Consider the following 50,904-nt stretch of genomic DNA (forward strand, 5'->3'; position numbering starts at 1 on the left):
AGGGGGTTGAACTTGACGCAGCAGACGTTCACCTTCGCCTCCAGCGAAGGATCGAGTGGTGGCGTTGGCCGCCACAGTTTGACGTGAAGTCGTCGCTTCCAGACGCGATGAGGTTGGTGTCTACAGGTTGAAGGTCGACGCTCCAGCAGCGCTTCTCGTGCTCCTGATAAAACGTGCCGCTTCTGACCGGTGGCCGTGTCCCAGATGGTGATGGCTCCCTCGTAGTCGGAGCTCGCCAGCACCGACTGTGGTAGCCGTTCCACGCGACGCAGCTGATCTTGGACGTGCAGGCCATCTCCAGCGTCGGTAATGGATGTCGATGGCGTTTCGCACCACGAACCCGTAGTCGTAGATCTTGATCTTTTGGTGACGCCGGCGATGGCGAACATCTCCTTGTCCTTGTCGAACTCGATGCTGGAGACGATGCTGGCACGGCCACCAGGTCAGAAGAGTAGTTGAGAGACGCCAGCGGCCGCATTCCGCTGTATCGTGTCAGCCGTGACAGGGCGTCACTGAATGAGTCCAGCGGGCAGGCGTCTCCCTCCTCCCCGCCCGCGCCGAGGTGCACCGCGCGCGGCCGCAGCGAGAAATAACACTTCACGAGGTCATCAAAGTGACTGTGTACCTGACGTCGCCGCCGCGCCAGCGCGTCCGAGTCGGGAGTCTGCGCCACCGCGCCGCGCACCACGTTGAAGCCCTCGGGCACCTCGCCATCGGAGACGGCCACCGGACCGGCCACGTCGGGTGAGACGGACTCGGTGGGCAGCGCGCCGCGCTCCGCCTCCATGCTGGGAACGCAGGGCACCCCGGCGGCGTCTCCGGCGGCCGCGCCGTCCCCGCCGCCGGCCGCGCCGCGCCGCTCGCCGTCCAGCGCCTGCTCGACGCGCTTCTGGTCGGTGTCGATCACCTGGAGCTCGCGCTGCAACTGCTGCAGCATCTCCTCCCGCTGGCGGCGCAGCGTGGTCAGGAACTCGCGCAGCAGCACGTTCTGCGTGCGCTGCGAGTCGGCCTCGAGCGCGCGCCGCCGCGTCTGCAGCAGCTCCAGCATCAGGTTGACGTTAGGTAGACCGAGTTCGGCCGTCTCGCTGACCAGGTACTCCTTCAACTCAGCCGGCTCCAGTCGACTCAGCTGGGCCGGCGTGCGCCGCGCGCGCCGGTGCTTGGTCACCAGCTCGTTGAGCAGGAAGTTGGGGTAGATGCTGTCCTCGTCCAGCGCGCGGCTGCACTTGGGACAGCGGCCGTTGAGCTGGATGCTCTGCACGATACAGCGGTTACAGAACGTGTGCCCGCAGCGTGTCATCATCGCCTCCTCGATGACGTCGAAGCAGATCGGGCAGAGGAAGTCTTCACTCTGTTTCTGGAAGGAGCTGGCCACGCCGGTCATTCCCCGGCTGCGCGTGCGCCGGCCTTTTGAGGGGCCGGGCCGGCCGGCGCCGGCCGCGCCCCCGGACATCGCGTCTGCCCGCCGACCGGCCGTCACGACACTGGAACAGGCGGGAAACAGCTGTCACGAGCCGCACTCAGTACTGTACTACCTGTAACTTTGGGTGCTTGAACAGGTTAAGTTAATACCTAAGCTATAAAGAAAGCACCATAGGTACTGCTCTAAAAAGCAGCATATATGATAAGCAGTGCACCAAAATAGATTGTAGTTCGATTTTAAGAGACACAACCAGCAGGGTTGTGCTCGACTCAAAAAAATTTGCTGACTCGACTCATCATTCAACTTCAGAATGCCCTGACTCAACTCTGACTCAAACAAGGAGCTGATTTTTTCCCTTGACTCGACTCATGACTCAAGCGGCTCAATGAAAATATGAGTTGACTCAAACTTGACTCAAATTTTTTGTTGAGTCAAGTGTCTTGACTCAAAACTGACTCAGATAAAAAAGTTGTTGAGCGGGGGGGGGGGTGAAAAAAAATCCGGCAGCAGGGCCAGGCCTAAGTTGTAAAGCGGGGGGGAGAATGAAAAACTTATACTATATATTGTTTCTAGAAAGTTGAGTCAGCTGACTCATGTTCCTACATGTTTTTGACTCAACTCAATGTCAAAAGTTATTTTACTGACTCAACTCTGACTCAACTCAACACCTTAATATTTTTGTCTGACTCAACTCTGACTCAACTCAACAGCTCAACATTGTATCCGACTCGACTCAAATCTGACTCATTTGAGTCAGAGTTGAGTCAAATTTCTGACTCGACTCATGAGTCAAGCACAACCCTGACAACCAGCACAATTACATTATACATATCACAAGATTTTGTAAAAGATACCTTAGGTAGTTAAACCCTAGTTAGAATAGATTCATAGATTCACACCTTCTTAGAGTATATAAAGTAGGTACCCATTCAAAACACACAACACTGTTGAACTTATCAGCTCCTCACAAATTTGTGAAGACCACATATAATATAGTATGCTTGCAAGCTGTGTTACCTATGGTAAAACACCCAACAAACTTTGGGTGTAAAAGTTTTCTTATTTGTCATTTCATTTAGTGCATCTCATTTCATGAGTTTAAGAGTCTGAGTAGGTAGCAGCCACACCCCATCATACCATACAGCATATTGTGCAATCACTACCAATTCATCTTGCTTGTTTGAGCTGTAGAAATCTGAAACAGATGAACTGCAGCAATATGGCTGACATTCATCACTTTCAGTTCAGCAATTAATTTTTTTTTTCAGAAAGTTGCCCACCTACTTTTCCTCAATCATTTAACATTTGGGTTTATGTTCAGGTCACAAGTTACAGCCAGAATCTTTTTCCATTTCATTTTTCATAATTCTGTGAATGTTGGGAGCCAAAGAATCTTTGTAGCTTGAAACTTTGCCCTTGTGTCACCTTGTCCTGAGGGCTGTTCACGGGCCCTGTGTGCGGTCGGACCGCACACAGCCTCGAAGCTCCGCCCACTGCGTCCCTACGTCACCCTTCCGTCACCGCACACAGCGATCGCTGTGGCCGGTCGGGACTGGCCACAGCGGACCGTCCACCGCACGCGCCGTGACGTCAGAACCGCCTACCCATCCCCTACCCCCACGCCTGCTGGACGCACCGCACACACCGCACGCAGCAGTGTGCGGTGCCCGTGAACACCCCTCTGTTTTGTAATCAAATTTGAGTCTTATCATCTCTATCAAAAAGGGCTACAAAGTGCAAGTTCAGCCTCACTGATTCCTGTACCTGCTGTGGACTCTTCCCACAAACGACCTCTACCATACCCACTACCCAGTGAGGTACTCTCTTAGCAGACGTCACCCGAGCTGCCATATCTACGTCTCACGTGCGCAACAATTGTCTTTTCACAGTTAAATATATAACAAAACATAATCTAACCTGACCTAACCTTACCTACAACCTACAACCTACAACCTAACCTACCAACCTACAACCTACAACCTAACCTACCAACCCACAACCTAACCTACCAACCTACCTAACTGGATATGACAGCTCGGGTGACGTCTGTTAAGAGAATACCCCCAGTGATTCACTGTCATGAATGTCAAAAGAAACATTCATTCAATAAAAAATCAGGAAAAAATCTACTTTTCATACATCTCACAATGCAGCTGCGCCTGTGTAGCAGACTCTCGGCCAATTTAACTTTTAACGTAAGAAATGTGAGGTCTGTTTGACCCTGACAGTTCATTCATGGTGAACGTATTTCAAACAAAAGTTAAAAAATATTGGTTAGGTTCCCGCCTCCTTGCCGATCGGTTGTCCTCCCACTGGTCCTCCAAACTTGGGTGATTTGTGCATAAATCTGCAAGATTTTTGTTGTTGTTGCTTTGGAAAGTAACAGAGCATTGGATATTCATGCCTGAAGCAAAAGCGGGAGATAAAGTGCCAGGTAAACTCAAACTGGCCTCTTCCAAGACTGCGCCAGGTTCGTCAAAGAAGGTAACCTTCATGTTGCGTGGAAGTAAACAAGGTGGAGATGGAGCCAGAAGTGATCAGGGAGGTAGAGATGGACAGATGGGGGAGGAGGAGGATGAACTTATTTGCCGTGGTAGTTCAGGGAAGGCTTGCAATAAGGAGATTAAGGAGGACACATGCATATGTTGTGATGTCTGCAACAGGTGGTACCACATGATGTGTCAGCTTCAGTCAGCCGAGGAGTTTGATGCTCTCAGCAGGTTCAAGATATTTTGGGTCTGTTCATTCTGCCAGGCGCTCATCCCATCCCTTGTTACACGGGCAGGACTGGACCTCTCAGAGCAGGTTGGGAGATCCCTGACCGAGTTCAAGGAGCTGCTGGTGGACCAGGCACGAGCAGTTGCGGGTGTAGCAAGTAGCAGCAGGGACCTATGTAGAGTGCAGGAAGAAGTGTATAATGATCTCAAGACGCAGTTGGAAGAACAGGCAAGCGTGATCAAAGCATGCCACCTGTCTTGTGAGGAGCAGACAAAGCAAGTATCAGACATTGTGCTGCGCATTGAGGAAAAGATCAAGTGCCAGGAAGATCAAGCTGAAGTAGTTGTTTCTACAGAACAAGAGCAGAGGAGAACCTATGCAGAGGCAATCAAGTCACTGGGAGCCAAGATAGAGGCCATATCGGCAAGAGAAGTGAGAACTACAGCAGAGTCTGGATCAGGCGAGACTTTGGTCAAATCTGTTGGTGACTTCTTTGAAAAGGAAAGGCGGAAGCAAAATATTGTGGTGCATAACCTTCCAGAGAGTGTGGACGAGGACCCAAAAAGAAGAACTGAGAAGGACATTGAGGCATTTAAGAATATGATCCGGGAAGAGCTGCACATCTCAACCAACATCAAGCAGGTCTTCAGGGCAGGGAAAAGGCAGCAGGATCGACCACGACCACTGATAGTTTCACTGGTCGAAGAAGGGACAAAGTGGGACATACTGAGGATGGCTCCACAGCTGCGAGACAGTGAGAGGTACCGAGGGGTGTTCCTCTCTCCGGACAGGACCCCTGAGGAGAGGGAGAAGGACCGCAAGCTGCGACTTGAGGCGAAGAGGCTCCGAGAGGAAGGAAAGACTGTCCGTATACAGAGAGGAAGGGTCGTTATTCTGCAGCCAAACCCTGAGGCAGGACAGAGTGATCGAGCTGATCACGGGAGTACAGTCTGACTAAATGAAAGAGTAAAAGACATATTGCTAGGATATCTTCGCATGGAAGGTGTGGATGGGGCCCAGCTTGCCCATGCTGCCTGCAAATCGCTTTTACAAACTGCATGCTGGAGTGATAATGTGAATGTGGCCTGTCCCATGTTGCATGACAACAATTTCACAGCACCTATGCAGAATGTGTGTGTAAATGGCACAAACCTGGGTGACGTGTTGCATGCTGAGGTACCTAAGGTTTTAAAAGTTATGTACACTAACATTGATGGGCTCCCAAACAAGATGGATGAACTGTTGGTGAGAATTGAAGATGATAAGCCGGATATAGTGGTCCTCACTGAGTGTGTACCTAAAGCGCAACGAAGACCACTGTCACTGTCATTCTTTTCAGTTGGAGAAGACTACACAACATATCTCAACTTTGATCCGGAACTAGAGAATTTGGGACTGCTAAGCATAAGAGGTGTCGGAATCATGGTACGGTGTGAGCTAAGGCCAGCAGAGGTCAAGTTTGGCAGTCTCTTTCAAGAAGCTGTGTTTGTTAAGCTTAAGTTGAGGAACAGCGACATGTTAGTGCTCGGTGCTGTGTACAGGAGCCCCAGCGGGGACGGCCATAGATCCACAGAGGCCCTGTGTACCCTGTTGGAGGAGGTGTGTGACAGCCAGCCAAGTCACCTTGTACTAGTTGGCGATTTCAACTACAGAGAAATTGACTGGAGTCTGGGAATGTCAACTGCAGGAGACCAGCACTACACGCACAAGTTCATCCAAACCATCCAGCACTGCTTCTTGAGTCAACATGTGTGTTCACCAACCCACTTCATGCCCAACCGAACACCAAGTCTCTTGGACCTGGTCTTGACGTCAGAAGAGAGCATGATACAGGACCTGAACCACCGGCCACCTATTGGAAACAGCCACCATGACTGCTTGATTTTCAAGATAAGATGTTATGCTGATGTATGTTCGAAGCGTGCTCTTGTGAAGGATATGAGAAATGCGGATTTTGAAAGCATGGCCCATGATATTGAAACATCAGATATAAGTCACAGGGTGCAGAACCTAGGAGTTGAAGAGGGTTGGAACTGTCTAAAGGAATTGATAAAGTGTCTCGAAGCAAGGTACATACCAATGAAGACTGTAAGGAACAAGCGACAACCATACAGTAACAACAAGCTGATACGAGCCAAGAGGAAGAAGGACCATCTGTATGGACTCTACCGCCGCTCTGGAGATGGAAGATCGTTGGCGGATTTCAAACGGGCAAAGAATGACTTAAGGAAGCTGTCAAGAAAACTTAGAAGACAACATGAGAACAACCTGGCGAAGAATGTCACAAGGAACCCTAAATGCTTTTGGAAGTATGTCAGGTCTAAACTCAAGACGAAGGCGAGAGTAGAAGAGTTGAAGAGAGAGGACAACTCAAGAGCCCACAGCGGTAGAGAGAAGGCAGAGACACTCAGTCACTTCTTCAGTGGTGTGTTTACTGTTGAAGATCAACATACTCCACAGGCTACTTCCAGGTTCAACGGTACCAGACTAACTGAGGTTGAGATATCTGCACGAGAAGTGAAGAAGAGACTAGAGGCACTGAACATAAACAAGTCCCCAGGACCAGACGAGCTCCACCCACGGATCTTGAAGGAACTGGCGAGCCCACTAAGCCACCTCCTGAAGACAATCTTCCAGAAATCGCTGGACTCCGCAGAGCTCCCGGCGGATTGGAGAGCTGCAAATATCGCGCCCATCTTTAAGGCTGGTGACCGGAGTCTGCCTGGAAACTACCGCCCAGTGAGCTTAACCTCCATCTGCTGCAAGGTGCTGGAGTCTTTTGTAAGGGACGCTCTGCTGGATCACCTGATAACGGAGAACGTACTGTCTGAGCACCAGTTTGGGTTTCTACCTGGACGATCCTGTGCACTGCAGCTGCTGGTGGTAATTGAAGACTGGCTGAGAACTGTTGACGAGCGCAGTGCTGTGGATGTCATTTATCTTGACTTTCGCAAAGCCTTCGACAGCGTGCCGCACAGGAGGCTCCTGCTGAAGCTGAAGGCTTGCGGAGTTGATGGGCCCTTGTTACACTGGTTTCAGGCCTTTCTCGGTAACAGGAGACAGCGTGTTGCTGTTGAGGGTCACTTCTCAGAGTGGACTGATGTCATCAGCGGGATCCCGCAGGGGTCTGTCCTGGGACCTGTCTTATTCCTGTTATTTATCAACGACCTACCGGACGCCATCAGCAGCACCGTCAAGCTGTTCGCAGATGACGCCAAGGTGTACAGGAGGGTGTCCAGTGACATTGACAGAGGTCTTCTCCAGGACGACATATCAGCACTGGAGGCTTGGTCAGCTGTGTGGCAGCTCCCCTTTAACAGGAGTAAGTGCAAAGTCATGCACTTGGGGAGCACAAACCCTGGTTTCGAGTACCGGATGGCCGAGACTGAGCTGACCGTTGTCAAGAAGGAGAAGGACCTCGGGGTGCTCGTTGATGATACCCTCAAGTTCCATGAGCAGACAGCAGCAGCAGTGGGACGCGCCAACAGGATTCTTGGACTCATCAAGCGCACATTCCTGTCACTGGACAAGACTACACTGCCCATCCTCTTCAAGACCATGGTGAGGCCCCATCTAGAATACGCCAACTCAGTCTGGGGACCGACGTCCAGAGGTGATCAAGACGCCGTGGAGAGGGTGCAGAGGAGAGCGACAAGGTTCGTCCACTCCGTGCGACATCTCGAGTACCAGGACAGGCTCAGGGAACTGAAGCTCCCCAGCATGTACTACAGGAGGCTGAGGGGTGATGTCATCACAGTGTATCTGATGTTGACGGGACGCCTGAAGGTGACAGCTGGTGACCTGCTGGAACGAGAACCGTCCCAGAGAACGAGGAACCACGGCCTGAAACTGAGACAGCCCAGAGTCAACACCCAGCTGCGTCAAGTCTCCTTCTGTTCGCGCGTCATCTCGGCCTGGAATGGACTCCCAGCGGACGTTGTATCTGCCCCAAGCGTCAACGCCTTCAAGAATCGACTTGACAAGTTCTGGGCGCACCGAGTCTACGAACTGAGACCAAGGCAGTGAAGAAGACGCTTGACGAGTAGGAAACGAAGTCACCGAGAACAAGACGGAACTAAGAAGACATTGAAATGCCACTGATCGGAAATCACCCAGGTCCCTCAGGACCTTTCTTTTCCGTATATACCTAACCTAACCTAACCTAATACAAAAATCAGGTGTTATGAAATATGATTTTTAATTTAAAAAACGAATCCAAACAACCCAACTAAAACATTGCTGAATCCACCATTGCCCAGTTATGTTCAAGGTTATGCTTACCTGAAAACTTTTGTAACTTTAGCATGGCTTTCGAAATCCGCAGTTTCACGTGCAACACTGACCAGTAATATTGGTTATGCGCACATATATTATTGAACGATTTTACCGAAAACCATACGAAATTCATAAGCCGAGAAAGGCAGAGAGCTCAATTTCGCAAGAATTGCCGGCCTCTGTTTCGGTCGAATATGGTTTTGTGACGTAATGTTTTTGACGAATCCGTGACGAATCGAAAGCGACTTCTTTCACGGTGATGACGTCATGTTGACTCAGCTCAAATCAAAAAGGTAGTTTTATGACGTAATCAAATTTCTACAATCAAAGCAAAAATCACTTATTGGGGCTCCTTGAGGGAAATTGCCTATTCGCATTTGTCTCTTTCTGTTTCGTATTGCGTCGGGTATTGGTCGGTTCGGGTTTCCTTTGGGAATTATTTCGGTGATATTTTATCAAAAGTTTGTTGTGCCATGTAATATGTATAATGTTCTTCGCAGCTTAACAGTCTCTAGCACCTCATATTTTGTAAGAAACGTCAAATATTCGCTTTGTTAGGCGGAGTTCCCCGTCCTTTTCTACAAGGTCAAAACGGTGCTAACAAGAACTGGAAGAATGATCTTTTCATAAGTATAATAAGTGGTTTCTGCAAGGTCATTACCTTTTTAATTCTTCAAGAAAAATTAGGCAGTGTTGAAAGTTAAAGGCCTGGCATTTCATGGCCTGCATGCTGGCCTATGCATTTCGTGTGTGCGTTTTTGCGTGTACGTGTTTTGTGTAATATCTTTCTAGAAAAAGTGATAATTAGTATAACGTTTATATTAGTTATATATAAATGTAAATAGTTTTTTTTCTGGAACGATATTACGCAAAAGATGCAAACTCACAACACTAAGATGCACGCAGAAACTGCATAGGTACCTAGTGTAGCCACTAGCCAGTAGCCAGGCCTAAGACTTTCATCAAAACAAATTTCTTAGGGCTGGAATCTACTTTTCCATGCTAAATAATATGGAAACCTATCTACAAATGCTTTAATGGTTGATATTTTTTCATATTAAATTAAACATAGATTCTCCTACTGTGTTTCCTTCTTACCTGCACTGCACCAACATAGGGATCCCATTTTGATATTTGTGCTGGTCGCTGCATGCTTATGTAGAGTGTTAAGCATGCAGATTCATATGAACCGTACTAAACTCATGCTGGCCTGATATACCTAAGGAAATAGCATACTGGCTGATGATTTTTTTATATTATTGGTTACTACCTATATGGCTGATGATTCTCCTAACACCAGCAGTTTTTTCCTGTGTGGTTCACATAAGTGCTGGGCTTTTCAAATTTCAAGACTACAAGATCTTATTCTTAAGTAGATCATTTTTTTTCTGTTTGTAGAACTGGCTTCATGCTCAATATTCTGAGAAGGGAACAAAGGGGGATAAGAGTCTAATCATAGGCTCAAATTGACTCCCTTGGTATGACAGGTAATATTGAATATCTTAAAAAATGCAAGTTATCAGAGTGGTCAACATATAGCAGAAAAATTAGACTATGACTTTGATAATAAGCTTGTGTTCTTTTCCTTGAAATTATTTCTTCAGATATTTTCTTTTACAATCTAGATAGTAGATTTATCTACAAACATATTTGCATTTTACCGCTGGTGAATTCCAATAAACTGGTAGGTACACTGAATGGATTGTCTTGTACCACTGATGAAAGTCTATGTCTGATTACATATTGGGCACTTTTTGAATTTTTAATATCTGTGAATAATAGATCATCACCATACATCACCTCTCTAATAAGTGGTAGAAACATCAAACATGAAAATATATGGATTAATGATCTGATGCATAAGAAGTGTAACATGAAGTGAAAGCCAAGAGAACTATATCTGGTTAGCAACTGGCATGTGTTCTATTTTTTTACTGAACAACAGATCATATCAAAATCATGTCACCTGTTCACAGCTGTTTAGTTACTTATTTTGACCTTCTGTTAACTATGACTTCTTATGTGCCTTTCAGGTAGAGCCATCACAAGTTATAGGTCCCACACCTAAACACTGACAATGGCCAAGAGAGGGGCCGACGAGGGGGTAGGCGGGGAACCGCCCCCCAAGAAGGTGCAGTTCGAGCAGATCAAGATCGGACCTGTCTCCACTCTCGAAGAAATCGACATGAAGACTCTGCACTTCCAAAACAAAAAGCTGGCCGAGGTAACTGATGAATCTGCTCTTACTTTTTTGTTATCAAGCAGAAAAAAGCACCTAAGCTCTTCTGTTCTGTTGTTTGGTAGAAATGTTTGCAACATTTTGTAATGTTTTTGCCAGAGGAGCTGAATTATGGATATGAATAAGAATGAAATGAACTGTGAGCTGTCTCAGACTATTTGCTACCATCATGTATTTTTCTTAAATGGCATGCTTAAAATGCCACCGAAGATTGTTTCTTCACTCAATCTTCAAAAAGTACAAACCTCCGTACTGGAAAAGTCACCATATGGCGCCTCAGTCCACTGACCCGTCCATGTTGCCGTCGTCCGCAGCGTCTGAAGCGGCACCACCGGGCCGACCAGGAGCTCCGGGGCAGGATCGACCAGCTGGAGAAGCGCCAGATCCAGGACGACGCCGTACTCAACATCATCAACCGCTACTGGAACCAGCTCAACGAGGACATGCGCGTGCTGCTGCAGCGCTTCGACGCCGAGACCAGTGACGAGTTCGAGAGCAAAAGTCAGTCGGTGGGGCGCGGCGGGGCAGTGTTGAAACTCAAAAGGAGCTAGCGTGTACGGCAGTGGGGCGCAAAATGACCTTTGTAGTCAAGATGTGCCCTAAAGCCCTAATAAACAAACGTATATAATAGTATTGCCGTCAGTGGCATTAGGTCTGATTGTTCACATTAAACCATCGATTGTATGTAATGTAAAAGAACCACATATTTCCACAGAACATGGCGTTGATATGTTGACATGTTGCTCTTTTCTTTCCTGTCTTGCCGCCCACTCACTGAATACTGATCGGTCTCTCTGTTTCGCCCTGCGCAGATGAGAGCGAGGCGACCACCTCGTTCCTGACGCAGCTGTCCACGTGGGACAAGCAGGAGCTGGACGAAAAGCTGGCCAGACGTGTTCAGGTCTCCAAGCGCGCCGTCGCCAAGATCCTGCAGGCGTTTGACCGCGTGGTGCAGCGCAATGAGAAAATTACACTGGCGCTGAAGGGCGAGGCGGCCGCCGAAAACGGTACGGGAGAGAGCGGTAAACAGAGACTGTGATAGTGGGGTGTTAGACAGCTACCTATCGCCCTGAGTGCATTTTTTTCAGTGTACGCTGCTATGAACTTCAAGGTAACACTGACTGACCACAAAAATAGATTCCCTTTGCTTCCACGGAATGCCTGCGATTTCTACGTACCTTTGCATACAAAATGCTCATCGTTTTCGTTTGAGCTCGTCCTTTTTCAGTGTTTCATCTTTACGAAACCGCTGCAATTGTGTTACAGAGGACCCGCCGAACCTGGACGAGGAGATTCGAGAGATGAACCTCACCCTGCAGAAGGAGAACGCCAGTTTGCACGCGCTCAACACGGCACTGCACGAGAAGCACCACACCATGTCACTAAAGGTGAGGCGCGACGCTCGTTCTCATGTGTGAGACCGATAGAGGGGAAGGGAACAGAAGATCCCTGACATCTGGAAAGTGAACACATCACAATTTTCTACACGATGACGATTCATAGTCGTGTATGGGGTGCTTTAAAATAACATACATGTCGTGGAAACGCTGGAATGCCACTGGCATTCTTTTTTCAGCCGTTTGTGATTGAATGTTTTAATCTCGCTGCTCCGCCTATATGTCCCGATTATGACTGGTTCCCTCGCCATCCATACAGTTCTTCAATTGTCCCGACTCCCTATCCGCCCGCCCCATGCTTCCTTTATTACTGTGACCGTTTTCCCGTTCCGTCTATCGTTCCCGTGGCTGTCCTTACTTGTCTTCCATCCATCTGCCGTTTACGACCGTTATCCGGCGTTGTCCGCCTGTCTTACATGTGTGTGACTGCCCATCCTTTCATCGTTCTGTCCCGAGTATGACCCTTTACCGTCCATCCTCTTCAGCTGTGACTGTCTGCCCGCTAATAATATCTTGTCTGTGGTTGTCCTTCCATTCTTCTTCAACTGTGACCGTCCACCCATGGCTTATCTCATCCCCTCTGTTGCTCTCCCTGCTGACACATATGTATACCCATGCCTTGATCGCTCTCAAAGATAACTCGTCCATGTCTTTTGTAACCATCCGCCCGCTCATCCTGTCCCCTCTGTGACTTATCCCTGTTCATCCGTCTCTCCCATCTTTAACCCCGGCCCTCTCCGTCCGTCCCCAGACCGCCGAGCTGCAGGAGCGGCTCACAGCCCTCCAGACGGAGAAGGACGAACTCGGCAATCGACACGACGACCTACTCTACGAGTGGGAGAAGACGCGCAACTATAACGAGAAGCTGGAGACCCACCTGGCTGAGGCGTCCGAAAAGGTACGGCGGGGGAGTGGCGTGCTCGGTGCCGTGGTGGGGTGGTGTTGGTGGGACGCGCTTTTTTAACTGTTTGGGTCGGGGAATACTCGATGGTCTGTCCTTTGCCACACTGTAAGGTGGCTAGAGGGATTGAGTATTTGATTGGCGATTACTGGCTTTGCGATGGTGGTTTTAGGTAGATGACTACCAGAAGGCCCTATATGATGATTATAGGTGGAAACGTTGGTCTACTTTCAGTCGCGCCACCTATGAAGTTAGTCGTGGAGCGCTCGGATAGGGTGGCGTTACCGTTGCTGTGGATCGTGGAATATCTCGCAATAGTACTATCACGTGTTGTGTGCGCTGGTTTGTCTCAACGTTTTCATTTTGTTTTCAGCTGAAGTACTTTGAGCAGCAGGTGGAGGATCTGCGGCCCGACGATGCCCAGAAGAGCTCCGGTCTGGGCAGCTCCCGGAAACCGGAAAAGTCCTACAAGGTGACCGGCTCCGTGCAGAAAATGGTACGTACTGGGAGCTGAGGTAAGATGACTGGATGTGACTGCCGACTGGTTGGTTATGCTTGACGCTAAAAACCTTTTGGGTTCATGTGATATAGTTTTGAATCAACGTGAATTGAAGAATTTGAGGTGCAGGATGTGGAAAACATTGTATACCTTTCTTTGCAGGGATATTGCTTTTCTGCTATGTTCACTGTTTAGAGGTAGCCCATTTCATTTTTTTTTATACATTTATTACATTATCACCTAGAACAGATACGAACATAACCATAGTATGTACATGGCACTTGCGGGTTACGATACGATCTGGGCGCGGCGGTCTCGTGTGGGACCGGCGTCTGGTCCCACGCGACCGGCGCCGCACGTCCCACACGCCTGTCCCTGTAACTAGCCTCGTTACCACGCAGAAACATTAAGCAGGGGAAACAAAACTCGACCATTTCACGTCCCCGACGCGATCGTTGCTCATGATTCCTGTGAGAGGATGTTAATCATTTTTGAGGTTGCCTCCCAAAGAGTATTAAATTCCTCAACTCTGCCGTTGATTTTATAAACACATTCTTGCACGTTTTGATATTGTCGTAAATGAGTCAGGTATGAACGCATCGTAAGCATGCTCTCGTTCCTACTTTGTTTCCAAATAAACCATTTGGCCAGGAGCAAGAACAGATTAAAGTCTTGGGCTTTATCTTTACATGAGCCAAATATTATTTTTCGAGGTAATAGTTCAACATTCCGATATGATATGTTACCGCGCTTGAAACCCATCCATATTTTGTTCCAGAAGACTTCAACTACTGGACACCGTACTAATAAATGTGTTGCCGTTTCCTGGGCTTGTTTGCAAAAAACGCACTGGTCGTTGTCCGTTAATTTGAACATCTTCAACATTTTACGTGTTGGGAGTATTTTATGCACAAGTCGAAACTGAAACCATCTCAAATCGATATTTTTAGTACTTTCCGTCAAGATTTTAAACCATTTCTTCCATTGAGGTGTAATGCCTAGTTCCACATTCCATTTATTTTCGCATTGACATGTCTCTAATAGTTTAGGCTTAACCAATTTTTTGTAAGCCCATTTTGTGACGCTTCCTACTGTCATCATTGTCTCCAGATGTTTATCTGAGCTTAATCTAGGTTCCGTGTTCATTTGAACTTGCCGCCATGATGACGGCACAACGCTCACAAGAGTGTTGCACGTCATGATATCTAAATTGTTCCATTTTCTTTTCAGTTCTAACGCAGTATGCCATCTTTTAGCAGAGAAGTTGTATAGATCCTTAACGCGAACAACGTTAAGTTCTTTCATATTCCGAATCTGCCTAGCCGATAGCGACTGTTCGATGTTTAAATTCTGGTTTAAATAAAGCACCTGCATCATTATAGCCCATTTCATTCCATGCCGAAAGTCTGCCAGCTAGGCTCTTACGTTTGGTTGTAACATTGCTGCCGGCGCCGACACTGTGCGCAGTCGGCATTCTGATTTCCCGACCGCGACTCTGTACTGACCGCGTCTGCATCCTGTGTCTCCCGGACAGATCGAGGAGATAAACCTGGACCTGGAGGAGCAGCGAGAGCTGGCCACCAAGCGGCTTCAGGAGCTCGAGGACCTCCACCGCAAACACAAGGACGTGCTCAAAGAGGCCGAAAAACTCAAAATGGACGTAAGTAGTGTGGGAGAGGAGCGACTGATGGTGGTTTATGTGGTTAAATGAAACATAAAGTGTGCAGCTTTCCGTTGAATAAGCGCTATTTGCGAGGGTCAGCCTGCACTGTGCATTGTGCAATTATGCCCTGGGATGGGTTCATAGGGCTGCCGCTGCCTCCCCTGTCCTACCCGATTATCGGTAATGCTCAGATAGCGAATAATTTCTGGAACAGGTCCGAAAGTGATTGGCATGCACCTGCACAAGTTGCTTTGCTGGAGATGATAGTCCGTGTTACCGACGCTACCTATAACATCCTCTATGGAGACCGCTGACCTCTCTCCTTTTTCCCGAGTGTGTGCCTATCAGCTGCAGCATTCCCCTGCCATCCAGTAGCTGGTGCCGCGTCGTCTGACCCCACCCCGCTCTCCGTCCATGTTTTTCAGCTGCGCCAGCTGCCCGAGTCAGTGATCGTGGAGACGCCCGAGTACAAGTGCCTGCAGTCGCAGTTCTCGGTGCTCTACAACGAGTGGCGTCAGCTGCGCACACAGCTGGAGGAGGCCAAGCAGCAGCAGCAGTCGTGCACCAGCGCCCACCTGCGACAGATCGAACAGATGGAGGTGAGCGAGACGGGGACGCTACCGGAAGTTAGATGTATGAGGGATGATGGGCCGGATTTACAGGCTCTCTGGGCTCGATTTCTTCTCATAGTCTGTGTGTGTTTACTGTTCAGTCAACTCATTCGACTTCTCGACTTCATCTCGAGTTCATCTTCTCGACCGGGCCTACTCTCTCATTCGACTTTTATCGCTGTTATTCTTTAATATCGAAAAGTGTTGGCTTATTTAGCGCGATCTTTCCCACTACTCCTACCCACAAGGCCATCTCTCCCTCCCCTCCCTCTGCCCACCTCCCTCCGCCGCTCTATCCTGTTATGGCCCGGACACCAGCTCACGTGTGCCGTCTCCAGAGACCGCGGCCGGGTGCCGGGTCCATCTGTGTCGGTGATGAGACGCCTCCCCGGGGTACGTGCGGGTCAGACGGCGGTATTATTGTGCCTGGGCTGGGCGGGGAACGGACGGGCCCGGCTGGGGCTGTCGTCACCTACTGAATGTGGTACTGAGATGTGGTGACACGGCCTGGATGGAACCGCGGATTTGCCGGTACTGAATACGTATGGATGACAGGTAGCCTGACTGTCGCCGGATGCTGCTACAGGATTCGGCTTGGTGTGAGCTATTTTAGTTTGACCCCGTGTTTAGGTTATTTTGAGCAGGTTTTCGTCACCTTCCACCTTGTCGAAATAGAATAGTGGCACTGACTTTCTGCCAACTTGTTCACATTCTTACGGATACCGGATTGAGGGCACTATTTATTTGCGTCGTACTCACATGTTTATAATGCTTACGCTTTTAAGGGACCATTCGTCCACTGAAAGTAACAGGTTCGTCCTGAGGACTACCTGCAGTGGCGTGTGTCGCGCTTGTTGTCAGTCCCCCATTTCTCTCTCTTCTCCCTGGCAGAGTGAGGGGCTGCTCCCGCAGAGGAAGCTCCACACCAAAAAGATCTATCACCCTTCTCTCCCCTCTTTCTTACAGAGTGAAGAGCTCCTCTCTCAGAGGAAGCTCCGCACCAAGGAAATCCAACAGGAGGACGAGCTGGCGCGAGTGAGGAAGGAGTACGAGATGCTGCGCATCGAGTTCGAACAGAACCTGGCCGCCAACGAGCAGACGGGCCCGATCAACCGTGAGATGAGACACCTCATCACCAGTCTGCAGAACCACAACCAGCAGCTCAAGGGCGAGGTGCAGCGCTACCGCAGAAAGTACAAGGAGACCAACATCGAACTCATCAAGGTGAGATAAATTTATATCATGGTGAGATTCTGTTTTGGCGAGTGTTTTCTGTAATTGCGTTGTCGTTATTTTTGACCTGAGTCCTGATTTTACTTGTCACGGTCCGAACTGTAAAATATGTTGCCTTACAATTCAGACCTTGCGCGACTGAATTTACTTGATCTGTGTCCAACAATAAATCGTTGCCCTACGTCAGCCCTATTCGACGTGGTCTGCCTTGATCTGACCTTACCTGACTTGGCTGACATCTGATTTTTTCGAGCCCGCACTATCTGACCTCTGACGTCCCCGTCCTCTATCAGGTTCGCCGTGAGGTGGAGGAGCTGAACCAGGAGAAGTACCGTCGCACCTCGGAGCGTCAGGACTCGACCTCGTCCGACCGAGATGTTAAGGAGGAGCACCCGCAGCAGGCGCACGACGCTGCCGTGAAGGAGGAGGCCGACGTCAAGAAAGAGGACGGAGACGGAGAACAGGTGGGAGAAAATAGAGAGGGAGGGGTGGGAGAGGTGATTGGAATGGCAGAGGGACGGTCACGAGAATATATGATGGAATGGGCACCAAAAGGAAGATACATAGAGTAGGATCAGTGACTGGGAAATGATGGGAGACGTTGGTGAGATGACCCAGTGGTGGACAGATGGCTGGGCGTGGCTGAAGGTTGGTTTTGTTAAACGTCTGCTTACCTACTAAGGATCCGGCCAGCTGCTTGCCCCTGGCGAATATTGTGCATGAAGTCTACTCGCGAGGTGATGCCAAATATGTTACTGAAATTTAGCTAGCTATATTCCGTGGTAGCTGTGTGTAACTGTGTAGTTATATTCCGGTAACCCCTCTTTGTGTGCCCTAGAACTGCAGCTTATCAATAGAAAAACACAATTTTAAGGAATAGTGGTTGTCAATTTTCAAACAACCTGCGGTTATCTCCTCACTGAATCCCTATAGTACACAAACAGCTGACCCCCTTGTTCTGCGCCAGGGCGGCTCTCAGTCGGCAGAGGCGTCCGGCTCCGGTGACACCGAGGACACCAAGAAGGACATCAAAAAGGAGACCTGTACACCCATCAAAAAGGAGCAGCACAAACACAGAGAGCTCTCCAAACAGGAGCAGGACATGATCCGCGACCTCAAGTCGCAGCTCAAGTGAGTTGATGAACGTTTGAGTGAGTTGAAGTGAACGGCAACGTGGATGACTATGCCGGGTAGCGGGTTAGATTCCATGTGGCCAATAAGTCAGGGTGGCAAGCAAGCTTGATCCGTGTCGCTACTATACTTGCATGTGATATTTGCAATCTACATATACAGGGTGTCTCAAAAGTTCGTTCACACATTTCTCATGCCAATAAAACATATAAGATCCGGCCAAAAATCTAAGGTTTTGGTGTCTGTGTGTACACTAGACAAATACCTATGCATGCATTGACAACTGATTCGGAAGGATGGAAACCAAACCCTTTGCTGCATCTCCAAAAATATTTGCCCATACCGATTTGCCCAGGAGAGGTTCTGCTTTGTAAACGGCCAAAACCTGTCCATCGTGCGGTTTTTGTTGGGATTTTATGTCTAAAAGAAAGCTATTTGCTCCAGATCTGCCTCTTGAAACTTCGTAAGATAAAACTTTACATTAAATGACACTTTTGGAGGGTCAGTTGCCTTGGCATTGACGATTTTCGTGTTATTTTCCCCAAAAATTTAGCGTTATAGATATTATAAACAATTTCAAAATGATTCTTTGTCTTTATCTTATGATGACCTGCAATTTTTGAAACTGGGTAACCTCTGTCTGTGAGCTTCTGGGCAGTTTTCAATAGTTATGACCGCATTTTTAGCTGCTTTCCGGAGCACGAGTCTGCTGCCGTACGAAGGTCGTTCAAAACGCTGTTAGTCTCGCATGGTTTCGTCCTTCACAATTTTTAGCCACCGTTTTTATCAGATGATCATCATGTTGTACTCATCCCCGCCGACACTGCCATGTGTCATTTCCGACTTAACCATTTCCATTACTCCTGAATCAGAGAGTTTCTCAGCCGACCCGATTTTGCGACCTCCATTTTCATGCCTGACCCATGGTCAGAGGTGAACCCTTTTTGTGAGCTCATGAAGGGTCGAATGCGCTTGAAAACAATGCGACTGCCGGGGGAAGGTTGTTACCAATGCCCATGCAAAATTTCGACTGTTAATTTCTAGTTGATTCAGAATTATTGACAAAAAAGCATAGCCGGTAGCTGTCAACGAACTTTTGAGACACCCTGTAGACTAGCTTTTCAACTAATATTTGTTACAAACTCATAATAACGGTCGTTCGTGAAACTCATCCAGGCCAGGTGATGCCCGCTGATATCTCGATTTTTCCTCGTTCCATTTGTCCATCCGGATGTGTGTCGCTCCCACATATACTTTGTCAATGAGATCAAAGAACCGGTGCCGGCGTCAGTTGACCTTTAGACATGAGGGCGGTGTGTGATTGGAATTTAGTGCGGATCTGTCCGGCGTCCGGCTAGATGCGGGCTGCTACAACTCGGATCGGCCAGACTTTTCCAAAGATAGACTGTAAAGAGGGATTGACCATATCCGTTAGCTGCTACAGCTTACAGGGATTGTGAACGTTGTGTGTTGTTTTCCTTTTATGGTTTACTAATTATTTTTATATTTGATGGTATACCTACTTATAAATACGTAAATAGCTTGAGGGTAGTGATATTGCACGCTTATATTGTACTATGGTACCCAACTCTTTATCCACATTGTTTCCGACCTTCCTCTCTTATATGCTTCAACTAATGTTCATATCTACCCATGCTTACATAGGTGTATCAAGTGTAGCTCTAACACCTGCCCGACCTCGCCCTATGTGCCTGCAGGAAGGCGCTGAACGACCAGAAGGAGATGAAGTTATTGCTGGACATGTACAAAGGCGTGGGGAAGGAGCAGCGGGACAAGGTGCAGCTGATGGCGGCCGACAAGAAGGCACGTCAGGAGTGTGACGACCTGCGGATGCAGCTCAAACGCTTCCAGGTGAGCGCCGAGGGGCAGAGGGGAGACACCGGCCGCAGGGGAGGACGAGCAGATGAGCGGCTGGGTCGTGTAAGAGCTCATGTGACTGACGGTTGGATGAAGGATGCTGCATACCTCTTGCCTAGGTGCCGGTCGGTTGGAGACTTTTTTGTGCAGTGGTGTGCCAGAAAGGTCGCGAGCTCCGATATTAAATGTTGGGACGCTTTAGCGTCGCGGATGCTTGTGGTTGTTAGTGGTGGAACCAGAGTATGTAGGAGGCTCACAGCATTGCTGAACAGTGTTTTTGCTGTGACAGCCGACTCGCCTGACTGTTAGAGTGAGGCGAGGCGGCCATATCTGCTTCATTCCTGTTGGCCTGGCGACAGGTCCGGCTCTATCGGGTCTCTGACATTATTCCGTGAAGCCCACCGTTCAATGTTCCTCCTACGCCTGACAACCTCATATTAGTTAGGTGTCCGTATCTCGTTAATAATGTGCTGGGGGTGGGCTTGGTACTCTTTATATAACGCTCCATTGATGTTAGTATATCACATCAAAGCCTGGACGAATCCTCTCGGACATTTGAGTTGTAATAGGCTTACTCACAGTGATTGGCCCATCTCTGCGTCAGGCGTTGTCCGTCTCCGACAGATTTTATCTTATTAGGGATAGTCAATATCGTAGGACAAATTGATTGGCCTCTCGACGTCTCATAAAGGCCACAAGCTAATGTAATCAATGAATTAATGTTCGAAATATTCAGGGACGTCGCTGTCTTTTCACCACGTTCTCTTATCCCACTCGGTGTGAATACTATGACTGGACCTGCCTGACCCACGCTTCAATCAACGTTACAGGAGGCAAAGCGGGAGGAACGGAAGAAACTAGCCGACGAGGACGCCATTCGCAAGATCCGTCTGCTGGAGGAGCACAACCACACGCTACAGAAGCAGATCCACAACCAGAAACAGGTACAGTGGATAACTGCGGTGTCTGGCTGCCGGCTGGTGGGGTGGGGGTCCACCAAACTGGTATTGGGTGTATCAAGTGTATCAAGTACTGTCTGCTTTGCCGTCTCATACCGGCTCTCATTGTACCGTGTGTGCTGTGGCTGCCGCTGCAGCGGGCTGAGGCTCGAGTGTACCTTTTATGGCGTGCTTTGTTGTCTGATATCGGCTTTGACACACTTTATCTACCGTACCTCGTAGGAGACTGGCTCTTGGTGTTTCGCTGTGCACCTTTTCTCTGAGCCGCTGACTGTACGCCGGTGTACCTTGCCCGCGGGCTCTGGCTATACTGTACCCTTATGCCCCACAAGGAGGCTCTGACTAATTACCCCGTATTCCACCGCAGGAGACTGGATCTCTGTTTGCTCTGCCGCCTGTTGTCGTTTTTTACTGTACTTTGTGACTTGTGTGACAAACTTCTGACTCTAGCCGTACCCCGTGTCCCCCTGCAGGAGGCTGAGGCTCTGCTCAGCGAAATGGAAGTCACCGGTCAGGCCTTCGAGGACATGCAGGACCAGAACATCCGGCTCATCCAGCAGCTGCGAGAGAAGGACGACGCCAACTTCAAGCTGATGTCGGAGCGCATCAAGGCCAACCAGACGCACAAGCTCGTTCTGGAAGAGAAGGATATGATGAGCGAGAGGGTAGGTCAACCGATGGGAATGGGCCGTTATGTTTAATTTTAGTACGCCGTGAAAAGTAACGATTTATTTACAGGGGATATGCGTGAGAAATTAGAATAATGACTTCGCAGACACGTAATTCAGTGCCATCTGTACCCTTATGTGGATTGTAGCAACATAGATAGTGTATGATTGCCGTGAGCTACTAATGAGCAATCCCCTTTTCTTTTATGGACATTTCTGATCGGTAATATTTCAAGTTAGCGTAGGATTTTTCCCGTCTAGGACTTATCCTGCATTATTCAGCCAAACTGCTGCCATTTATGCTGACTGTTCTCTTTTTGCTCATTTTCTTCAGCGAAAACTTTCACGGCAAAATCAAATGTGTCGGTATTTATTTTTTTTTTTTTTTGTTATAGCGCAGGCGCTAAGCAGCTTAGTTAACCGAATAACTTTTTATCGGCAAAGTTGATGTGTAAAAGTTAGACCACTTGGCTCAGTTGATGGTACATGTCAGGTTCTTGGAATCTCTAAGCATAAAATCCATTTATGGCTATTTTACGTGAGACGTTTCTTAACTATTTTCAAGATGAAGCGAAGTTGGTATAGAGATACACGGAAGCTGTCAATCACACCACCTTGAGGAATTCTTCTACAGGTCCTTCTTGCTGTAAATTTCAATTTCATTTTTGGGTCAACTCCTAAATACGTCTTCACCCTACCGATTGTTTTATATGAAAAGCAATGACTTTCGGTGATCACTATAAGTCACCTTCATCGCTTTGGTGCGTCATAAACGACGCATTTCATCAACACGCGTTGGCGACCTAAAAGGCCACGTCGACAACGGGCCTGTTTTTCCTGGCCCCAACAAACGGCCAACGGCTCATACTTATATGGAAGGTCGGTTGCGCCCACTAACCATTTATTATATGAACGATGAAACGATCGGTCGTCCGGTGTGGGTGGAACCGATGCGCAAATCGCGATTATTATAATGGTCCGATGAAAGGTCGCCGTTTGCTGGAAATGTCGGGGGCCAAGGAAAATCGTTGATTGTTGTGGGCCGAAACCAACAACCGCTTATGGCAATTGAACGCGCTGGCGATATGTTGTTAAACTACGCAAGAAATAGCTGCGCAATTCGGTTTGATGTGTAAAATGTGCTGTGGTCGTATCTTTGGATGGGTCGAGGCCTAGTGCATTAGACACAAGGGTTTTTAGGCTGTCAAAATAGCTTCTAACTTCCCTGATGTTGTTGGTGCTATCCTTACAGCACTTCTACGCGTCAATACTGATCATCCAACAATTTCGGACGCACTCGCCCGTCCGTAGTTATCGACTAAAACCCCGCGACTGCCGATGTTTACCCTCCATTCCTCTCGGACAATCGTGTAGACGCTCACCTAAACTAATTAGTAGTGATATCTCTGCAGCCGACTCCTTAACCCTCTCTGTTGACGATAATCCTTCAGCTGACCCTCCACCCCTTCCCGCCAGGTGAAGACGCTGACCACGCAGGTGGAGGCGCAGAACCAGGTGGTACGCAGTCTGGAGGAGATGGAGCGACACATGCAGAGCGACCTGGCCAACGTCAAAAAGGAGCTCGGCTTCCGACAACAGGCCATGGAGATGCACAAACGAAAGGCTATCGAGTCGGCACAGGCCGCCGCCGATCTCAAACTTCATCTCGGTGAGTGAAGAGAGTGAACTTTTCTCCGTGACACGGGAACTGAGAAGCAACTGACTGACGTGATCCTCACATCACGTCTACCTGGTTTAGACGTGTTATTCAGAGCCTATTGAGGCCTAATCATGTCTGTTACTTCCCTCACGAGCTACCACATTGTCCCCACCACCAGTCTTATCACTTGCACCCGCTGTCCTCTGTGTCACAGAGAAGTACCACGCGCTGATGACTGAGGCACAATTTGGCCCTCTTACCCCCCCCCCCTCTGTGTCACAGAGAAGTACCACGCGCAGATGACCGAGGCGCAACAGGTGGTGGCCGAGAAAACCTCCTCGATGGAGCAGGAGACGTTCAAGACGCGCCGGCTTCAGGAGGAGCTGGCGGCGCTCCGGCGAAAACTCGAACGGGCCAAGAAGATCGAGCTGGCCGGTGCCGCGGACGATGTTCTCATGGAGGAGGTAGGTTCTGGGGCCCGGGGGGGGGGGTATAACTGATGTGGAAGTTAGTTTTAGGCGGTGGATGACCGGGTATTCGAGTCCGGTGGGGGAATTGGGCCTTTGATGCAGTTTTGTCTGGTGTTTACGGTGATCGAAGAGGCTTTCATTAAGTTTGTTGACCTTAGCAGATACCTCGTGACCGCTGGTAATTGGCTAAGACAATGGCGCGGTAATGCTAGGTAATTATGTCGGTCATGTAAGTCTCCAATTCAGCGTTATGTAGTGTGGACAAAGCATGTGATGATTGTTAGGAACATCCGCGATGAAGCGCGACGCTATTCCTTTTTATTATCCCGGTGGAACCAATCATACCCGCCTGGGGTCTGACTGGTTGATGCGCGATATTTGGCCAGGCATGCACGCACGGCATGCCTGTTACGCAACGGAAATTATTAGCGATCTACCCGTCCTGCCGCCGTGCGTCGGTATTTATAAAGTTTTGACAATAAGTCGAGCTACCGCATGTGCTCGATACCTATAAACCGACGCTCTTCGCATCTGTCTCATCTCGTAACTGCCCGCCTTGTATCCTCTAGGTTCTTGAGTACAATGAGCAGCTGAGGTGTCCATTATGTCCTCCTCCTTCCCTCTTCCCTCTCTCACTCTCTAACTCTGCCATCCAGGTCCGCGAGTACAAGGAGCAGCTGACGTGTCCATCGTGCAAGGTGAAGCGGAAGGATGCCGTGCTCACCAAGTGCTTCCACGTCTTCTGCTTCAGCTGTCTGCGCACACGCTACGAGACACGACAGCGCAAGTGTCCCAAGTGTAATGCTGCGTTCGGTGCCAATGACTATCACAGGTTGTATCTGGCTTAGGTGTGACTGTGAGCGATTGTGAGTGTTGTTGTGTGAGTTTATGTGCGTTGCTGTGGTGTGTGAGTAGGTGTGGCTGTCATAGGATGTGATCGTATGTGTGTCTTTGTACGATTGTTTCTGTCATCGTGGACAATCGCGGACAGGCGGTACTCGGGGAGACTCTGCTCTGATCTTTCGACTGGGATGGTTTGAGTTACATATGAGAACGAGTGAGTGAGTGAGCAGGGCGAGTGTGTCTGTGTTTAGCGGCCTGGTTGTGACGTGTGATTGTGACGTGTGACGGCCCCTGTCGGTTGGATTGCCGTCTGAAAGTGTGACGAGTCGGGCGCTCCTCTGCGGTGGTGCGCCGTCCGTCTGTGTCCCTCCCTATTGCGTTCCGCCCCTCCCCGGCCCGGCAGTCGTCTGGTCCGGGCCTGTCTATTGTATTGTATAGGGCGGTCGGATCTCCGCCGCCGCCGGCTCCCAGCGGTGGGATCAGCTCTCCGCCGCCGCAGCTGACGTAAAATACCGCCCGGCTGGTCACACTTGCTGTCCGCTGGTTAATCAAGGGACCCTTCTTTCCAGCCGACCGTTGTGCTATGGACAGCGGCGGCCTCGTGTAGCGCTATCCGCGACGTACTTAGGCTTGCTGTAATTGCCGGTCGTAGAGGTGCATTTTCCCCCAGCGGGGTTTATTCAGTGGACTGGAGAGGCGCCGCACTCTGCGGCCGACCTGAGATGGCATTTCTGATTATTGTTCCGGTCTGGTGTGGTGCCGTGCGCGCAGTTGTTTGTGTACAGACGTCGGGCCGACCGGTCCCGGGCTATATTTGTGTACAGACTAGATTTGACGGCCCGCCGGCGCCTGTCGGCTGCTGAGACGGTGCGGGGGCTCGGCCACGGCGGCGTCTCGGCGGCTGACCGTCGTTGGCGGGCTGTCCGTGCTCTCGGCGTTCACGGCAGCCCGCGTGAACCGCTGAGTGTTAGACGGCTCGCCGGCCCGGCGCGGCAGGCGCCGCCACTTCAACTGTCTCGTCCGTGTCATTAGCTATGCCCGGGAAGGGCTCGTCGTGTTTTCTTCTCTGACGGTTTGGTACTTTGCGCGCGGCGCTCGCTCGCTCGCTCGCCGGGTATTTTTCCATAGGCAGTCCGTGTATCGAGGGATGGCTGTGTTGTAATATCAAACTGTCGGGCCGCCGCGGCCGCCATGCGGCGCGCGCACGCAGCTCTCTGCAATCTGCATGTCTCCGTGGTCCTCGTGTCGATGTGACGTGACGCCGTCGGGCCGTCACGCTGATGTAATCAGTACCGCGACCAATAAACGCCTGCGATGTGACTCGTGTCGGTTTGGTGGAGGGATCGCAGACGAACGAGATGGGCTAGGATAGATATTGGTAAAGATAATTTCTCATTTTTCTTCCTCCTACAATGTTTGAATGCGAAAACATACTACTTGCAGCTCACTTTATTCGTGGACAGTGCAAGTATGTAGGCATAGTTTTGTGGTCGTTACGAAAGTTACACAATAAATTACATAACTGTTTAGATACATTTTCATTTTATGACTTCAACCACAAAGTGCGCGAAACTTCAACTCGGACTGGCTGGGCTGGTATTCGCTGCAACAAGTCGAGGCAATTTGCTTGCGCAAGATGGCAACGCTTCCGTCAATCTTTTTCCAAAGATTGATTATTTCATAAATTTATCCGGCAAGTCCTTTTACTTCTCGGGTTTGCTTCTATTATAATACAGCCGTATCTTAAACTAACCCGGCTTGTTTTTATGTTTTTTTTTTATATTTTATACCAAAAAAAACATCGGCTTAGCGCTGGCTACGACCGCACCCTTTCGCTGAGTGTTTCAGCCAAGGCCCTAGTTTCAGCCATTAGGTTCGCCTCAATACCCGAGCATTGGTTTTGCCGCCAATTAGGCTGCACTTACGGAGTTATTTCGCTGCATTTCCACCGACAGCCGCACAGACTGGTGGGTCTAATTCGTGTTTTTACCGCTGTCGACTCGGCATTGCGGCCGTGCTGTTGCGCCTGTTGCGACGATCGATCAGAGACGGGGCGGCCACTTGGATACCGGTTACCATGCCCGTATTGGCTGCTGTTTAATGCCGCTCACATCATCAGCTAGCTATCGGTGTGACAATAATAGCTGTCAATAGCACCCCCAGGACAATTATCGAGAAAATGAGTTGCCTTAATAAAAAAGCTTCCTAAGGGTCTTATCAACAGCTTGCTTTTCTAACTCATGGCATCAGCGAAAAGCTCATTGTCTGGCGATTTGCTGTTAGTTGTCACAGACATGCAGTCTTTAGACTGAATCCATTTTGCGATCGACAGGCTAGTTCTTTTACGGTGAGAAAGGCTACTTTAATCCCTGCCCATAGATGGCGCTAGTTTACACCTTGGAAGATATGCTGTACCGTATTACACGTTGCCGACTCACTGCGGCTTAGGGTGAGAAACTTTAACCCTCGCCCGCACATGGGGGGGGGGGGTTGCCACCCCCCCCAGGCAGTCTTTCTGCTCTGCACTCAACATTTTTAGAGCTAGAAGGCTGATTTTTCGTATAGCTGCTCGTCTATCCTTTCTTGATGTCCACTGAAAATTTCAAGTTTCTGTGATTTTTGCTTTTGGAGATATGACCTTGTTTTTTCAGGTCATGTCATGACCCAAATGGCCAATTCTCAACATCTTGCGTTTGCCATGGGCCTTGTGAGCTTTTGACACCCTGATTTCGGCCTTTTTTGCCAGTCTTACCTCCCACCTATCATGGAACATGTTGTTCGACGATGTACAGGGGTCAAGGTCAGGGTCAAGGTCAACCTAGGTCATCTAAGATAATTGCGTTTTAGGTAAGCTGAATTTACTTTTTGTGAAGTTTTTTGACTGCATTTTTGGTAAAAGCTTCTCAGATCATGATTTCATGTGATATGGACCCAAAAACAATCGGTGCACACATCAGTATACACACAGACACACACAGACATACAAACACATATAATTGACCTTGACCTAACTTGACCTGAAATGACCTCAGCAGCAAAATTATGGTCGGATAGTGTGACAAAGAGGTTCTAGCTGGCTTGGCACCAGAAAACAGCATCGTCATCGGTCTTTGATAAGCAGCGCACTTGATATCCAACGGTGACCCAAAACAGCAACATTTTTTAGTTTGACCTGACCTGGAAGGTCAATGACTGACCTGAGAAGGTAAAACTGGGTATCATTGGATTCGTCTCTTCCCAAAGAATCTTTTTGGTCTTTACTGCTAAGCTCTATCTCCAACAGGAACGAAATGGCGCGGGGGGGGGGGTGGCAACCACCCCCCCCCCCCCCCCATGTGCGTTCTAGGATGGGAAAATGGCATGTGCGGGCGAGGGTTAATTCCTGTCAATAGATGGCGCTACTAGTAACGCCTGGAAGCTATGCTGTACCGCATTACCCAAGCCAACTCACTGCGCGCGATCAGTAGATGCCTGAGCTGAGAATTGTACATATGCCGATGGACGGGAGGAGGGCGATGGGGCTGTGCGCAAGCACTGAACCTGATTCTCGGAATGACCGCAGCTATCAAATGCACATCCCGTATAAGAAGCCACAAACGATCCATAAATGGACGCTAAACGGACGACCATCATTCTAAATTATCTCTACCGGCTCTTCGATATCGATCTCCTGTCCGCCCCAGGGCCCAGCACCACCGGCAACGACCGCCCAGCCTCTCGCTCCTCCCCCGGGCGCTCATTTCCACCCACTAAGCCACCTCCGTCCACCTCCTGCCAGACGTGACTCCCATCCGGAGCTGTTTTCCACAGCCTCCGGCGCCAGTCTTGTGACGTAGATGGCGCAGCAGTCACGTGAGTGATTTCAGCCGTGTCCCCGCTGCACACTGGTCGGAAACGCCCTCACGAGAGGCCACGGGCGATTCCGGAGTTTCGGATTATTTTTTATATAGATCGATTTGAAATTGATCAAATTATTATACTTAAGCCAAAAAAACTAATCCGGGTGACCAAAAATAGCTGTAATCAGCCCCCGAAGATGGGGTATCCCAGAACTCGGAAACTGACGCGGAGCAAGAGGTTTCTTGAGCCGGATATTCAGAGTCTTATTGCTGATAGACACCAAATTGAAATCCCACATATTATGCATCAAAATGTTCGTTATGAAGTTGCCGACTGGTCATTGCAAAATTTTTGGTATACTTTTTCCCTAACTAAGATGTACTATAGCTTTTTTATGAAGGCTCTCCTACAGTGATTCTGGAATATAACTGCAAAGTTTAGGTAAGGAAACAACAGGTAGTCCCATCTAGTTCCACTCTGATTTTTTTTTAGATGAAGTAGGATTTAAATTTACACCAGGGCAACATAAAAGCTAACTGCGCATATTTGCGCAAAATTTGCAGGCGCCGCTCTTCCTACCCAAGTACCGCCCGCCCCGCCCCAGTTTCGGCTCGGCCGCCGCGCCCGGCTTACGCTGACCTGTGTGGCCTGCACGCATCCATGCGTAGTTGACTGGTCATTAAAAACAGATGCGCTTGACACTGGCGGATCCAGACTTGCGTTTTGGGGGGGGGCCAACTCCTGCAAGTAACCAAACCTAGGGTACCCCCAAATCCTGTTTTCTCATCGGATTTAGGCCACTTATTTTTTCGTCACAGCCCTGAAACGATATTTTTTTTTTTAACTAAAAATAAAAAAAATAGAAATGGTAGCCCACCCAACCCGAGCCTAAATATTACTTTGAAAACACTTCAAATTGCTTTTGTCGACCAATTAGCCCGCTCCGGGTCGGTACGTGGCGCAGCCTTCGCGGGCTGGGAGGTGTCGGTTGGACCCCCTGCCGTTCGGCCCCTGATTAAGCTAGAGCTCGCGGAAGAAAAACAGGCGTGTTGCCCGTGAGTGACGAGACGAAGCCGATGATACCCGATTTTAAGGTCCTTGGTCATTGGTTGACCTTCCAGGGCGGTGTTTCACGGTCGTGCTGACAGCCGCTGACAGCGCATTCCGCGAGCTAAGGTCAGCCTTCGGTAGTGTTGTGGGTATAGGCTTGTTGATGTCTCCATTGAAACCAAAAGTGCCATCAGCGCTGGCAGCGGCTGGCAGCGTGCCGTGAAACACCGCCCAGGTCAGGTCACAGACCCAAAAGACGGGAAAATCAGGACCTGTCAGAACCTCCTAAAGTAAGGCTGTAATACGTTTTTTTGTGCTGATCACAAATTTCATGTTAGTTTGGATCATAGATAATGTCTTCATGCGTTTAGACCATGTCGGGGCAGGTCAGGTCAGATCAACCAGTAGGAGTACTTATGGGCGTCCGTATAGCAGGTGTCCACTACCACTGGCAGCTACGTAACATGATACGAAGGCATCAAAACTACTTCGTAAATGTTCAAATGGCTGCAAAATGCTAAATTCAAAATCAGCTAAACGAAACTATCCTAGAAACATGTTAAACTCGGAAAAGTGCACCGAGGTCATCAAAGGTCAATGACCTGACTTGACCGTAAGGTGACATTGGCATCCGCCCTAATGCGTGGGAGCAACATCATATCACATGTTTGAGCGTTTTAAACCACGAAAAGACTATAAAAGCGCGGATAATGTGAGCCGACATACGCCGAATCGCTATTCCGGCCAAACATGGCCTCCAACATGGCCAAACAGTCGAGAAATAGGCCACAAGTCAAAGTTCACTTGGGTCAGGGTCATGAAATTTTCAGACTTTGTCACCATGAGGGTACTAAAGTTTCGTCGCGATCGGCTTCATGATACCTTACACGATAACTTCACACGTCGATCGAGAGTTAAAGCATGGATGAAGGAGAACCAGGGGATGAAGGTTCTTTCATCCATGGTTAAAGTGTACAATAAGAACTTCTTGGATGAAGACAAGACCAACACTTTTATCAAGCTCACAGATTTTTAATGATACGGTATTTTCTCTCTACCTACTACGCCCTTCTCACATTCATTTTTCTTAAGTGTTTTTGGGGACGAAAAATATATGTTGTTCCCCTTTCAGGCTTGGGGGCATGACCCCGTGGCCCCCCTGGATCCGCTAGGCCGAAACTAACTAGGTCGTTTTCAAACGGTCTGATATTTCAGGTCATAGTTTGCAAACGGCCGGTGTTTTCAGGTAGTTTCATATGGCCTGACTGGGCCAGGCCGTTTGCAAACGGACCGAATTTTCATACGGCCTGTAACATATATTCAGATTTCGACATCTGTCGTAGCATCAAATGCTGATGTGGCGCACTCAAAAGCCGGAATTGGTCCTTGGATGCCGTAAGGACCCTTTTAAGAAATAAGTGACCCGACTGACCCTTAGAGATTGGCCTGAGCTGTGACCGAAATAAGTCTTTTACCGTTTCGCAGGAAGGGACAAAAAGGTCCCTCATATGCTTCTTGTACAATTACGAAACAAAACAAGTTTTTTTCAACGAAAACTCAGTGAGTTTTCCTAAAGAATTTATTGCGCATATTCCGTGAATGAAAAGTTGCCGGGTCATGTCAGGTCAGGCTGCCACAGCAAGTTTGTTAACTTGACAGCTCAATCGATATTTATGCAATAAGACCTTCTCGGGTGACGATAAGACATGACGACACTTTATGAAGGAAGCTAGTAAACCCGGTAGTTTCTCCATAGGCGCGGGAACCGGGGGGAGGGGGCAGTGGTGGCAGCTTGCCCCCCCCCCCCCAACTCTGGGGCCGTGCGGGCGGTGCCCCCACAACTTTCAGACAGAATACCGCTCCTTTTTGCAAATATTTTCTTTTTTTGTTGAACAAGCCAAGGGATGAAAAATAAGTGGCCTAAAACCGGCGAGAAAACTATATTTGGGGGATCCTAGGTTGATCTCTATCATGGTGTGACCTCCCCCCCCCCCCCCCCCGCCCGTCTAAAAGTAGTTCCCGCGCCCCTGGGTTTCTCTACGCTATTGAATCACGCTGCTGATTCTAGTAAGTATCTACTACACAACCTTCTCACATTAATTTTTCTTCGAGCGTTTTGGGGGGCCAAAAGATATGTTGGCCCCCTCTTTCAGGCTTTTTGGGCCCATGGCCCCGGTGGCCCCCTTGAATCCGCCAGTGCCCCACAACTTTCAAACGGAATACCGTCCTTTTTTGCAACTGTTTCTTTTTTTTTGTTGAAAAAGCCAAGGGATGAAAAAAGTGGCCTAAAACCGGTGAGAAAACTAGATTTGGGGGGACCCTAGGTTGATCTCTATTATGGTGTGCTCCCCCAGTCTGAAAGTAGTTCCCGCGCCCCTGACTTTCTCTACGCTATTGAATCACGCTGCTGATTCTAGTGGGTATCTACCACGCAACCTTCTCACATTAATTTTTCTCCAAGCGTTTTGGGGGGGGGGGGGGCAAAAGATATGTTGGCCCCCCCTTTCAGGCTTTTGGGGGGGGCCATGGCCCCGGTGGCCCCCCCCCCTGGATCCGCCAGTGGCGCTTGAGTTTATGAATTTTGTGAAAAGCGCGTTTTGTGTATGCATTTATGTATGTATTGACATTTCCACATATTGCGTGGCGATTACGGCTTGCATTTAGAGAGCCTTGCTATTGACAACCATCAATCGGCTGAAGAAAGTGGAAATTGAAACCTTCGTGAATATAAGACGCTGCAAATATAGGACACCTGTCACTGACGTCGGATTACCTTGGGCCGTCTTTTTACATTTGATCGCAATTCCGGTACCCTGGCCGGACCGATTGGTTTTCTACATTGACCGGGGAGGGTTGGTACAACTCCCTCGCCGTTTCGCCTCTAATTGAGCTAGAGCCTCGCGGAAAAAAACAAGCTTGTGTGCCGTTATAAGACGCAAAAATTAGGTACTACCCGATTCTAAGGTCTTAGGTCAGCCAGTGACCTCTTAGGTCAGGTAAGTGCCACAAGGCACGGGCTCGGTGTAAGGTTAATTACTTTGCCAAAAATGGTCGCACTGCCGCGATTTTGGTTTAATCGTGTTTGTCTAGCTCAGGCGCGTTGAATGCTATACTTGGTGTTCGGGTGAAGTCAGCTTAACCCTCGCCGGCACAGGCCATTTTGCGTCCTTCGACGGCACAAGGGGGGGGGGTTGGTTGGTACGACCCCCCCCCTCGCGTTTGGCCCCTGATCGAGCTAGAGCCTCGCGGAAAAAAACGAGCGTGTTGCCCGTCACGAGAGGAAGCCGATGATACCCAATGTTAAGGTCCTAGGTCATCGGGTGACCTTCCAGGTCAGGTCAATGACCCGAAAACCGGGAAAATCGGGACCTGTTAGAAAGTCGTAAATTGTGGCTGCTATGTGGTTTTCCGGGGTGCTGATCACGAATATCGTATTAGTTTTGATCAGAGATGATGTCTTTAAGCATTTAGACCAGGTCGGGTCAGGTCAGTCAGGTCAACCGGTAGGGGTTGTGACGGGTATTCGTAATACGTGTCAACCGCCTCTGACAGCTTCGTAACATGTTATGAAGGCGCCAAAACTACTTCGTAAATGTTCAAATGGTTGCTAAATTAGAATTCAGCTCCAAAAACTAGCCTAGAAACATGTAAAACTCGAAAAAGTGAACCGAGGTCACCCGAGGTCACCAAAGGTCAATGACCTGACCTGACCTTCAGGTGACCTTGACACCCATCCTAATGTATGGGAGCAACATCAAATCACATGTTTGAACGTTTGAAACCACGAAAAGCTTGCAAACGCGCGGCTAATGCGAGCCGACATACGCCGAATCGCGATTTCGGCCAAACATGGTCACGGAAAAGAGGTCACAGGTCAAAGGCCATTGGGGTCAGGGTCATGAAATTTTCAGGGTAGGTGTAAAATTGATCAATGCGAGGGTACTGAAAGTTTCGTCGCGATCGGCCGCTTTTTACGCGAGTTATTTGCGAAAAACCTTAGGGGGGTTGCATCAACCCCCACCCCCTGTGCCGGCGAGGGTTAAGGTGTTAACCTCGGGTCAAGGTCAGGTCTGAGCCCCTCAGGTCACGAAAATGGTTGGAGGAGGTCATATCGCATATCATTCGATTCGGCAGGTCTTCCTGAGTCCAATGGTGGCTTTCCCGACTCTTTAGCTCCATCTGATCAGGAGTTATTGACGAAAAACTTACATGGCCTTAGTGACGTCATAAATGACGTCACGCAAAGTCAACAATGCTAAAGTCAAGCACTGGACCTTGCAAGGAGTGCATGAAACCATTCCCGGTGCCCGAATAGCAGCTCCCAATTTCCCTTGTTGACTTAAAGTGGTGCTAGATCCTGTATTATACTCAATTATGACGTCATAACTTAACAGATTCACGTCATATATTTAGTGCTTGACATCCAAATGATAGCTTACATATGACAGAGAAGGTATGCAAAGTTTTATGAAGTTTGCTTCACTAGTTGTGGAATAACAAGCAAAAAACTTTTGCGGAAAGGCCGCTGGCCTCTCGCTGGAGCGTTTCCGACCAGTGTGCGCTGGGTCAATTCGTTTCAAAAGGACGACGTCGTCACGCGGCTATTTTGGGACAAAAACAGCCGCCAAGTTTCTTATCAACCGGAACAGGCCATCTGGTGTGAAAACAACGCAGGGCGTAGCAACGCAGAAACGCTATAAGTCGGTATGAGCTTTGAACTTAGCCCAGAGGATAACTACAAAGTGACTCTGCAGTGAAGTTTATTAAAACGATGCAGAACTGACCTACCTGTTGCCTGAACTGCTGGATAAAAAGTTTCGTAAGCGTCCACATGTGAACCGTTCATGAAGCCTTTCCGGGAACTATGAAAAATTGGAGCTGTTATGTTGACCAGGTAGGTATACTAACTAGCAGTGTGAACGAGTTTACGATTATCATCAAACTTTGGGACCATCCAATTTACCTACCTTTTTAATAGCTACCAGAATAGAAATGGGAGCCTCATATACAGAAAGATCACCAATCATATTGAACTGAACAAACTGATACTGTTACCTTCTTCATTTGCCACATGAGTGACAAGATCAAGATGCTCCAACTGTTGTGAAGATAATTGTTCGATTGCATGCGTGTTCTAGTTATTAACTACTAGTACGGGTTACAGGTTGACGTCAATACGAGGAAATTAATGTCCGGTTGCCTTGAAACTTAGCACACAGAAAAATATTAACACCGTTAGCGGTGTAATTGCACAGTACTGAGCACTTGAGCCTTGAGGAAAGTTAATTTAGTCCCTTCCCCGCTTAAATTACTCGCGCTTCCAAATGAACACCAGGAAGAAGGTAATAGAACACTGTTAGGAGGGTTGGGTGTTTTGCTACATGTAGTAAAACACCCAACCCTCCTAACAGTGTTCTATTACCTTCTTCCTGGTGTTCATTTGGAAGCGCGAGTAATTTAAGCGGGGAAGGGACTAAATTAACTTTCCTCAAGTGCTCAGATATGTACAGCCCTCTGCAAACTGCGTGGTAGGTATTCTTTTTTCGACAAAAACGATAATAATGCGCATACTATGCTATCGGTCATTCGCAAATCGTAACAGGAAGACACGCGAGACTCCGCACCTTAGATTGGCATCATCACCGTATTCATTTTCCTTCTAGTTCGACAACAAAATCCAAAAGTTTATATTTGCCCCCAAAACAAACTTTTGCATTTTGTTGCCACACAAGGCGTATACTTTGTTTAGTGATACACCTAATCGAAGGAGTGGAGCATGGCGCATCTATTTGCAGTGAGTTCTGACCGACTGATAGCATAGCCTCTGAGTTATTACCGGTTTTGTCGAAAAAAGAATACCTACCACGCAGTCTGCTGAGGGCTGTACTGTGCAATTACACCGCTAACGGTGTCAATATTTTTCTGTGTGAGCACGAGCTATCCGTTTTTGTATCCGACTGCAATAACAAATTCGCACGCTGGCCCGGTGTCGATCATACGTCATTATCTTTTTGTCGAAGCTTAAATAGCCACGCTGCTGGATATTAGTACTGCGCAGCGCTCGAGATCAACAGTCGCGGAGAGTGGGCGTCCGGCGCGGAGCGAGGGTGTCCGGCTCGGACAGTTGGTGTCCACTGGGTGTGTGACTGGTGGGGCGTGGGTGTATTAGCGGGACTGGGTGGCCGCGCCTGCCCTGCGCAGCTCTCTGGCCGACGGTGACCTGGTGGATAGCGCAGCGTCCTCGGTCAGTCGCCGATCGCATCTCGCCGACTGCGAGTCTCTCCCCGCGGCTGGCCGTTCCTCTTCACAGCACCATCAGGTGGGTCTGGGGATTTCAGCAGGGCCTTCCTCGCTTATGGTCCAGCTATAGTTTTGGCTGGACGGACTCTGGGGAAACTAACAAACCATTTGAGGTATTTGCAAACTCCGTGGTTGCGTGATGCTGCAGAAGTAAAGGGTCTACATTCTAGCATGACGATTTTTTTATTTGTGAACTTATAGTCAAACATGAACCCACTGACGTCAGGCAACACACAATCGATTGAACTGTGCTGCACTAGAGCTAAAAATATATTGTGCATGTGTACGTTGAAAGCAAATGTGCTTTGTTAACATTCCGTACCTCATAAGCATGCTTACATTGCAATAGTTTGGCTTAAATCAATAGACATGACGATAGCCCGTAGATGATGAAGAATAGACGGAAGCTCTTCCATTCAACTACCGAGTGTTTAACTGACGCATTAGACACGCACGGGCGACCCCATCATGATCACGTGCTTTATGAATAGACCGCACTCATGCAACGGCGGTGCGATGAAAAGCGGTACACAATTACAACTCAGACTCATGTTGGAATGCAAATGGATTCATGAACAGGAACATGTGTCCGCTGTGTCTTCTTTTAGAGTAAAATAGCTTGTGAAAGCAAGTATATTAAAAAGCGTTCAGGGAAGTCCTGTTTTACATTCATGCGTGAGCTATCAAGCCTGTTCAAATTGGCACTGAAGCCTGAATGTCAGGAGGGCATGTGTTACATATCACTGAAATGTTATGATCAGCCTAATTCTTTTTGTCATGTTCGACTATAGTCTGTTCCATATCAAGCTTGCAGTCGAAGTTTCTTCGGCAGGCCTTGCAATTTCGTAGGGGAGAGTGGGGCAAAGCGGCCACCCGGGGCAAAGCGGCCACCCATCGTTTTAGCCCTTCATAGCTGGCGTCAGTTCCAATTTATGGTTTCCAATTATACTTCTCTTCACGGTCGTTCGAATGAGCCAGACCGGGGTTTCAGGCCCATCACCATTGTTCTGTGAAACACGGAAAAGCATTTCTTGCCAGGTTACCAACTATGTTTACAATTTTTTAATGTTACGTTATTCCATAACCGTTTGGAATTTTTATAAGCGTTCTTGTCCATGCATTGCATGGTTATCGTACATGTATTCTACCAATTTTAATGTCTTTTACCCCACTAATAGCTAAGCTGGAATATTTTTGTCTCGGACGGTAGCGCGGGGCAAAGTAGACGGGGCAAAGTGGCCACCCCCCCAATTGGCCATAAGCTGCTTCCATCTGGATAAAAACATTATTTATATTCAAATGTGTCGCCATGCATTCATCTTGGCCACTTTCCAGTTGCATGAGTTACCAAATAATGCAATTAAATGTTTTTTTTTTTCATGAAAATCCTTTCTTTGTTTACCTACAGATGGAAGATGATAAAGTAAACATCCATCCTCGCTTAACCTTGTCACCATCAAATACCCTAGTCGTACACGAGGAACTATTTTGTTTCTCATGTCGGGACTTGAGAAGACGCCGGTGGCCGCTTTGCCCCAGGGTATGGGGCAAAGTGGCCAATATGCATAGGTTTAAAGTTTTGTCAATATCTTTCATATGTGAACGCCTTTGGAAATAAAACGCAGTTGAAATAAAAGGCAACTTAATAGGGATCACATTGGTATAGAAAGAATCTTTCCAAGTTTAAAAATCAAGGGTTGGCATCGTGAGAAGCGTTAGGGTGGCCGCTTTGCCCCACTCTCCCCTATTGATCAAGCATTATTGATGAAGTGCTATCAGTGAATGCCGGTCATCTCGCTTCTTTAGCAATGCATAATTCATTAATCCCCATTCCAGAAGCTCGTCATGGGAATGACTAGATGGACTCTTTAAAAACGAGCCTCCCCCCCGTGTATGTACATTTTTGACGCATATGTGCAATACGCATATGTACAATTATTGTTCGTTATGAACAGACTTGAATCTTTATGAAAGCAGTAAGCACTCAACATACCGGGCTCATTGATTCGGGTTTTGATGGTGTTCCTTTTACCTTACATGTCCCTCCCATGCTCAGAATCAACGCACTGATTACAGGATGTCGAGTCGAGCCCAGCTGTGCGACGTCTGCCTGCTGCTGGTGGTCGCCGCCGTTCTGGTGCAGTGTTCCAGCGCCTTCAGTGGCCTCACCGGTATCCGACGGAGCCCCGACTACTTCAACGACTATTACAGACGCATCGTCAAAAAACGGGTGCGTCAGTGCAGCAGTGACAGAAAACGGGCGTATTAACGTGCAGCAGGGCTAAATGACCGTGGGATGCATCAGGACGGAAAGGTCCATAATTGTTGCATACCTTCGAACGAAGACTGTAAAGATGATACCACTCTACCGTGTGTTTCAGTTCGATGAGGACCGGCCCTATTATAGATGGACTCCACAGATGTTCCAGAGATACGCGGGCACCTTCAAACGGGTATGAAACATAAACAATCGCCGGATTTTTGTCACGCACTCACAAGTACATCACAATAGCAAAATAATGTGATAAAGAGGCCCTATAACGATCTTGAACGGTTTAGACACCTGTATTTACCTTGTAAGTCTGCGCTTTTCAGTACATCTCCGAGCCGGATTCTATGCAGCTATATGCTATTTTTGTATGTTTTTGTTTGTCTTTCCCAAAATCTGACTTTTCAGTCTGCCCCTGTGTTTAATTGTGTTTCGGTTCACCCCGAGTCAAAGTCTCTGCAGCTGTGTTTTTATGTTCGCTGTGTTTGTCTGTAATGCCTGCATGTCTGTGTTCAGTAGATACCCGAGTCGGAGTCTGAAGTGTTTGTATGCCAGTGTTTGTGTGTTTCAGTCGATCCCCGACTCGGAGTCGCTGTAGCTGTGTTTCTTTGTCTGTGTTTCAGTCGATCCCCGAGTCGGAGTATCTGCAGCTGTGTTTGTATGGGCTATCTGTGTTTAGTTGTTTGTTTGTTTAGTTGTTTGTTTGTTTGTAATGCTGTGTTTTTGTTTCAGTCGATCCCCGAGTTTTTGGAGCTGTGTTTTTATGTTAGTGTTTAAGTCGGTCACTGACTCGGAGTCTGAAGTGTATGTATGTGTTACGGGCCATATGCTAACTAGGGCAGTATGCAAACTACCCGGGCAGTATGCAAACTACCCAACAGCCCGGGCAGTATGCATACCGCCCGGGTAGTATGCATACTACCCGACCCCTTGGGCAGTATGCATACCGCCCGGGTAGTTTACATACTGCCCAGGTAGTATGCATACTATCCACCTTTCATCTCACGGGCAGGATGTTTACTCGGGCACACACAGAAAAATATTAACACCGTTAGCGGTGTAATTGCACAGTACATATCTGAGCACTTGAGGAAAGTTAATTTAGTCCCTTCCCCGCTTAACCCGCGCCCCGTTGGGCTCTGCCGAGCAACGCGCCCGGTTGGGGGGGGGGGGCATTTTGCCCCCCCCCCCTAAGATCTCGAGAACCACGCAACATAGCGACAAGCGGTAAACGGCGTTGGATAGCCCCAACGGGGAACTACCTTGTGACCCAATTTTATTGACCTAGGTCAAACCGATGACGTCACAGGTCAGGTCAAAGGTCCAATTTTCACCGTTTACAGGCACTTCAAGAAATGCGTTGTAAAATCGAGTAAAATGCATTTCATTGAAAATCATCGATGGGGAAATGTTCTTCAAACACATATTTTGCTATTTGAGGTCACTGATACCAGGTCAGGTCACAGAGGTCAGGTCACGGGGGGGTCACAATATGAAAGTGTCGTGTGATACATGTTTTATGGTCCATTTTACATGACAAATGCAATTATAAGGGTCAGGCAGCCTTTGGGGCCAGCTTAGATCACGTTTTGGTCAAGGTCAGGTCAAGGTCAGGTCAAGGTCAGGTCAAGGTCAGGTCAAGGTCAGGTCAAATTAGGTCAAATTTCAAAGTTAATATTTTTGCATAAAATGGGTATCGAATCGATGCAGCTCGTCACGGGGAGTTCAATGGTGGTCTTTGTTTTGCCGTACGTGGTCTAGAATCGCTAAAAATTGAGTTTAAAAATTTGACGTCATCATTTTTGAACAGTTTTTTCGCTATAACTTGGCCAAAAAACGAGATATCGATCTGAAATTTGGTATGTATATAGAAGAGCGCTGGGACTATCACATATATTCCGGGTTTTTCGAAATTCGGAAAATTTTTTGATTTTTTCAAAGTTTTTCTAAAAAAATCAATTTTTTGAATTTTTTTTGGTCAAAAACCAAAATTTTTGAAAATCCGAGACAGCAGTTTTGTAGCACCGCTTTTTGTCTACTAGTCCATATAAAGAACTTTGAAATTGCTTGATAACTCTAGATTTGGTGAGCGTTTCAAGATTGCATGTTTTTTGCTCATTTTTGCTCGAACATGACCTCAGTTTGACCTCAATAACTCCTGACCTAAGGTGACCTAAGACTTGAAATTTGGTGTGAAGGTGTCAAATTGATGCCCGGGAAGGTACTGAAAATTTGGCGGCGCTGCGCGCCGTCGTTTTCTTGCTATTCAGGAAAAACCACAGGGGGGGGGGGGCCAAAATGGCCCCCCCAACGGGGCGAGGGTTAAATTACTCGCGCTTCTAAATGAACACCAGGAAGAAGGTAATAGAACACTGTTAGGAGGGTTGGGTGTTTTACTACATGTAGCAAAACACCCAACCCTCCTAACAGTGTTCTATTACCTTCTTCCTGGTGTTCATTTAGAAGCGCGAGTAATTTAACACGCGCAGTGGAAGGGAGGGGGGCGGATTTCGCCCACCCCTCCTGTTTTTCGCCAATAACTCGCGCCGCAAACACAATATTAATGTGAAATTTCGGCTACCTGTCCAGAATTGAATTGCGGATCTTCTCGTGCAAGAAATAAGAAAATCGGTTCACAACTTTTTTAGTAATAGCGGTGTAAAGTAAAACATCCTGCCGCTGCGGCGGCGCGGCGGCGCGGCGGCCGGCGCTAGCCGTTACGCGCCGCCTGAATTGTAGACTGTGCCGGGGCGAGACGGTTCCGTCTTTACATCGCGCTCCTTACCGCTGATTATATTAGATTCGCGTCAAATTCGGTGAGAAGACTGAGAAATGTACAGGCAATCATATGGTCAAAGAATTTTGAAAATCGGCCGGTAACAAGTTGAGTTATGAGTGTGTAAACACAAAATTGTGATTGCCGCGTTTCCCGCGTCGGCCGATCCCGCTTCAGCCGGCGATATCTTACCCTTAGCAGGCTTCTAACTGCCATATTTATTGTTGAATTATCTAGAAATTCACCATACATACTCACAAATGTTTGTTCTTTCGTATATTCAAAGAAAAAAGAAAATCGGCTGGTAACTTTTTGAGTTATCGGCGTGTAAACGCAAAAAAGTCGCTAATATGGCAGATTTGACCACATTTGACCTCATTTGACCTTGAAGATATTGACATAGGGTCATGAAATTCACACACAACAGAGTTCCCCATGGCCCCCACCTACCCTCCAAATTTCGTCTTTCTAGCTCCAGTGGAAGCTGAGATCTTAGGGGGGCGACATCCGCCCCCCCCCTTCCACTGGGCGTAGTACTCGCAACCCTTCCACTGCGCGTGTTAAGCGGGGAAGGGGTAAATTAACTTTCCTCAAGTGCTCAGATATGTACTGTGCAATTACACCGCTAACGGTGTTAATATTTTTCTGTGTGCAGTATGCTGACCGCGGCTCGTGAGGCTTGTTAATGCAATAGCTCGCATACTCTGTCAATGACAGACACTTCAACCCGCGCGGGGCCACGCTCGGCGCCAGCCGTGCCGTTTTTTGGGGGGGGGGGTGAACACCCCTTACTCGACTCCTGTGCCACTTGGCGGCACAGGAGTAAGCTGCATGTAAGATGCGGTAAGCGGCATTCAAAATAACATAAAAAAAATCATGGAGAAACTCCAGTCATGTTTTAGGTCAGGCCAAAGATCAGGTCACCAGAGGTCATCAAAGGTCAATTTTCACCTTTTTAACTTTTTTACAAATCGGTCCACAAGCTCGGAAGCTAATAGAGCTAAAGAACCGCAGAAATACGCATTCAGTAGTTCTTTTAACGCTTTCTGAAATAAGCCCTCAAAGTTGACCTAAGATCAACGGTGTAGCCTCCAGAGGGCAACAAAGCTTAAAATAGCTGTTTTGACGATTTATTTTACGGCAAAATTAGTTTACCTTAGATAGGCACGACATTGCACCTTTGCCGGCATCGTGTTCCTCTCGTCGAGACGCGTCGAGTTAACTATAATTTGGCTTTTGAGACCACTTTAAAATTTGACCTAAGGTCAAGGTCATGACCTGACAAGAAAAGGTCATGTTGGTTATCAGGCGATCCTTGTCGTCGACTTAAACACATCTAGGTTGTTTCCATCGCTCGTATACGTCTCCATAAACAGAAATCGTCAAAAAAACTACTGCAGATCTGTTATGACCTGATATGACCTCATGGTCATAAAGAAGGGTCACCATAAGTACCTACACTTTTCCGATTCAGTATGTTGTATTTACATGGAACCCGATGTTTGAGAGCGTGTAGAAGGACTTTTATCCAAAAAAAGCGTCTTTCAACTTTCTCCTGTGAACTTCTAAGAGACTGTGCAAAATTGGCCTGACCTTAGGTCATCGGCTGGACGTCAAAGTTCCAATGCATGTATTTCATACATACTTTTACTGTATTATTGATCGCTGAAAGGTTTAAAGTGATCGTTCAGTCGGGGTAGCTATGGCGAACAAGTTCTAACTTGTTCTGAGGTAAGGTCACTTGATCTGCCCTGCAGTTACCTGACCTTGTTACGCCTTACATGCAAATGGTTTCATGCAGCATTAGCTATTGAAACTGTACTTACGCCCTCTACAGGTCCATATGCCAAACCAAAGCCAGCGAGTGATGAAACTATAGAACTGTCTTCATTTCAGATGAAAATGACTTGCTGGCCGCTGGCTAATAAGCAATGAAATTCTGGGGGCAATTTAAGTCTTTATATTCCAATTCTTATTCCATCCTAAGATCCTTCAATCGGTAAATCGCGTTTGACGGCAAAACAGGCTTCGTAGTTAAGCTACGTTACTCAGAGAGCCATTTTTATTTTTAAAATGGACATGGAATGCACAACTTCAAGACGAGAAACGGGCAGTATGCAAACTGCCCGAGCTTTTGGGCGGTATGCATACTGCCCAAGGGGTCGGGTAGTATGCATACTACCCGGGCGGTATGCATACTGCCCGGGCTGTTGGGTAGTTTGCATACTGCCCGGGCAGTCTGCTTACTGCCCAAGTTAGCATATGACCCGTAACATATGCCTGTTTGTGTGTTTCAGTCGATCCCCGACTCGGAATCGCTGGAACTGTGCGTACCTCCGACCGAGTCGTGTGACCCCGATCTGCGGAGCACCGCCTGCTGCGGCGAACTGCAGTGTCTGCCCGACACCGAGGGATTCAGCTGCCAGTCGCCCACCGCTCAATCGGAGGCAGATATCCGGTCAGTTAACCAACAGTTCCGCATTAGTTGACACCTTGCTCATTGCCGAAATTGTCCGACACTGATGGATTCAGTTGCTAGTTGGCGGCTGCCCAGTCGGAGGCAGACATCCGGTAAATTTCCGAACAGTCCGACATTAGCTAGTGGCTCAGCAGCAGCTTCACATTACCTTTACTCGTCACGTATATACTTACATTTATTCAGGGGGAACAGGACAAATCCGACGGAGGTATTTGGTGTTACATAAATTTTCTGCTATGTGGTACCGGTCATCAACTATTTTTGAAAAGCCATGTATGTAGGTCAAACTACGGGGAACTTCTTGGGTTTTGTCATGTTTTGATGCCTCCGTGTCTTGCCGATTTGAACGCTCTGTCACACTCTGTGTGACCAGTTTTTCTCACTTTCCGTCAGTGTTTCGGGCGACTCGGAGTCTGAGGAGTCAGAGTCGGACGACTCGCCAGCCGGCGCCGATCTGAGTCGACCTTCCTGGCTCGGCCGGGCGCCGATACCGTTTGCGGCACGCGATTGGTAGTAAGGTGGAACTGAATACCTACCAAGCCCGACAAGAGGCGAGCTCTGAACAGTGAGCAGCAGTCAGCACTTCAGCCCGTCGTCGGACAAGATACCTCGCGACTCATTTTGAGCCTCAGACCCGATGGAGCCGCTCTGTAAGATTGTTTGAGAACGCAGAGGAAATAGGATGGAGATTTGGTGTACATGAAGGCACTTGTCATGAACGTGACAGCGAGAGGTGTATGTAATGTAATAAGTTATACGTGAGTTATGTTTTGCCGATGTGCTGTTTGGAGCTCGAATGTTCATCACCAGCTTCCCTAGTCTTAATATAATCGAAGATCTGTTTGGGAGCGGGAGCTCGTTACTGCTGATTGAAGACCATTGCAACCGGTGTGAATAATGAATAATGAACTTGCTATTATTTTACAATAATAACGCGAGATAACGTGAGAATGCGTTAAATGTTGTCACTGATCACTTAGTCGAGACTGAATGCACAATTGCACACGGGTCAGTTCTGAGATGACCATACGGAACCATTTCATGCACAGCTTTTTTGTGTTCTAGACTGCAGCAGACAAGACATTATAATACCTACATCTTATGCATTGCACTTGGTTCACAAAAAGATGCGCACTGGACATGGACTTTGTTTAGCTCCAATGCTGTCTAGGTATAGGAATGCTATGGATCTGCAATGCGACACTGTGTATTTCTTACACCATGACCCCTGTGTGTCTATGGTTGTGTGTTTACGATTATATGTACTGAACAAATATATGTGTAAATGTGCAATTTTATTGCAAATGCAGGGCCGTTTCTATCTATTGCATACAAGGTTTAAAGACCCACACCAGGAGCTTTTCTGGAAAAAATAAGAATTACAAATAGATAAACAAATCAGAGAAAGCCGACGGGAATTCCGTGGTGCATGGCTCATGAATATTAGAACGCCTGAATAAAACACCGCAGTCGAAGTATACATTTTAAAACAATTGAATAGTTGACACACAGCGCAGCGTGCAACCCACCTTGCGACTGCAAAATGCTAGCAACCTGATAACGTAGAAGCTGGAACATAATTCTACCAGTTCTATTGCAACTTCCTCAAATTGAGGTAATTTCTTGTCACCATATTACTTTTAAGTGGCGATTGACCCACCAGCTCGCACGTGCAAACGTAAGTATGAGTTCCTAGCTTTTTCACGCCGCTTCACGAGTGTACGCCACATTAGCGTGCATTCTTTTCTGCTCGATCTGCGACCGACTACGGCCATTCAGTGGAGCTCACACCTACGGAGTGAATGCATCGCCACGACAAGCAGCTCGTCAGGGCTGCGGCGGCGTGGTCGAACTATCGGCTGCTGCACAGACGTGCTGTTTGGTTACCTGTCTGTTGACACCGTAACCAAGGCGCCGGTGGAGGAGCGGCACCGTCTGAGGGCCGCTGCTGCTGAGGTCGCTGCAGTGGACGGACAGGACCCCCTGTGACCGGTGACCTGGGCCGGGCCGGGATGGCCACCGCTACCCCGCCGCCTGTGCCACTGGTGCTCGTCGCCCTCTCCTGTCTGCCCCACTTGGCAGAGGCGGCGAGCGACACGACAGGGGTGCTGAGTGAGTGGGGAGTGACCTGGGTCACCGCGCTGAATGAGTTAGGAATGGCCTGGACAACATGAGTGAGTGAAGAGTAGCCTGGGCTATTCCTCTGGTTGATGGAGGAATGGCCTGGTTCACTCCTCTGAGTGATAGAGGAATGACAGGATATCTGGATCCCTGGACACTCCACGGTGACAGTCATAGCATCAGCAGCTGTCAGCTCAAAATTTGGAACCGGAAAGCCCCACTGGGAGACACGGTAGCATCGGCATTTAGTAGCTACTTGTCCTTGTCATTTTCACTGGAAGACGCACATTCATGATGAGAACCATTGCATGACACAATGGCGTGCCGGCCGGTAGGTCGTATACAAAAGGAAATTCGCTCGGAAATGGGTGAACGCGCGGGACGGCGGTCACGTCAGTCAGACTCACCACCTGTAGCGCTACGAACCGGTTCCACTGCGTGGATATCGGCTATCCTCGCTAAGCTTCTTCTGGTGATAGTGTTTAACCTTGTGGCCACTCGCTCACAAAATTTAGGCAAATTCTTTATGTATTGTATGACTACGATTTGCACTATCCTGGATTGCCAAAAGTAGCCGTGAAGAGCTAAACAATGCGCTTCTCGCCAAAGCAGTCAAATTCTGATAGCAATTGGGGATCAAATAGCGTCTGTCTGAACGCAGACCAGTTGAATAGAGCTAGTTTACATTTTAGCAGAGTTGCGTCACGCAAAGCGTCTTTAAAAAATGAGCCTTTCTATCTTCAGTTAATGTGGATGATTTTACTACTCTTATGCTATACTCGTAATTTAAATAGTCTGCTGTTGTGTATTAGACGTAAACTTGATTCATCGTCCATAGACACATCAATAATAGCCTGTATGCCCTGATGAATGTAACTCTAATGGTCATAATAACATGCGAACGAACGCAGCAAGCGAACGTGATAATACAGAGGGTGAGCAAAATTTCAGCATAATCGTCTCGCCCCGTGATGCTTTTTTAATACCTTATATCTCGGCTACCGCTCAACCGAATGACAAGCAGTTTGCTGCATCAGATAGCTCCCTCTCTTCAACTGAAGATTCGACTACTTTTGATATGTGCGGATAAGTCACAGTGCGTTTCTCGTAATTGCCCCGTTTACCCGCTTGCCGTAAGCGAACCCGTGCTCAAAATTACGCTCGCTCGTGCGTCTGTCGAACCAAAAGGCGTCATCCTGGTAGAAATCAGAGCACCCGGGAACCGAACTACATACGAAATGTGCCATAGTGATGTCTATTCACTCTTCGATTCATCGGTATTAATAGAAAGCACGCAAGGAATGTCTAGGTGCTCCGTCTGGGCCAAAGTCTGACGTAACGGGTTAGTGTATCCGCCGTTGTACGCCGTACATAAGTGTGCCGTGCTTTTTCAGTGGTGGTTGCGATCGTACTTGGGTGCTCCGTGATCGTGCTGGGGTGTGCGGTGGTCGGGTTAGTAAGTGGCCGTATGTTTTTCTTTTCAGCGGTAGTTGTGATCGTGCTGGCCGCTGGGGTGCTCGATGGTCCAGTTAGTCAGTGTTCCGTGTTGTTTTCAGCGGTAGTCGCGATCGTGTTGGGGTGCTCCGTGGTCGCCGGAGGCCTGGCCGTCATCGGATGGTACTGTTGGAAACAAAACAGGAGAGAGCCCTCCGTGCAGCCCAAGCCCAAGCCGCCGCCGCCTCCCAAACCAGGTCAGGCTCACACCAGTGTCACTGCCACGAACGGCCACTGAGCAGAGATGTGTCTGTAAACAAGCGCTGCTACTGATACAACAAAGAAGCGACACATTCAGTTAAGATGTCTCTTGCCTCTTGCTTCCCTTTGTTGAATTCCCTTTCCCTTTTCCCTTTGAGCCGGTCCCGTAGCTCAGTCGGTAGAGCGTTGGACTCCGCGTGGTGAGAGCACGCGTTCCCGGTTATAACAGTCCGGGTTCGAAGCGCGACGGGCGCTTGACGTTTACGAGCCTCCTGACAGGTCGGGTTGCGGCTGGTGGCAGGCCGTAGCCAGGCGAAGTCAGTGTGGGGACCGGCCGTGCGCGGCTATGTGCGCACGTTAAACTTTGGACTCCAAATTTTGCCATAGAACCGAAATCGCGCAATCGGAGGGTAGAGGACAGGGTCACCGCAACAAGCTTCGCTTAGTGCGGGCTCTGTCATTGTGAATCCTTCCATTCGAAAGGTTCGGACTAAGTTAAAAAAAAAAAACATTTGAATGCAATGTTTCGACAATTTCAAGCCTTGCAAAATATAGTTTGCTTAGTGCCATTGCTGTCATCAAACAACTTTAGGAAAATTTGGATGTTTGTTGAACTGCTGCAGAGATACCCGCACAAAATAAACGTGCCAGATAATCCTTGAAGTAACTCCAAGGCCTGTGAATCTCTAAAAAAAAAATGTACACTTCAAAAAAAGATTCATTGCAGAGTTGTTTTTCACCACTTCCCATCTCCCTATATTTCATCCATTTCATTTGCTTTCAACTTTGGTCGCCGTCGATACACTGTAAAAAAAAGTTTAGCAGCATAGAGGTACTTTTCAATTGACTAATTTTCAGTACCCTAGCGGTGCTAAGCTAAGCATTTTATTCGTACTTAACTGAGACCTAGTTTAGTATCAAGGTGCTAATATAAGTACCCATATTTGTTTAGCACCCGTGTACTAAATGTAGTACCCTACACCTGCTAGACCAATTTTCAGTACCCTAGCGGTGCTTAACTTTAAAAGGTGCTAAGAATAGCATGCAGTTAGATAGTACCATAGGAAGCTAAACGCCACGTTATTGGAGGACTTGCAAACCTCAAGTCAGGTCACTCTTGGTCAATCAGGCATAAAAAGATAAACCACCATTATAAACAGCGGGCGATCCGACATTGGAGCGTCTCCTGCCGCGCTGTATCGTGGACCAACCGCGGCTGTACTGTATCGCTACTGTGCCGCAGTACCGGCGTGTACTGCGGCACAGCCTATGCGCCAGTCCCGCCTGGTAGGCTGCGCGTTGAAGTCTCTCTGCATCCCACAGCCAACTCGCCACTACCACCTGCCAACCCGCCAATGATGCTGGTCGCGCAGTCACCGATGCCAGGAATGCAGGGATTCATGATACCCGCAGGAGGTGAGTTTCAGAAGGGCATGATTCAGCTTCATGTTTTCAAAAAAAAATATTATGTAACCAGTATTCCGCACAGCCTTCCTGTGGCGAAGGCGAAGCTATTGTGCGAAGAAAGGAAACAGAGAAGAGAAAGTATGCACTTCAATTTTGCACATTTGCAATTGTGAGGATAGGTTTGACTGCGCTCAGCTCCAGACACGCTCACAGCACCTTTTGTATTACGTTTATCGTTTCAGCGATGTACTGCGATGTGCGCACAGGTATGATGATGGGGTACCCGGCGGGGATGTCGCCGTCGCCCGGTACCGCCTTGTACCAGGTACCCGTACAGCAGCAACCATCGCCGGCTCCCCCCGACAACACATCAGTTGAGGACCTGGAGGGCAATAACGCCGGCAAGTAGACACTGGCGCGCATCGGTGACCACTCGGGGATGAGCCTCGCGGAGGCATAAGGGCAGGTCAGACCGGAAAACAGGCGACTGTTGAGGAGCTTCGGTGAAAATCGGCAAGTGTCTTAGTGTGAAAAGTGATTGGCAATATCCTGGTGCGGTGGCTACATAAAAGAGGAAATTGCAGGAGAGTGTCGTCGTCTTGCAGCTGCAAGGGGAATACTACATATGTGATATAGGACTGTGCTACGAGAATAACATTGCCACCTTGTGACTGTTTTGTAGGGAAACCCGAGTAATATTTTTAACAACAGTTACCAATGACAACTATAAATTAAATTATATCGAAATGAAAGAAGTTATGCTGGAATAAAACGGCAGCGCTTCATAACCTTGTTCACGGTGATTCATTAATCCTAATTAATAAATCGGACAATATTGTCTAATAAAACGATCGTTGATTCGGTCCGTTTTCTTATTGCGACTGTTGTGCAGGAAAAAGTCACTCGTTGAGTCACCATCTACTCAATGACATAAAAACATCCAAATTACTCTGTGTTAGTGAAAGCTAAGTTTGTGATGATCAATTTGCGACAGCAAGCTCAAACTCATGCTAAAGTAGATTTGCATATATGTAAGCGATAGCTATTCCCCGATGTATGCACGCGCCTCACCACTGTGCGTCCCCTTTGTGAATACTATACAGCCTTATTATATTATTATACAGCCCCCCCCCCCCTGTGTTGTCGACAGAAAGGTCACGTGAATGTTGGTGCCTATTTGTTGTGCTTGTTGTCATAATACCAGACTTATGTATACCCAATGGACATTACTTTATTGTTGTGATGGACGATAATGGGCAACATCGGCTAGCAAGAGAGGGCCATTGGCAACGATAGACCCAAAATGAAAAGACACGAATCTAACAAGAGCATGAAATGCAAATAACAAACATTTCGTAGCTGCTTATTTCCGTACGTGGAACGATAAATACTGCTGTTAATGTGCAACTGGCAAATAAGTTAACGTGGAAGGTACCTATTACGCCCACACCGGTAATAGCCTATAATGTGTCAACAACGAGCATTTGAATATGACAGTGCACATACGGATCTATATATAATGCAGGTTTCGTTATGATGGCTTGTCACCTATTGTCCAGTTGATCCTGGTCGATGGCTAGTTGGATTATCAAATACGCATCATTCTGTGGATAATATGCTTGGCTGACAAATGGATTTTCCACGTTGATGCAGACCAGGCAATTTGTGTCCGCGCCCTGTGTGTGCCGGTGAGTGGAAAATGACGCATGGGCTCTGGTGATCGCAGCCATTCCTACGCGGATCGCTGCCGACCGGCCGCGCATTGTGGCTGTCCTGATACGCAGCCGGGCCGCTCAGTATTGCCCATAGTGATGACGGCACGGCTCAGGCCGTATCGTATGGCCCAGACAGCACATCGGTCACCGTGCGTCGGTCGCGGATACACCGAGACATCAGTCACCGTCCGTCGGTCGCAGATACACCGGGAAATCGGTCACGGTCCGTCGACGCCAGCTCAGTGGCACATACTACAGAGTTGGTGCGCTTATCGCCATACGATGCTGTACTACCGACAGTGCCGTGCGCATCCAGAGGCACTTACGTAAACATATTTACATTTAGTACCCAATTAACTGCCCGTCATGGTCCAACTGCAGTGCAAAGTAGGCGACTTTTTTGACACCTCATCATTGAAGCTCCACTCAAGCAGAACCGTACCAATCACCCCTCACCCGGGCGAGGCATCGTCCCGAATACGGCTCACCATTCTCGTACGTTATGCAGTACGAATGGTGGTTGGGGTGATGACTGGTGAGTAAAATCGTACCCGTTTCAAACGTTTCAGTTCATGGACAAGGTCAGAAACTGCTGCGAATATTGTTCATAAAATGCATAGAACTGTTCGGTAAGGCTTATTGAGAACGAAATGTCCCAATGCCTACATCAAACAACCGGTGGAG

The 50,904-nt window shown here is 48.2% G+C and overlaps 4 protein-coding genes across 7 annotated transcripts; 3 read left to right on the forward strand and 1 right to left on the reverse strand.

Annotated features, from left to right (window-relative positions):
* Positions 1 to 2: 2 nt before the first annotated feature.
* On the reverse strand, positions 3 to 8,587 carry LOC122375777 (E3 ubiquitin-protein ligase COP1-like). The gene is made up of 2 exons (XM_043355276.1): positions 8,423 to 8,587; positions 3 to 1,484 (listed from the first exon to the last, which is right to left on the reverse strand). Exon 2 carries the CDS (start codon positions 1,451 to 1,453, stop codon positions 29 to 31), a length of 1,425 nt encoding a protein of 474 aa, XP_043211211.1. The 5' UTR covers positions 1,454 to 1,484; positions 8,423 to 8,587; the 3' UTR covers positions 3 to 28.
* Positions 8,588 to 8,791: 204 nt separating this feature from the next.
* Positions 8,792 to 25,888, forward strand: LOC122375773 (E3 ubiquitin-protein ligase Bre1-like). 4 transcript variants are annotated; one of them, XM_043355269.1, is made up of 18 exons: positions 8,792 to 8,828; positions 10,450 to 10,640; positions 10,970 to 11,156; positions 11,468 to 11,662; positions 11,922 to 12,043; positions 12,804 to 12,950; positions 13,327 to 13,449; positions 14,987 to 15,112; positions 15,541 to 15,714; positions 16,693 to 16,950; positions 17,253 to 17,423; positions 17,927 to 18,090; positions 19,809 to 19,962; positions 20,799 to 20,912; positions 21,401 to 21,592; positions 23,072 to 23,264; positions 23,538 to 23,719; positions 24,382 to 25,888. In XM_043355269.1, the coding sequence occupies exons 2-18, from the start codon at positions 10,494 to 10,496 to the stop codon at positions 24,571 to 24,573; spliced, it is 2,841 nt and encodes a 946-aa protein (XP_043211204.1). In that variant the 5' UTR covers positions 8,792 to 8,828; positions 10,450 to 10,493; the 3' UTR covers positions 24,574 to 25,888. The 4 variants fall into 4 exon arrangements, with proteins under 4 accessions (XP_043211204.1, XP_043211205.1, XP_043211206.1 ...); XM_043355270.1 differs by having other exon boundaries at positions 8,796 to 9,069; XM_043355271.1 differs by having other exon boundaries at positions 8,826 to 8,860.
* Positions 25,889 to 35,652: 9,764 nt separating this feature from the next.
* LOC122375774 lies at positions 35,653 to 44,577 on the forward strand. The gene is made up of 5 exons (XM_043355273.1): positions 35,653 to 35,777; positions 37,835 to 37,988; positions 38,140 to 38,211; positions 43,101 to 43,261; positions 43,676 to 44,577. Exons 2-5 carry the CDS (start codon positions 37,836 to 37,838, stop codon positions 43,794 to 43,796), a joined length of 507 nt encoding a protein of 168 aa, XP_043211208.1. The 5' UTR covers positions 35,653 to 35,777; position 37,835; the 3' UTR covers positions 43,797 to 44,577.
* A 683-nt stretch (positions 44,578 to 45,260) lies between these two features.
* Positions 45,261 to 49,088, forward strand: LOC122375775 (early nodulin-20-like). The gene is made up of 4 exons (XM_043355274.1): positions 45,261 to 45,394; positions 46,960 to 47,094; positions 48,422 to 48,514; positions 48,772 to 49,088. Exons 1-4 carry the CDS (start codon positions 45,295 to 45,297, stop codon positions 48,912 to 48,914), a joined length of 471 nt encoding a protein of 156 aa, XP_043211209.1. The 5' UTR covers positions 45,261 to 45,294; the 3' UTR covers positions 48,915 to 49,088.
* Positions 49,089 to 50,904: the final 1,816 nt, after the last annotated feature.

Source organism: Amphibalanus amphitrite, unplaced genomic scaffold, assembly GCF_019059575.1.
Source record: "Amphibalanus amphitrite isolate SeventyFive unplaced genomic scaffold, NRLGWU_Aamphi_draft 001917F_arrow, whole genome shotgun sequence".
NCBI lineage: Eukaryota > Metazoa > Arthropoda > Thecostraca > Balanomorpha > Balanidae > Amphibalanus > Amphibalanus amphitrite.

Bases quoted from the DNA above. Each gene is read 5' to 3' on its own strand.
- LOC122375777 (XM_043355276.1), bottom strand. From the start codon at position 1,453: ATGTCCGGGGGCGCGGCCGGCGCCGGCCGGCCCGGCCCCTCAAAAGGC.
- LOC122375775 (XM_043355274.1), top strand. From the start codon at position 45,295: ATGGCCACCGCTACCCCGCCGCCTGTGCCACTGGTGCTCGTCGCCCTC. The intron at 47,095-48,421 runs GTCAGGCTCACA...TGCATCCCACAG, and splicing joins GCCGCCGCCTCCCAAACCAG to CCAACTCGCCACTACCACCT. The intron at 48,515-48,771 runs GTGAGTTTCAGA...ATGTGCGCACAG, and splicing joins ATTCATGATACCCGCAGGAG to GTATGATGATGGGGTACCCG.
- LOC122375773 (XM_043355269.1), top strand. From the start codon at position 10,494: ATGGCCAAGAGAGGGGCCGACGAGGGGGTAGGCGGGGAACCGCCCCCC. The intron at 15,113-15,540 runs GTAAGTAGTGTG...CATGTTTTTCAG, and splicing joins CCGAAAAACTCAAAATGGAC to CTGCGCCAGCTGCCCGAGTC. The intron at 19,963-20,798 runs GTGAGCGCCGAG...TCAACGTTACAG, and splicing joins TGCAGCTCAAACGCTTCCAG to GAGGCAAAGCGGGAGGAACG.
- LOC122375774 (XM_043355273.1), top strand. From the start codon at position 37,836: ATGTCGAGTCGAGCCCAGCTGTGCGACGTCTGCCTGCTGCTGGTGGTC. The intron at 37,989-38,139 runs GTGCGTCAGTGC...CGTGTGTTTCAG, and splicing joins GACGCATCGTCAAAAAACGG to TTCGATGAGGACCGGCCCTA. The intron at 38,212-43,100 runs GTATGAAACATA...TGTGTGTTTCAG, and splicing joins ACGCGGGCACCTTCAAACGG to TCGATCCCCGACTCGGAATC.